We start from the raw sequence: 72,089 nt of genomic DNA on the forward strand, positions 1-72,089 counted from the left end.
CAAAGCCTGCTGATCCATGCTTGAATGGTCATTTTTAACAAGAATATCACTAAAAATAGGCTTGAAAAAAAGTATAAAAACCCTTAACCCTAAAATAGACAAGCATTGGTACAGAAACACGAAAGAAAAGGGGTCCAATCTCTTGCCTTTCATCAAAGCCTTTGGAGAAGATGTACGGTGTAACAACACACTCCAAGCCTCTAAAGTTCATTCCCTTCGGTGGTTGGAAGATGAGGTTCAAGCATTAGTCAACCAAAAAAATTTGAAATAGTCAACCCACAAAAAAATCTATATAGAAATTCAATTATTGCGTTGCAAGTTTTGAATGAGTTACAAAGGTCACTTCAGGAATCTCTTCAACTACATGATTGGGACTGTGGTTGTTGTATGTGAATGGAGACCCAGGTTCAGTTTGTCTGATGTTGGTGCCAACTTGAGAGGAGGGCTCATGCTCATCAAAAGTTAGCTTATGCTAGCCAGAAAAAAGAAGAAATAGGATAAGGACTCATTAAAACATTTCTGCATCTTTATAACCCACAACAAAACATTCACAAAGAAGGTTGTTAGAGTACCTTTAAGGCCGAGGATGTTGAACCCTCTGCAGAAGGCTTTTTTTGGCTCTGCCTTTGATGTGACGAAGTGAGTTTCACCTTTTCCTTCGACGATGTTACGTTCGGGTTGTACTTGCATGTTCCCAATTTCTTATCACCCTTTTTTTTCTTTTTTCCATACTTACATGTTGGATCTTACTCAACACGCTGAGCACATGGTCATCCACCATGATACATTTGCCCCCATCAGTCTCTTTCATAACCTCGCTGTGGCCGAATAAAACAAAAAAGTAAAACTGTTACTTTCATTTAAACCATTTCAAACGAAAGCAAGATAAGTGGTGTGTGAAAATAAACAGGTATTATACCTAGCTATAGAGGCATCGACGTTAGCAACTTCAGTGGCTTTTGTCTTTGACTTATCCATCACCTTTTCCACACCTTGTGGGTGGTGGTCCATTATCGTTGCAACACGAGTTCTTAGTATTGTTCCAAGGCGGGAATTTGAGATGCAGTGACTCTCATGCTTTGATGAAACGATACGAGGTGGGTTTCTCTATTTATAAGGGTCGTTTCAACAGTAGGTCTACCATTAAACCCAAATTGCATCCATGTATAGATTTAGTAGGTCTATAAATTGATTATCATATCCAATACTTGGCTAAGATAATTTTAATTTTGATACAGTTTTTTGTATGCATTATTAAAAAAATGAGATATTTTTATCCATAAAATTTGGTGATTTTTCGCTAAGTATATATTTTTTGGTCAAAAATGAAAAAAAAAACTTGAGATAAAATTTTATCCTTTTTGGTGTGTATTTTCTAAATAGTTATCTAAATATTCCTATAAAATATTGGATCAATTTCATAAGTGGTATGTCAAATATAAAAGTCGTTTTTCAAGCGCTAAAATAATTTGAATACATTTTTAGTGGTTTATCCTAGAAGTATTTTACCTGCAACCAAGCTATAATAATAAAAAAATTGATCAGAATAAAAAAAAATCTCCCAAATAGTGCTAATCATAATGCGAAGAAACTAGAATCCCAAAATGAAAAAGTAGTTTACTTTTTCCGCAATCAAATTATTACCTAATTTGAATATGGGTGACGAGCGGTGGAAGTTAGACCAATTATGAGATTATAATATAATAGAATAGCGTTGCGAGTATAGCTCTTAACCAGCAAAAATCCGCCTCGTCAATTTAGAAAGGTTGTAACAAAAAGTTTAGAATAAAAATACTGGGAGTATGAGTCCCAGGTCGTCTCCCAACGAGTTGCTAGAAAGGGTGCTAAGTTATTAATCAGGAGTTTTCCGAGAATTTTGAGAGTTGATTAATAGAAAATAAACAATTGTAATTTAGTGCAGTGAAAATTAAAAGAGATTTATAATATTCTAAATAAAAAGCATTGACTGGGGGAATAATTAATCGGAAGTTCTATCCTTGTTGGGATCTCTTAAGTGTAGTATCAAAAAGGTTGTTATTTTCACTAAGTTAACCCTTACTAAATAAAGGAAAGTCAAGTGATTGAGCTAACTCTTATTCGCAAATCCTAGTCCTCTCCCTTGGGAAGGTCTAGCATTAGTAAATACAGAACTAGCCAACAACTTCCAATTTAACCATCACTTAAGCCTTCCAACTCAAGTGTCTCCTTTTAATCAACCCCCATGTCAAGTAGGGAATCTACTCCATTGACATGAATATAATGCTTGTAGAAATATAAAAAGAAGACATGATAATTTAAATAAAATATAGATTCAAAATTAATTAAAAGTAAAAGTAATCCTTTGTATTAACAATCCATGAAAATAATCCAATAACCGCTCTAAGCAAGAATTAAGAATATGGAATAAATAAAAGAGTAAGTAAGGAAACAAACTAGAATAGTATCTTCAACGGAGGTAATGACTCTTCAGTATCCAAAAGCAAAAGCAATAAACTAGGAATGTAAAGAGAAACTAGAGGAAGAGTAATTCTCTCTCTAGATTCAAATCTAAAAAACCTAAAAACTATCCTAATGAGAATATGTGAATGTGTATCTCTATATGTGTCGAGTCTCTGCTTGTTCCCTGGCTTTATTCTGTGTTTCTGGGCCAAAAACTGGGTCAAAATGCGGCTCAAAATCGCCACCAGCATTTTCTGTTAATTTTGCAGATCGCGCAGGTCACGCGTACGCGTCAGTCACGCGTGCGCGTCATTTGGTGAATTTCCTTGTCACGCGTAGGCGTCGTCCATGTGTGCGCGTCATCTTGCAGAACTCCATTCCACGCGTACGCGTCAGGCACGCACACGCGTCGCTGCAATTTCCTCCATTCCGCGCGCTCGCGTGAGCCATGCGCGCGCGTCGGTGCTCGCTGGTCATCTCCTTAGTTTCTTGTGTTCCTTCCATTTTTGCAAGCTTCCTCTCCATTTTCTAAGTCATTCCTGCCCTATAAAGCCTGAAACACTTAACACACGGATCACGACTTCGAATGGTATAAAGGAGAATTAAAATATACTAATTAAAGATCTCTAGGAAGCAAGTTTTCAATCATAAAACAACACTAGGAAGGGATTATAAAATCATGCAAATCATATGAATAAGTGGGTGAAGACTTGATAAAAACTACTCAATTAAACAAAAGATAAACCATAAAATAGTGGTTTATCAACCTCCCCACACTTAAACATTAGCATGTCCTCATGCTTAGCTTAAGGAGATAAAATAAACGAGTAGGGAAAAGTAAGACTCATGCAATGCAATGCAACCTATGTATATGAATGCAATTATATGCTAAGATGATTTTGCCTACTTGGTTAAAAGTAAATAAGTTCTTCAAGACAAATATAAATCAAATATCACTAATTAAAATCATACAGTAAAAACAATTAAACTTGTAAGAAGACCGCTCATGAAAGCAGGGAACATGGAATTAAGCATTGAACCCTCACTGATGGTGTATATGCACTCTAGTGTATAGGGTAATCACTCTGCTCTTCTCTAATTATGATTTCTAAACCTTGTTCTTCACCTAACCAATCAACAAGTATTTAATGTACCAATGCAAACATCATGAGGTCTTTTCAAGGTTGTAATGGGGCCAAGATAAAGGTGAGGGTATATATATGGCTAAGTGAGCTATAAATTGAATCCTTGATTAACCTAAGCTCTTACCTATACATATACTCTTTATATTTTTAGAATCATGCCTAGCTACCCAAAGTTTTCCCACTTTTGTATTATATACTCATGCATCAACTTTTCTCTTAACTTTGAATCACACATGTATTGATTTTTCATTAAACTTAACATTGGGGTAATTTTGTCCTCTTATTCATTTATTTAATCACTTAATTACTTGAATATTTATTATTATTATTATTATTATTATTATTATTATTATTATTATTATTATTATTATTATTATTATTATTATTATTATTATTATTATTATTATTATTATTATTATTATTGTTGTTGTTGTTATTGTTATTGTTATTGTTATTGTTATTGTTATTGTTATTGTTATTGTTATTGTTATTATTTTGAAGCATAAAAATAAACATAACATTGCCAATGCATATGGATTTTCAATTTTTCTAGTTTCACATGAGTAGGTACCCAAATTCCCAATATTTTATCATGACACATTCCCTTATTAACCAATGTTCCCACAATTTTCCCACACTTAATTGATACACAATTTCTATCTTAAGCTAACCAAAGATTGAATTTGGGGTATTACTTGTTTTTCCGCTTAAGGCTAGTAATATGGTAAAATATAGAACAAAGGGGACAAAGGGGATTTGAAAAGGCTCAAAGTGGCTAACAAAGGTAAATGAAAGGGTAGGCTATTTGGGATAAGTGAGTTAATAATCAATTAATGGCCTCAATCATATGCATGCATATAACACATTAAATATTGGACATATAGGATGAAACAAAATATAGATTACAATCATAGAGAAGCAAACCCACAAGAATAAAATTTTTATGGTTAAATAGTGTAACCATGTAATTAAGCTCAAATCTCACTGGGTTGTGTGTTCTTAGCTTTAAACTATGTTCTAAATACAACTTCCGAACAAGTTTTAAAGAAAAGTTTTGATTTAAATTAGTGAAATTTTCACAAATAGGGTCTTAAAAAAAAACTTATTATTTTTCAACCAAATAGAACATGCATGCAATTACCTATTACATTGCTATCTATCCTAACCTAATAAAAGAAAAATAACTTATTTATTGGTGTTAAGAAAGAGAAATTACCTCCGGAAGTCAGGTACTGACCGACCTCTCCACACTTAAAGCTTGGCACCATCCTCGGAGCCATCAGTCAGGAACAAAGGGGGACTGGTAGCAGTGTCTCCACAATCGGGACTGTCATGGCTCCCTGTGCTGGTAAATGAAGTGGAGTCCGGGGTGTTTGGGTTTTCTTCAGGTGGGTGGTTACCAACAAGTAGCTCCTTGAGGTATATAAATCAGCGCTTGTTACGGCGCTCTCTTTGCTTTCCTTGCCGGTCCAATTTCTCAATTATTTGATGGAGCAGTTGGTTTGTTGAAGGTGCTTGTGATGTGGTAGGAGAAGGGATATCTTCCGCTGGTTCTGTGCTCTAGTTGATAGTGGCTGTTGGAGGTCTGATATACTTCCCGTTAGGGACGTACTGATCATCCCGTGAAAGCACAGCCTTGGTGTCCCCATCTCTGTAGGAGACTCCGGCTGCTGAGACTAGATCTGAAACCAAGGTGAGAAAAGGTAGGTTACCCGCAATCTGTACGTGTCCCATAGCATGCCGAATGTGTCTTGGTAAATTGAGGTGCTGGTCTGTAAGGATACACCAGAGTAAAACAGCCATGTCTGCAGTGAAGGAGGACTCGTGAGTGCTTGGAAAGACGTAACGGGACATGATCCGTGCCCATACTCGAGCCTCCAAGGTGAGTGCTGAAGCCAATATGCTCTTAGGCCGAGATTGATGGTATCCATAGATCCATCTGCTGCCAGGTTGTGTTATTACTCTGAGAACTGTGTCCCAGTCAAATTGGTATGTCTGGCATTTGAATGAGGCTTCTTGGAATGTGTCCAATCCTTCTGGAGTAGGGGAAAGATCTAAAGCTCGTTGAATGGCCTCTTCAGTTATAGGGACTTGCTTCTGACGGACATAGACAGACTTCATGGTTGGCATGTGAAAATTGGAGTAGAATTCAACTACCCATGAAAGGTTAACCTGCCGTGGATGTCTCCGTAGGAATCCCCATTGTCTTCGTTCAATTCGGGGCTCAACAAATTCAACAATGTTGGTCGGGAGGACGAGAAGGTATTCATTATTATAATTCCTTTCAGCCAGGATGGGGAACATCTGCTCACAGTAGCTGTTAGTGAACCGCGCAGTGTCCTTTACTGGAAAGGCTTTCTCTTTTTTATCGACCTTGATGATCCTCTTGATTCTTTTTGTTGAGGGCTTTACTGCTGTTGAAGATGGCTCTGCAGCTAGTGCTCTTTTTGTTCCTTTCCTTGCTGGTTGTTTGGGAGTAACTTTCTCTTTACCCTTCTTGGTGGCCATCCTGAAAAGGGAAAAAGTAAGTAACTTTAAAACTAAGGGTTAGAACAAGGAAGAGGATAGTACAAGTGATAATCAATGCACGGTAAAGAAGGATGTCGTTAACACATGGTCGCGAATCCACGTGAAAAGTTCATCAATGGAAATATAGCAAGTGCATGTTATGGCAAGTAGATGCAAGATGTTTATTGGCATGCTGACAAAGGCATGAGTAGCATAGATCAAGCATCAAATGCTAAATTGTATTATCACTCGTAACAAACTAACCATCACGTTTGTATTGACAATTATATTCAATTAATAAAATAATGAAAGGATTTTGTAAAAAATAGGCATCAGAGTAGAAGAATAAAGTAATTACAGATGCATAATGCCATATGGGCTTTTTCACAACACTTAGTATGCATGGTAAATGTGTGATTGAAAGTATTGAATTTGAACATGCAAGTGACCCTAAAATAATTAATAATTGTCAAATAATTCCTAATTAATTCACAAGCAATTATATAGGAGAAAACATTTATCCAAATAAATTTCTAACACCAATTAAAAAATGCAAAAAGAAAGAAAGAAAAAGAAAACATAGATAATGAAAGTAAAAAGAAAAGAAGAAGAAAACATAAATAAAAATAATAATGAAAAGGTAAAAAGGGGAAGAAGAAAAGAAAAGAACCTCGATAATGGATGTGAAAAAGAAGGGGGGAAGAAAGTAAAAAGTGAGAAGGAATAAAGAAGAAGAAAGAAAAAAAAAAGAAGAAAGAAATAAGAAGGGAGAGGGAAAGATTAAGATTGGGGAAGAAAAGATAAGATTTCTTGCGCTGATTTGGATAAACTGTGCGTCGCATGTGACGCGGACACGTGGTTCACGCGTTCGCGTGATTGGCGTTATTTTTAGATGATGCGGACGCGTGGGTCATGCATTCGCGTGAAGTGAACTGTGCCATTGGCGAGAGTGCAGCCTCCGTAAGCACAACTCTCTGTTTCATACTCTCATTGCCAAAATTCAGGGTGACGCGTGCGCGTGGGTGACGCGCACGTGTGAATGGCTTCTTTTTGAAGAATGACGTGGACGCGTGGGGCATGCGTTCGCGTGATAAGGCTTGTGCTTCCAGCATCATTCCAGCCCTACTCCATCATAACTCTCTGCCATATACCTCTTTACGTCGATTTTGTAGGGTCACGCGTGCGCATGGGTGACGCGCACGCGTGGGAGACTGATTTTTCAAATGACGCGGACGCGTCAGGGACGCGTTCGCGTGGGCGTGTTTGTGCCTAAGGCACACCTCGAGCCACGCTCCCGCGTGACTCTCTGCCTCTTTTCTTCTTGGTTTGAAAGCACGTATGACGCGGACGCGTCAGCGACGCTTGCGCATTGCGTGCATTTTTTTTAATATATGTAGAATGTAAATGCAGATGCATGCTATATGCAGAGATTATGAGAAGAGTCATTAACAAAAGCAAAATAGAATAAAGTAAAATAAAACTAAGACTGAAACGGAACGATCATACCATGGTGGGTTGTCTCCCACCTAGCACTTTGCTTTTACGTTGTTAAGTTGGACGTTCTTCAGGATCATTCTACTTCTGTTGGTGGGTCTTCCAAGAGGAAAACCTCTAGCTCTTTGTGATCCTTCATCTTCGCACCATGATAAAGCTTTAGGCGATGTCCATTGACCTTCATGAATTTGGAGCTTGAAGGATGACGCAGGTGAAAAACTCCGTATGGCTCTGCCTTTTCTTCTCTGTAGGGACCTTCCCATCTTGATCTTAATTTGCCTGGCAAGAGTCTCAGTCTGGAGTTATAAAGAAGAACTAACTCTCCTGGTCTGAATTCTCTCCTTTTTATGTGCTTGTCATGGACAGCCTTCATCTTCTCTTTGTATCGCCTGGAGTTGTCATATGCTTCAAGGCGAAGGTTCTCTAGTTCTGCTAGTTGCAGCTTCCTTTCAGCACCAGCTTCTTCAAAATTCATGTTGCACTCCCTCACAGCCTAAAAAGCCTTGTGTTCCACCTCTACTGGAAGGTGGCAAGCTGATGAATGAAAATTGTTGTGATGGTCTAGAATTTCTCTTCTAGAAATAAGAACTTCATTGTAAGTATAATTCTAAACCAACAAACAATTCACACATAAAAAATTTGAGTTGTCACAAGTACAAACCCAGTAAGAATTAACCGAAGTATTTGAACTCTGGGTCGTCTCACAAGGAATTGCAATGAAGTGCTCAATTATTGGCTATAAAGGGGTAAGGGGTTTTGATTTTGTGTTTTGGCAAGAAAATAAATGGCAAAAAAAAAGTAAATGAACAATGAACTAACAAAAGAGATGGAAAAGAACTCTTGGCTAGACATAGGTAATTGAGATCACCATCCTTGTCTACATACCAAATATTGATAATTATGAGAGGCCAACCTATTAAGTCTACTTCCAAAAGCCTTAAGTACGTAATATCTACTCCTAGGCTTGAAGTACATCAAATAGGCTTGATCACATCAACCCATAAGAACCCGGAGGTTGTTGTTGCCAAGAAGGTTGATCAATCCCTTGAGGCTCCTTCCACCTTTGATTGTTCCATCCTTGATGTATATTGTCATTATAGTTCCCATTTCCTACAACATAATTTGAGCCAAACTCATAGCCAAAGGGGTGAGAATTCATAATAGCAAATGAAAAGAAAAACAAAACTAGTAAGAACTAATAAAGACTAACTCCTAAAACAAAAAAAAACTAGCAAAGAAGCATATTAACATATATACAATAGCCAATAACATAACACCATTGCAACTCCCCAGCAACGGCACCATTTTGATTTAAGAGAATTGTTGTGTCGGTATAGAATTTCCTCAAATAATTGAATTCTCGTTGCAAGTATAGTTCTATACCAACAAACAACTCTCATATCAAATTAAATTGAGTTGTCACAAGTACAAACCCCAACGAAAATTAACCAAAGTATTTAGACTCCGGGTCGTCTCACAAGGAATTGCAATGAAGTGGTCAATTATTGGCTATGAGGATGTGGGGGGGGGGGTTTGATTTGGTAATTGGCAAGAAAATAGATGGCAAGAGAAGTAAATGAACAATTAACTAAATAAAAGAAAGGAAAAATACTATTGGCTAGACATAGGTAATTGAGATCACCATCCTTGTCTACAAACCATATATTGACAATTATGAGGAACCAAGCTCATTAAGTCTACTTCCAACTGTCTTAAGTACGTAATATCTACTCCTAGACTTGAACAACGTCAAATGGCTTTGATCACATCAACCCATAAGTCCCAACCTATCTACTAATTAGATTAGTAGTGGGTTGGTGTCAATGAGTATCAAATTGATCACCAAGGGTTCTCAAATCACTAATTCATTGAGACCCAATGACTTAAGGTCACTCAATTCCCTTAGCCTAGGCCAAGAGCAAAGAAAACTACTCAAAAACTAGAGGAAACATTCTATCAAACACCTAGAATACAAGAAAAGTAAACATCATAAAATGCAAGAATTAAAAGAACACATCACCAACAATAGCAAGAAATCAATAATAGCAACTAAGATCAACATAAAAGAACATGGAAACTTAAAATTGTATTAAAAGAAATCAAAATCCAACAATTATTCATCAACATAAAAAAAGAGTAAAACAAGAAATTAACAAAAGAAACTAAGAAGATTAATACAATAGAACACTAAAATATAATGAGAATTAAAACCAAAACAAGAATTGAAAGAAAAATTTGAGAGTGATTAACCTAACTTTACCCTAATTTCAATCCTAAATCTAGAGAGAGGAGATAGCCTCTCTCTAGAATTCTACCCTAAAACATCATGAAAAACTAAACTATGACTACTTGGTTCATTTCTCCTTCAATCCTTGGGTTCAATAGCATTAGAAATGAGTTGGATTGGGCCCAAAATGAGCTAGAAATCGCTGGCCACGATTTCACTTTTAGTGAATCACGTGCTCCATCGGTGTGCACGTGTACATGGCGGGTGCTCGCCTCTATACGTGAAGAAACCATGGCAAATTTTATATCATTTCGAAGCCCCGGATGTTAGCTTTTCAACACAACTAGAACCGCCTCATTTGGACCTCTGTAGCTCAAGTTATGGTCGTTTGAGTGCAAAGAGGTCAGGCTTGACAACTTTACGGTTCCTTCATTTCTTTATGAGTTCTCCTACTTTGCATGCTTTTCTCCTCACTTCTTCCATCCAATACTTGCCTTATGAACCTGAAATCACTCAACAAACATATCAAGGCGTCAAATGGAATTAAAGTGAGTTAAATTTAGCTATTTTAAGGCCTAAAAAGCATGTTTTCAAATTTAAGCACAAATTAAGGGAGAATTACAAAACCATGCTATTTCATTGAATACATGTGAGAAAATTTGATAAAACCACCCAAATTAAGCACAAGATAAACTACAAAATCGGGGTTTATCACAAGCCTTTCCGTACACTAAGCGGAAGGGGCTCATCCCAATGGGTGTTTTGTATGCTGTTCTATATGCCCAGAGTGCATCTTGTAGCCTGACACTCCAGTCTTTCCTATGAGGCTTTACTATCTTCTCCAGAATGCGTTTAATCTCCCTGTTAGACACTTCTGCTTGTCCATTGGTTTGGGGATGATAAGCTGTTGCTACTTTATGAACAATCCCATGCTTCTTCAGTAATCCTGTTAGTCTTCTGTTACAAAAGTGAGTGCCTTGATCACTCACGATTGCTCGTGGTGATCCAAAGCGGCAAATAATATGGTTTCTAACAAAGAAAACAACAGTGTTAGCATCATCAGTACGGGTAGGAATGGCTTCCACCCATTTAGAAACATAATCTACAGCTAACAGTATATAAAGGTAACCATTAGAGTTTGGAAATGGACCCATGAAGTCAATGCCCCAAACATAAAAAATTTCACAGAAAAGCATAATCTGTTGAGGCTTCTCATCCCTAAAACTGACGAGGGGCGAAAGTTAGACCAATTAAGAGATTATAATATAATAGAATAGCGTTGCGAGTATAGCTCTTAACCAGCACAAATCCGCCTCGTCAATTTAGAAAGGTTGTCACAAAAAATTTAGAATAAAAATACTGGGAGTATGAGTCCTAGGTCGTCTCCCAACGAGTTGCTAGAAAGGGTGCTAAGTTATTAATCAGGAGTTTTCCGAGAATTTTGAGAGTTGAATAACAGAAAATAAACAATTGTAACTTAGTGCAGTGAAAATTAAAAGAGATTTATAATATTCTAAATAAAAAGCCTTGACTGGGAGAATGATTAATCGGAAGTTCTATCCTTGTTGGAATCTCTTAAGTGTAGTATAAAAAAGGTTGCTGTTTTCACTTAGTTAACCCTTACTAAATAAAGGAAAATCAAGTGATTGAGCTAACTCTTATTCGCAAATCCTAGTCCTCTCCCTTGGGAAGGTCTAGCGTTAGTAAATACAGAACTAGCCAACAACTTCCAATTTAACCATCACTTAAGCCTTCCAACTCAAGTGTCTCCTTTTAATCAACCCCCATGTCAAGTAGGGAATCTACTCCATTGACATGAATATAACGCTTGTAGAAATATAAAAAGAAGACATGATAATTTAAATAAAATATAAATTTAAAATTAATTAAAAGTAAAAGTAATCCTTTGCATTAACAATCCATGAAAATAATCCAATTACCGCTCTAAATAAGAATTAAGAATATGGAATAAATAAAAGAGTAAGTAAGGAAACAAACTAGAATAGTATTTTCAACGGAGGTAATGACTCTTCAATATCCAAAAGCAAAAGCAATAAACTAGGAATGTAAAGAGAAACTAGAGAAAGAGTAATTCTCTCTCTAGATTCAGATCTAAAAAACCTAAAAACTATCCTAATGAGAATATGTGAATGTGTATCTGGTGCACGAAATCACAATCACACTTTTGCAATTTCGCACAACTAACCAGCAAGTGCACTAGGTCGTCCAAGTAATACCTTACGTGAGTAAGGGTCGATCCCACGGAGATTGTTGGCTTAAAGCAAACTATGGTTATTTTGTAATTACTAGTCAGGAGATCAATAAGAGTGATTATATTTATGAAGATTAAAAAGCATAAATTAAATAGTACTTGTATGCAGTAATGGAGAACAGATTGAGGTTTTAGAGATGCTCTGCCTTCTGAATCTCTGCTTTCCTACTGTCTTCTTTCTCACGCACGCAGGTCTCCTTCCATGGCAAGCTGTATGTTGGTGGATCACCGTTGTCAATGGCTACCATCCATCCTCTCAGTAAAAATGGTCCAAATGCGCTGTCACCGCACGGCTAATCATCTGTCGGTTCTCACTCATGTTGGAATAGAATCCGTTGATTCTTTTGCGTTTGTCACTACGCCCAACACTCGTGAGTTTGAAGCTCGTCATAGTCATCCCTTCTCATATCCTACTCAGAATACCACAGACAAGGTTTAGACTTTTCGGATCTCAGGAATGGCCGCCAATAATTCTAACCTATACCACGAAGACTCTGATCATGAACCAGGAGGCCAAGAGATACACACGCAATCTAAGGTAGAATGGAAGTGGTTGTCAGGAACGCGTTCATAGGTTGAGAATGATGATGAGTGTCACGGATCATCACATTCATCATGGTTAAGTACGAGTGAATATCTTAGAACAGAGACAAGCGTGTTTGAATAGAAAACAAAAGTAATTGCATTAATTCATCGAGACACAGCAGAGCTCCTCACCCCCAATCATGGAGTTTAGAGACTCATGCCGTAGAGATACAATGTAAAACGTGAAAATGTCATGAGGTACAAAATAAATCTCTAAAAATTGTTTAAATACTAAACTAGTAACCTAGGTTTACAGAAAATGAGTAAACTATGATAGATAGTGCAGAAATCTACTTTTGGGGCCCACTTAGTGTGTGCTGGGGCTGAGACTTGAGCTTTACACGTGCCTAGGCTGTTTCTGGAGTTAAACGCCAGGTTGTAACCTGTTTTGGGCGTTTAACTCCAACTTGTAACCTATTTCTGGCGTTTAACGCCAGAATAGGACAGAGAACTGGCGTTGAATGCCAGTTTGCGTCATCTAAACTCGGGCAAAGTATGGACTATTATATATTGCTAGAAAGCCCTGGATGTCTACTTTTCAACGCAATTGAGAGCGCTCCATTTGGACTTCTGTAGCTCCAAAAAATCCATTTCGAGTGAAGGGAGGTCAGAATCCAACAGCATCTGCAGTCCTTTTTTAGCCTCTGAATCAGATTTTGCTCAGGTCCCTCAATTTCAGCCAGAAATTACCTAAAATCAAAGAAAAATACAAAAACTCGTAGTAAAATCCAGAAATGTAATTTTTATTTAAAAACTAATAAAAATATACTAAAAAATAATCAAATCATACTAAAAGCTATGTAAAAACACTGCCAAAAAGCGTATAAATTATCCGCTCATCACAACACCAAACTTAAATTGTTGCTTGTCCCCAAGCAACTGAAAATCAAATAGGATAAAAAGAAGAGAATATACTATAAATTCCAAAATATCAATGAAACTTAGCTCCAATCAGATGAGCGGGAATAGTAGCTTTTTGCCTCTTGAATAGTTTTGGCATCTCACTTTATCCAATGAGGTTCAGAATGATTGGCATCTATAGGAATTCAGAATTCAGATAGTGTTATTGATTCTCCTAGTTTGGTATGTTGATTCTTGAACACAACTACTTTATGAGTCTTGGCCGTGGCCCTAAGCACTTTGTTTTCCAGTATTACCACCGGATACATACATGCCACAGACACATAACTAAGTGAACCTTTTCAGATTGTGACTCAACTTTGCTAAAGTCCCCAATTAGAGGTGTCCAGGGGTCTTAAGCACACTCTTTTCTTTTTTGCTTTGGACCTTGACTTTAACCACTCAGTCTCAAGTTTTCACTTGACACCTTCACGCCACAAGCACATGGTTAGGGACAGCTTGGTTTAGCCGCTTAGGCCAGATTTTATTCCTTTAGGCCCTTCTATCCACTGATGCTCAAAGCCTTGGATTCTTTTTATTACCCTTGCCTTTTGGTTTTAAGGGCTATTGGCTTTTTCTGCTTGCTTTTTCTTTTTCTCTCTTTTTTTTCGCCATTTTCTTTTCTTTTTTTTCGCAAGCTTTTGTATTCACTACTTTTTCTTACTTCAAGAATCATTTTTATGATTTTTCAGATTATCAAATAACATGTCTCCTTTTCATCATTCTTTCAAAAGCCAACATATTTAACATTCATAAACAACAATATCAAAAGACATATGCACTGTTCAAGCATTCATTCAAAAAACAAAAAGTATTGTCACCACATCAAAATAATTAAACTAATTTCAAGGATGAATTCGAAACCATGTACTTCTTGTCCTTTTGTAATTAAAATATTTTTCAGTTAAGAAAGGTAATGGATTCATAGGATGTTCATAACTTTAAGGCATAGACTCTAATCTTTATTTATTATTTAATGAAAATAATATAAATTAGGCATAAAAGCAGACACTTAGCAGTAAAAGAAAAGAAACTAAAGACATAAAGACAAATGACTCTAATTCTAATACTCATATACTCTTAAAATAGATAAAAGGTTATCATAGAGTTAGAACTCAACAACCTTTGCTTTGGAAGGTAGATGTCTCTTTAGTCTGTGGGGTGCTTGGCCCTTCAAGAGATAGCTTCTGGCGCTTCAGTTCTTTCAGTTTACGCCCTTACTCTTCTTGTTTCCTAAGCAGTTTGCAGAGCATGCTGTTTTGATTTTGCTGTTCTTCCTTCAGTTAATCCATAGCTTCTTGCAACTTGGTGATAGATGCTTCTAGGCGCCCCCAGTATTCAAATTGAGGAATTTTCGGGAGGAACTCCTGTGCTCTCCTCTTGATGGGGTCGTCCTGCACTTGTCCTTCCATTGACTTTTTGGTGATTGGTTGCTCAACTGAAATATACTCATCTACTCCCATTTTTACTCCAGCATCTTTACATAACAGGGAGATCAAGCTTGGATAAGCCAATTTGGCATCTTTGGAGTTCTTGTTTGCAATTTTGTAAAGCTCACAAGAAATCAGCTGATGAACTTCCACTTCTTTTTCCAGCATAATGCAATGGATCATCGCTACTCTTTTGATGGTGACTTCAGAGCGGTTGCTAGTGGGCAGTATAGAGCGCCCAATAAAGTCCAGCCAGCCTCTGGCGACTGGTTTGAGATCTCCTCTTTTGAGTTGGTTTGGGACACCCTTTGTGTTGGTTGTCCATTTGGCTCCAGGGAGGCATATGTCCTCTAGGATTTTGTCCAAGCTCTGATTTGGTCTCATCATTCTCCTATTAAAGGAGTCTGGGTCATCTTGCAGTTGAGGCAGCTTGAATATCTCCCTTATTTTGTCAGGGTGGGTGTGAACAATCTTCCCTCTGACCATAGTTCGATAGTCATAGAATGCGGTTTCAGCTATTCTCTGCCTGTCTGTTTACCACAGATTATAGTAGAATTCCTGAACCATGTTTCTTCCCACCTTTGTTTCAGGATTAGCTAGGACTTTCCAGCTCCTATTTTGAATTTGCTATTGGATCTCCAGATATTCATCTTCTTTCAGATCGAATTTAACTTCTGGGATCATTGACCTTAGACTCATTATTTTGTAGTAATGGTCTGAATGTTCTTTGGTTAAGAACTTCCCTTGATTCCAAAGTGATTTTGGAATATTTTCTTTCTTGCCTCTTGAGTTGGTTTATTTTCCCTTAGGAGCCATGATCTTGGTAGGTATTGGCTTAGTGATCACAGATAAACACACCAAACTTAGAGGTTTGCTTGTCCTCAAGCAAAAGAAAAGAAAGGAGAGGGATAGAGGGAGAGCCAAGTTCGAATTACGGAAGAGAGGGGGAGGCCGAACGAGGATTTAAAGGGAAGGGGGGGTGGGTTTTCGAAAATCTTTTAAAAAGATATGATAGAAAATGTGATTTGGAAAAGATAAGTAAGATAGGAAAAGATGTAATTTAAAATTGAAAAGATATGAAAGATATTTGAAAAAGATAGATTTGTTCTAAAAATATTATGAAGATTTGAAAAAGATATTGATGAGTTTGAAAAAAAAGAATTTTGAAAAAGATAGATTTGTTTTGAAAAAGATTTGAGAAGAGGTTGAAGAAGAATTGAGAAAGATTTAATTTTAGGATTAAGATATTTTAAAAATTTTTGGAAAGAAAAAGTTTGAAAAAAAAAAGAAAGTACGGAACATGTTTATGCAAGAAAGATGGTTGGAGATATGAAATTTTGAAAAAAAATCAAGTTGGGAACAAAAACTTCCTCCCCTCTACAATCCTGGCGTTAAACGCCCAACTGCTGCTTGTTTTGGGCGTTTAACGCCCATTTGTAGCCTGTTTTGGACGTTTAACGCCCAGCTGTTGCTTCTGGCTGGCATTAAACGCCAGAAATATTTCGTCACTAGGCGTTTTTCTGAACGCCCAGGATGCTGTAGGTATGGTGTTAAACGCCCAGAATGGTACCCATTCTGGTGTTTAACGCCCAAAAAGGTATCATTACTGGCGTTTTCTTGCCAGTGAGCTCTTTCTCCCTGTTTTGTATTTTGAATCCTTCTGTAGTCCTGTGAACCTATGCAATTGATTCTTTACCTTGAAGATTATTTATATTAAACTTTTATAATTAAAAATAAACAAATAAATAAATAAAAAGCTTTGCTAATGGCTGGGCTGCCTCCCAGCAAGCGCTTCTTTATTGTCGTTAGCTGGATCTTGCTGAGCTTTTAATCTAGCCTCAGCCTTGAGCACTCTTGCTCAACATTGCCTTCAAGATAATGCTTGATTCTCTGTCCATTAACAATGAACTTCTTATTAGAATCAATGTCTTGAAGCTCCACATAGCCATATGATGACACACTTGTAATCACATATAGTCCCCTCCACCGGGATTTCAGTTTCCCGGGGAATAGCCTGAGCCTAGAGTTAAACAGCAGAACCTTCTGTCCTGGTTCAAAGACTCTAGATGATAGCTTTCTGTCATGCCACCTTTTTGCTTTCTCTTTGTAAAGCTTGGCATTTTCGAAAGCAGTGAGTCTGAATTCCTCTAGCTCATTCAGCTAGAGTAACCTTTTTTCTCCGGCTAAATTGGCATCAAAGTTTAGGAATCTGGTTGCCCAGTAGGCCTTATGCTCCAGTTCCACGGGCAGATGACAGGCCTTACCATACACAAGCTGGTATGGAGAGGTCCCTATAGGAGTCTTGAATGCTGTTCTGTAAGCCCACAGAGCATCATCCAAGCTTCTCGCCCAATCCTTTCTACGAGTACTTACAGTCTGTTCCAGGATTCTTTTTAGTTCTCTATTAGAGACTTCAGGTTGCCCATTTGTCTGTGGATGATATGGAGTTGCCACCTTGTGGCTAATTCCATACCGAACCATAGCAGAGTAAAGCTGTTTGTTGTAGAAGTGGGTGCCCCCATCACTGATTAGTGCTCTAGGGTCACCAAACCTGCTGAAGATATGTTTCTGGAGGAACTTCAGCACTGTCTTAGTATCATTAGTGGGTGTGGCAATGGCCTCTACCCATTTGGATACATAATCGACTGCCACCAAAATATAAGTGTTTGAGTATGATGGTTGGAAAGGCCCCATGAAGTCAATACCCCATACATCAAACAACTCAATCTCCAAGATTCTCTGTTGAGGCATGGTGTAACCATGAGGCAGATTACCAGCTCTCTAGCAACTGTCACAGTTACATACAAACTCTCGGGAATCTATATAGAGGGTAGGCCAGTAGAAGCCACATTGGAGGACCTTGGTAGCTGTTTGCTCACCTCCGAAATGTCCTCCATATTGTGACCCATGGCAATGCCATAAGATCTTCTGTGCTTCTTCTCTAGGCACACACCTACAGATTATTCTGTCTGCACATCTCTTAAAGAGATAGGGTTCATCCCACAAGTAGTACTTTGCATCAGTAATTAATTTTTTCTTTTGTTGCCTACTGTACTCCTTGGGTATGAATCTTGTAGCTTTATAGTTTGCAATGTCTGCAAACCATGGTGTTTCCTGAATGGCAAACAAATGCTCATCCGGAAAGGTTTCAGAGATCTCAATAGAGGGAAAGGACGCCCCTTCTACTGGTTCTATCCAGGGCAGATGATCAGCCACTTGGTTTTCTGTCCCTTTTCTGTCTCTTATTTCTATATCAAACTCTTGCAGAAGCAACACCCATTTTATGAGCCTGGGTTTTGAATCCTGCTTTGTAAGTAGATATTTAAGAGCAGCATGGTCAGTGTACACAATCACTTTTGATCCTACTAAGTATGATCTAAACTTGTCAATGGCATAAACCACTGCAAGCAATTCTTTTTCTGTGGTTGTGTAATTTTTCTGGGCATCATTTAAAACACGGCTAGCATAATAAATGACATGCAGAAGCTTGTCATGCCTCTGTCTCAATACTGCACCAATGGCATGGTCACTGGCATCACACATTAGTTCGAATGGTAGTGTCCAGTCTGGTGCAGAAATAACTGGTGCTGTGACCAGCTTAGCTTTCAGAGTTTCAAATGCCTGCAGACACGCTATGTCAAACACAAATGGCGTGTCAGCAGCTAGCAGGTTGCTCAGGGGTTTTGCAATTTTTGAAAAATCCTTTATAAACCTCCTATAGAATCCTGCATGCCCCAGAAAGCTTCTGATTGCCTTAACATTGGCAGATGGTGATAATTTTTCAATTACCTCTACCTTAGCTTGATCCACCTCTATTCCCTTGTTCGAAATCTTGTGCCCAAGGACAATCCCTTCAGTCACCGTAAAGTGACATTTTTCCTAGTTTAAAACCAGGTTAGTCTCTAGGCATCTTTTCAGAACCAGTGTCAGGTGATCAAGACAGGAGCTGAATGAGTCTCCATATACTGAGAAGTCATCCATGAAGACTTCCATAAATTTTTCCACCATATCAGAGAAAATAGAGAGCATTCATCTCTGAAAGGTTGCAGGTGCATTACACAGCCCAAATGGCATCCTTCTGTAGGCAAATACTCCAGATGGACATGTGAATGCTGTTTTCTCTTGATCCTGGGGATCTACTGCAATTTGGTTGTATCCTGAATAGCCATCCAAAAAGTAGTAATAATCATGACCTGCTAGTCTTTCTAGCATCTGGTCTATGAATAGTAAAGGAAAATGATCCTTTCTGGTGGCTGTATTGAGCCTTCTGTAGTCAATACACATGCGCCACCCTGTAACTGTTCTTGTAGAAACCAGTTCATTTTTTTCATTATGAACCACTGTCATGCCTCCCTTTTTGGGGACAACTTGGACAGAGCTCACCCAGGGGCTATCAGAAATAGGATAAATAATCCCAGCCTCCAGTAACTTGGTGACCTCTTTCTACACCACTTCCTTCATAGCTGGATTTAGCCGCCTCTGTGGTTGAACCACTGGCTTAGCATCGTCCTCCAATAGGATCTTGTGCATGCATCTTACTGGGCTGATACCCTTAAGGTCACTTATGGACCACCCAAGAGCTGTCTTGTGTGTCCTTAGCACTTGAAGTAGTGCTTCTTCTTCCAGGGGATTTAAAGCAGAGCTTATGATCACCGGAAAAGTGTCACCTTCTCCCAAAAATGCATATTTCAGGGATGGTGGTAATGGTTTGAGCTCGGGTTTAGGAGGTTTTTCCTCTTCTTGAGGAAGTTTCAGAGGCTCCTTCAATTCCTCTGAATCCTCCAGATCTGGTTGAACATCTTTAAAGATGTCTTCCAGCTCTGATTCGAGACTCTCAGCCATGTTGATCTCCTCTACCAAAGAGTCAATAAGATCAACTTTCATGCAGTCTTTTGGTGTGTTTGGATGCTGCATGGCTTTGACAGCATTCAACTTAAACTCATCCTCATTGACTCTCAGGGTTACTTCCCCCTTTTGGACATCAATGAGAGTTCGTCCAGTTGCTAGGAAAGGTCTTCCTAGAATGAGAGTAGCACTCTTGTGCTCCTCTATTTCCAGCACTACAAAGTCAGTGGGAAGGCGAATGGCCCAACCCTGACAATCATGTCTTCAATCACGCCTGATGGGTATTTAATGCAGCCATCAGCAAGTTGGAGACATATCCGGGTTGGTTTGACTTCTTCAGTTAAACCAAGCTTTCTGATAGTGGATGCAGGTATTAGGTTGATGCTTGCCCCAAGATCACATAAAGCTATCTTGGTGCAATTATCCTCTAATATGCATGGTATCATAAAGCTCCCGGGATCTTTAAGCTTTTCTGGGAAGCTTTTCAGAATGACTGCACTGCATTCTTCAGTGAGGAGAACTCTTTCAGTTTCTCTCCAATCCCTCTTATGACTCAAGATCTCTTTCATGAACTTGGCATAAGAGGGTATTTGCTCAAGTGCCTCTGCAAACGGAATCTTTATTTCAAGAGTCCTGAGATAGTCTGCAAAGCGGGCAAATTGCTTATCCTGCTCCTCTTGGAGGAGTTTTTGAGGATAAGGCATCTTGGCTTTGTATTCCTCAACCTTAGTTGCTGCAGGTTTATTTTCTACAGAGGTGGTTGGAGAAGCCTTTTTAGAGGGGTTGTTATCAGCACTTGTGTGTGTCTGATCCCTCACTGGCGTTTGAATGCCAGGGTTAGAAGCTTGATTGGCGTTGGACACCAACTTCTTACCTATTTCTGGCATTTGAACGCCAGAACTGAGCTTCCATTGGGCGTTTGACGCCAGCTCCTTGCCTGTTTCTGGCTTTTGAATGCCAGAGTTGTTCCTCTCTGGGCTCTTACGGTCCTCAGAGGGATTTTGGATGATATTTTGCTCATCCTCTGTCAGTTGTCCTTTTCTTGGCTTTCTGCTGCTCTGAAATGAGGTATTTAATGTTTTCCCACTTCTTAATTGAACTTCCTAGCACTCTTCTGTTATCTACTTTGATAACTGCTGTTTTGTCTAATTCAATTGTGCTTCCATATTTTTATTAGCATTTTTGGTGTCTTGTAGCATCTCCTTGAATTCTGCTAGCTGTTTTGTTAGAAAACACAATTGTTGATTGAGTTCAGCAACTTGTTCTGGAGGACCAAGTTCAGTAGACACTGCTTTGGCTTCTTCTTTTATGGAGGACCCACTACTTAGGTACAGATGCTGATTTCTAGCAACTATATCAATAAGCTCTTGAGCCTCTTCAATAGTTTTTTTCATGTGTATAGATCCACCAGCTGAGTGCTCTAGAGATATCTGAGCTCTTTCTGTAAGCCCATAGTAGAAGATGTCTAGTTGCACCCACTCTGAAAATATTTCAGAGGGGCATTTCCTTAGCATCCTTCTGTACCTCTCCCAGGCGTCATAAAGGGATTCATTATCCTTTTGTTTAAAGCCTTGGATGTCCAGCCTTAGCTGTGTCATCCTTTTTGGAGGGAAATATTGATTCAGGAATTTGTCTGATAATTGTTTCCATGTTCTTATGCTTGTTGTGGGTTGGTTATTTAACCACCTCTTAGCTTGATCTTTTACATCAAATGGAAACAGTAACAGTCTGTATACATCCTGATCTACCTCCTTGTCACGTACTGTGTCAGCAATTTACAAGAATTTTGCCAGAAACTTAGTAGGTTCTTCCTGTGGAAGACCGGAATGCTGGTAGTTTTGCTGCACCATGACAATAAGCTGAGAATTTAGCTCAAAACTGCCTGCTTTGATGGGAGGTATACAGATACTACTCCATATGCAGCAGTAGTGGGATTAGCATATGATCCCAGAGTCCTTCTGGACTGTTCATTTCCACTTAGATCCATGATGGATAAAATGGAAAAGATATGAATTGCAACGAAAATATATTTTTGTTTTTATTTTATTGAAGTAGAGCAAACCAAATTATTAAGATAAATAAAAATAATAAGATAAAATAAAATAAAATAATTTAGAAATTAAAATGTAAATTTCGAAAACCTAGAGAAAAATAAATTTGAAAATGAAAATAATTGCTTAATTGAGAAGATTTGAAAAACTTTGGATATGATTTTTGAAAAAGATTTTGAATTTTGAAAAGATTTGTTTTTAAAATAAAATCTGAATTTTTAAAAGTAATTTTCGAAAATTCAATTTAAAATAAAGAGAAAATATATTTTTGAAATTAATGAGGAAAGAGAAAAACAATAAAATGACACAAGACTTAAAATTTTTAGATCTAATGCTCCTTGTTTTTCGAAAACTTTGGAGGGAAAACACCAAGGAACACCAAACTTAAAGATTTTAAGATCGAAACACAAAGAAGCCTCAAGAACACTTTGAAGACTCACAAGAACATAAAAAGAATACCAAACTTAAAACTTTTAGAAAACTAAAAATAAATTTTCGAAGATTAAAGAAAAATAACAAGAGAACACCAAACTTAAAAGTTTGACACAAGATTTAATCAAAGAAAAATTATTTTTGAAAAAGTTTTAAAAGGAAGATACCCAATTACCAAGAACATAAGCACAGCGCTCTAGCCAACTGAGCTATAAATTTAACGTGTTTTAACAAAGTATTTAATGTATATAAATTTTTTTGAATACTGATCATTTGAAAACGCACAAGAAAAGCAAGAAAAGACACAGAACAGGAAAAACTAAAGATCAAACAAGAAAAATAGCAAGAACAACTTGAAGATCAAGAAAGAACTATAAACACAAATTCGAAAATTTAAAGGAAAATAAAAACATGCAATTGACACCAAACTTAAAATATGAATCTAAACTCAAACAGAAGACTTAAAGAAAAAATTAAAAATTAATAAAGAAAAATAAAATTTTTTTTTGAAAGATTTTTGAAGAGAAAATAAAAGACTCTAATTTCATGACTCTAAATCAAAAAGATAAATTTTTCCTAATCTAAGCAACAAAATTAACCGTCAATTGTCCAAACTCAAACAATCCCCGGCAACGACGCCAAAAACTTAGTGCACGAATCACAATCACACTTTTGCAATTCCGCACAACTAACCAGCAAGTGCACTAGGTCGTCCAAGTAATACCTTACGTGAGTAAGGGTCGATCCCACGGAGATTGTCGGCTTGAAGCAAACTATGGTTATTTTGTAATTCTTAGTCAGGAGATCAATAAGAGTGATTATATTTATGAAGAGTAAAAAGCATAAATTAAATAGTACTTGTATGCAGTAATGAAGAACAGATTGAGGTTTTAGAGATGCTCTGCCTTCTGAATCTCTGCTTTCCTACTGTCTTCTTCCTCACGCACGCAGGTCTCCTTCCATGGCAAGCTGTATGTTAGTGGATCACCGCTGTCAATGGCTACCATCCATCCTCTCAGTAAAAATGGTCCAAATGCGCTGTCACCGCACGACTAATCATCTGTCGGTTCTCACTCATGTTAGAATAGAATTCGTTGATTCTTTTGCGTCTGTCACTACACCCAACACTCGTGAGTTTGAAGCTCGTCACAGTCATCCCTTTCCAGATCCTACTCGGAATACCACAGACAAGGTTTAGACTTTCCGGATCTCAGGAATGGCCGCCAATAATTCTAGCCTATACCACGAAGACTCTGATCATGAACCAGGAGGCCAAGAGATACACACGCAATCTAAGGTAGAACAGAAGTGGTTTTCAGGCACGCGTTCATAGGTTGAGAATGATGATGAGTTTCACGGATCATCATATTCATCATGGTTAAGTACGAGTGAATATCTTAGAACAGAGACAAGCATGTTTGAATAGAAAACAGAAGTAATTGCATTAATTCATCGATACACAGCAGAGCTCCTCACCTCCAATCATGGAGTTTAGAGACTCATGCCGTAGAGATACAATGTAAAATGTGAAAATGTCATGTGGTACAAAATAAATCTCTAAAAGTTGTTTAAATACTAAACTAGTAACCTAGGTTTACAGAAAATGAGTAAACTATGATAGATAGTGCAAAAATCTACTTCTGGGGCCTACTTGGTATGTGCTGGGGCTGAAACTTGAGCTTTACACGTGCCTAGGCTATTTCTGGAGTTAAATGCCAGGTTGTAACCTATTTTGGGAGTTTAACTCCAACTTGTAACCTGTTTCTGGCGTTGAAAGCTAGAATAGGGCAGAGAACTGTCGTTGAACGCCAGTTTGCATCATCTAAACTCAAGCAAAGTATGGACTATTATATATTTCTGGAAAGCCGTGGATGTCTACTTTCTAACGCAATTGAGAGCGTGCCATTTGGACTTCTGTAGCTCCAGAAAATCTATTTCAAGTGCAGGGAGGTCAGAATCCAACAACATCTGCAGTCCTTTTTCAGCCTCTGAATCAGATTTTGCTCAGGTCCCTCAATTTCAGCCAGAAATTACTTGAAATCACAGAAAAACACACAAACTCATAGTAAAGTCCAGAAATATGATTTTTATTTAAAACTGATAAAAATATACTAAAAACTATGTAAAAACACTGCCAAAAAGCGTATAAATTATCCGCTCATCAGTATCTCTGTATGTGTCGAGTCTCTGCTTGTTTCCTGGCTTTATTCTGTGTTTCTGGGCCGAAAGCTAGGTCAAAATGCGGCCCGAAATTGCCCCTAGCATTTTCTGTTAGTTTTGCAGATCGCGCAGGTCACGCCTACGCGTCAGTCACGCGTGCGCGTCATCTTGCAGAACTCTATTCCACGCGTACGCATCAGGCACGCGCACGCGTCCCTGCAATTTCCTCCATTCCGCGTGCTCGCGTGAGCCATGAACGCGTGTCAGTGCTCGCTGGTCATCTCCTTAGTTTTTTGTGTTCCTTCCATTTTTGCAAGCTTCCTCTCCATTTTCTAAGCCATTCCTGCCCTATAAAGCCTGAAACACTTAACACACGGATCACGGTATCGAACGGTATAAAGGAGAATTAAAATATACTAATTAAAGATCTCTAGGAAGTAAGTTTTCAATCATAAAACAATACTAGGAAGGGATTATAAAATCATGCAAATCATATGAATAAGTGGGTGATGACATGATAAAAACCACTCAATTAAACACAAGATAAACCATAAAATAGTGGTTTATTAATGGGTTAAGTATGATTTTGGTCTCTAAGGTAGGGGTTGAAAATTTATTTCGTCATTGGCCTTTTTTTCACTACAAAATGGTCCCGAAAGTTTAACTAAGTTTTAAAATCGTCCTTCGGACGAAAATACCCTTCCCATTCTTCCCAAAAATCAACCAAAATCAACCAGAAGCAAAAAAGAAGCCCAAGCTGAACCAGAACCCACCACCACCACCACCATTATCATCATGGTCATCATCATCATCATCAGAACTTCTCCGAAATCAACCAAAATCAACCAGAAGCATAATAGAAGCCCAAGCTGAACCAGAACCCACCACCACCACCACCATTATCATCATGGTCATTATCATCATCATCAGAAGAACAATGGATAATGGAATCATAAGAAGAAATATAAAAGGAAGAACAACAACAACAATGAAAATGGAATCATAAGAAGAACAACAAAACTCAGAACCCACCACCACCCCTCCCACCCATAACTCAGAAAATAAAAATAATCAAAACTCGGAACCATCAACAAAACTCAAAACTAAAATTCTTCCTCTTTCATTAACTCATATGCAATTACAATAATAAAAAATTCTCAAATTCATCTTCAATTACAAGAACCAAAAATCCATAAATATAATTACCAAAACAAATGACAAGATGAGGTGAGACAGCGAGGAAGAGGTGTGACGGTGAGGAGGAGGTGCGGCGAGACGAGGGTGAGGAGGAGGAGCAGAAACGGCTCGCGGCGCGTAACGTCCACCCTTACGGTGAGATCCAGCGGCGAGGACTGAATGACGAGGAGCAGGAGCGGTGGTGGCCCTTCCCCTTCCCCTTCCCTTCCCTTCCCCCTCTTCTCCCTGAACCAAAACCCAACCCCCGCTCCAGCTTATACCGTCCTCCCTTTCCCTTAAGCTGTGTTTCTTTTCTTTTCTTTTTCTTTTTTCTTTTTTTTAGTTAAGGGTATTTTCGGAATAAAAATTAAACATTTAGTAAAAAGAACGATTTTAAAATTAAGTTAAACCTTTGGGACCATTTTGTAGCGAAAAAAAGGCCGGGGATGAAATAAACTTTCAGCCCCTACCTTAGGGACCAAAATCGTACTTAACCCTTTGAATATCCAACTCCACATTGCATTTTACTCATAATAATTTGATCTTTGTATCCTCTCGTTACATAAATAAATCATCATCACATTCCCAACTATGTGTCATTTGTGCTGAACCCTAAACAGCATACCCTAATGTCCATACATATCACCATAAATGGCTACCATTTTCCTCAGTTCTACATTGTCAAGGACCATCAACTGTTCAGACAAGAACATGTTAGCTTCGCATCGCAACTGATGCACTCATTCTTGGTATCTAAGAACAACTCAATATTTAAAGTCGAACATCTTGAGATGCATTTCCAACAGAAACTACTCAAGGGCCACAAAAGAAGCATCTTCTCTAGCTTGGATTTCTTCAGTTGACAATCATCCATTAGCGAGGATGCTTGCACCCGTGTATGGTTGATGCACTATAACACCAAAAGAAAAGAGCCACCTTCCCTGCCTCATCACGTTATCGTGCTTCAGAAAGATGGGAGGCCCAACTTGATGTTGGCCACATGTTCGAATGAGCATCTCCTTGATGTAAACAAATTTTGTTTGGTCTAGCTCTGGAACCACCCCAAGCTCTGCACGCAATACATTGAATAACACATAACAAAGCCATCATGACCAAAACATGTAAACATGAAGGAACACGAACACGCCAACTTACAATTCTCTGAAATGAACAGCCCAAAGTCGCCATCCCCCTCACCACCTAGTGACAACTCCTCGCTAATTTTTAGACTTTGAAGTGGAACAACCAAACCATCTGGTCTCAAATCTAGACTGTGCCCCCTCTATTCTTCATCGTTCGGATATTCCTGGATTCGACCCACCAAGTCTCTGATTACTCTTGTAATGGAAACCTTTATATTCGTTGTCATTGAACCCATGCACTTGACACCTCGCGTCATCCCAGTTAGTGTAGTGATAAACCACTATTTTATGATTTATCTTGTGCTCAATTGAGTGGTTTTTATCAAGTCTTTGCACACTTATTATACAAATTGCATGGTTTTACAATTCCTTCCTAGTTTTGTTCTATGGTTAAAAACTTGCTTCCTAAGCCTTAAATTTGTGTATTTTAAATCCCCATTTCTACCATTCGATGCCGTGATCTGTGTGTTCAGTGTTTTCAGGCTTTATAGGGCAGGAATGGCTTAGAGGATGGAGAGGAAGCTTGCAAAAAATGGAAGGAACACAAGAAATAAAGGAGACAACTACCGAGCATCGACGCGCACGCATGGCTCACACGTGCGCGTGATCTGGAGATTTTCACAGCGACGCGTACGCGTACCTGACGCGTACGCGTGGATTGGAGTTCGCACAACGATGCGAGCGCGTGCCTGACGCGCACGCGTGGCAAGGAAAATCGTCAAACGATGTGCACGCATAACTGACGCGTACGCGTGACATGCGCGATCTGTAGAAATTTCAGAAAGCGCTGGGGGCGATTTTGGGCCGAGTTTGGACCCAGTTTCTGGCCCAGAAATACAGACTAGAGCTAGGGGACGAGCAAAGATTCAAAACACATTCTCATTAGCATAGTTTTATATTTTTTTTAGATTAGAATCTTAGAGAAAAAATTACGCTTCCTCTAGGTTTTTTACACATTCATAGTTTTATAGTTTAAGATTTTGCTTTGGATATTGAGAAGAGTCATTACCTCCGTTGAAGTTGTTATTCTAGTTTGTTTTCTTATTCCCTTACTCTTCCATATCCTTAATCTTTGTTCAGAGTTACAATTAGATTGTTTTTAGAATTTATTAATGCAAAAGATTACTTTTACTTTTAATTAATTGTCAGTTATTGTTTATCATGTCTTCCTTTTACTCCCTTTTTAATTCTGTGCAAGTAGTTTTCATGTCAATGGAGTAGACTCCCAACTTGACTTGGGGGTTGATTAAATGGAGACCCTAGAGTTGGAATGCTCAAGTGATTAGTTAAATTGGAAGTTGTTGGCTAATTCTCTATTTACTAACGCTAGTCCTTCCCAAAGGAGAGGATTAGGATTTGCGAATAAGAGTTAGCTCAATCACTTGACTTTCCTTTATTTAGTAAGGGTTAACTAAGTGAAAACAACAACTTCTTGATACTACACTTGAGAGAATTCCAACAAGGATAGAACTTCCAATTAATCATTCCCCCATTCAAGGCTTTTTATTTTGAATATAAAAATCTCTTTTGATTTTCATTGCGCTAATTTACAATTATTTATTTTTTTGTCATTCAACTCTCAAAATTTCTCGGAAAACTCCTGATTAATAAGATAGAACCCTTTTGTCAACTCGTTGAGAGATGACCTGGGATTCATACTCCCAGTATTTTTATTCTAATTTTGTGACAACCTTTCTAAATTGATAAGCGGATTTTAGTTGGTTAAGAACTGTACTTACAATGCCGTTCTTACTATAATTTCTTAATTGGCTAAATTCCGCCTGCATCATGTAGATACTTGGCTGGCGGCCCCTCCTCATGGCATTGAAACATTTCCTCCCATTTTCTGTGGGTGCAACTCTTTATCACTATGACTCTTCAAAATGAGATCCATGTAGAGGCTTTATATAAGGACAAAATACATGTTTTCATTTAGAACAAGTGGCATCATCCTAGCTATTGGTGTCAATTGAGCCCAAAATTTTAGGGTTGGCCCTAACTCTCCAAAATAATTCTAGCCCATAGCACCAAAATTACAAAATCATATTTTGTAAGCCCTAGCCCTCATTAAGCCCTCCCAACAAAAATTAAAATAGGGCTGGCCCTACAAGCCCTAAAAGTCCCAAATCTGATCTCCTCCTCCCTGACCCGAAATGGTGATGCTGAAGAGTGAAGACGTGAAACAGCGTAGTGCTCTTCCTCCTCCTCCTCCTCTACCTTCTACTTCTAAGTTCTGCTCCACCTACAATGTGGCTGACTTCTGCGCTCTGTGATAAATCCCGATTTTGTGGTTTATCTTGTGCTTATTTTGGGAGATTTTATCAACTTTTCTCACATTTATTTAATGAAATAGCATGGTTTTGTAATTCTCCCTTGATTTGTGCTTAAATGTGAAAACATGCTTTTTAGGCCTCAAAATAGCTAAATTTAACTCACTTTGATTCCATTCGATGCCTTGATATGTTTGTTGAGTGATTTCAGGTTTAGAAGGCAAGTATTGGATGGAAGAAGTGAGGAGAAAAGCATGCAAAGTGGGAGAACTCATGAAGAAATGAAGGAACCGTAAAGCTGTCAAGCCTGACCTCTTCGCACTCAAACGACCATAACTTGAGCTACAGAGGTCCAAATGAGACGGTTCTAGTTGTGTTAGAAAGCTAACATCCGAGGCTTCAAAATGATATAAAATTTGCTATATGTTACTACGCGCTCAGGGGCGCGCACGCGCCATGTACGTGTGTATGCCGATTCTGCCCGTGGGTCCACTTTAATGAAATCGCCCCCAGCGATTTTGCAGCTCATTTTGGGCCCAATCCAACCCATTTCTGATGCTATTGAACCCAAGGATTGAGGGGAAAATTAACCAAGTAGTCATAGTTTAGTTTTCATCATGTTTTAGGAGAATTCTAGAGAGAGAGGCTCTCTCCTCTCTCTAGATTTAGGATAGAAATTAGGATAGAGTTAGGTTAATCACTCTCAAATTTCTCTTTCAATTCTTGTTTTGATTTCAATTCTCTTTATATTTTTGTGTTCTATTGTCTTAATCTTCTTATTTTCTCTAGTCATTTTCTTATTTTGCTCTCTTTAATGTTGATGAACACTTGTTGGATCTTGTTTACATTTAATGAAATTTAATGTTGATGTTCTTTTTATTGATGATTTGGATTGTTGATTTACTTTTCTTGTAATTGGTAGTTGTTAGATTTTACTATTTCTTGTCATTTATTATGCTTTCCTTTTATGCCTTCCAAGTGTTTGATAAAATGCTTAGTTGGATGTTAGAGTAGATTTTGAGCATTCTTGGCTTGGAAAGAGTAATTGGACAATCTTGAGTCATGAAAACCCAACTTATGTTGGTGATCTAGAGTTGTTAGCTAATATTGTTTCCATTGACGCTAATCTTTTGCTAATTTAATTAGTAAGTTGATTAGGACTTTTGGATTGAGATTAGCTAGTCTTATTAGACTTTCTCTCATGGAAGATAATATGATACCTTCTTCCAATGTTGGAGATGACGTAATAAGATAAATTCTTGTTATTATTGTGGTATGATTGATTAGTCTTGTTTGACTTTCTCCCTATTTGTTGGAGGTGACTAAATAAGATGAATTAATCATTGCATGACTAGGATAGAAAGCCTATGATCTCAACACTTGCCATGAATGTCTCTCTTTATTACTTGCTTTCTTTAGTTACTTGTTTGAATTACTTTTCTTGCTATTTATTTTCTTGCCCAATTATCAACCAAACCCCCATTTACCCCTTCATAGCCAATAATCATTCACTTCATTGCAATTCCTTGTGAGACGACCCGGAGTCTAAATACTTCGGTTAATTCTTATTTGGGGTTTGTACATGTGACAAAATCATATTTTAATTTGATATGAGAGTTGTTTGTTGGTTTGGAGCTATGCTTACAACAAAGTGATTCTTTTCTTTAAGAAGAAAATCTAGACCGACAACAATTTTTGCCATCACTCTGCTCCTCCTACAACGGTGGCTGTACCCAGTGGATGATGCGATGGCTGCTCCTCCTCCCTAACGCGGTGCTCCTCCTTCTTGATGCAGTGGACAAAATCAGTGGTTGCTCCTCCTCCCTCACGCAGAATCAGAGGTGAGTTTCTTTATTTTCTGTCCCTCTCTGAGTTTCTTCTTTGTTTGTTTGCATCACTCATTTTAATTCTCTTATTAATAAACTAAGGTGGGTCTATGGCTACCCTTTCTCTGTCCCTCTCTGTGATTTCAAAATGGTTGAACTGTGAACTGTGAACTTGAACTGTGAACTATGAACTTGTTTCTTCAATTGTGTATTTTCTGGTTAATTGATTGTAAAAATTTTGATTCCTCTATTTCCTGAGAATTTGAGCATTGTTTTGAGAATTTAATATATATTTTTATAATTTAATATATATTGTTTTGAGCATTGTTTTTAGAATTTTATTCATTAATTTCCCAGAAAAACAAAATCTCACAAAAGTAGCTTTTTTAGTCATTTTTAATGTGTATATAGTTGTTATATTAGTTTAAATTGTTCAATTTTGCAATTGCATATGCATATTTAGATCAGATGAATAATTAATATTATTGTTGTTGTTGATCATGTGACATTACCTTTTGATTTACAAGTATTGTTGCTAAATCATGTTAGTTAAAAGAAGTACAGTCTCTTGTAAAAGAAAAAAATCACTCTACCTCCTAGTTTATCTATTTATGACTTTATGTGAATAATTAATTTTATTACATTCCAAGAGCAAAAGATTATCTACTCAAGTGCTTAAGTGATGCTGGATTGTTCCTTAACGCGTAAACATCATCCAATGAACTTCAAATTCTAGTCTATTATTCAGTGGATCTGCTCATAGATCTTAGTTCCGATCAGCGCATACACTCTTAGTAACAAAATGATTTTCTGGAATTACATTATTGCAGTGTTGATGTATCCAGCCATCGCAGTTTGAGGAATTTGTTTGGAGGTGTGGTTGCCTTACAGGTATTTTTCTCATGAGAAATTTTTTTCTATTGCTTCCTTCTGCTTCTATTTCAAAAATTGATGACATAGTATAACATGAATAAGCTGAAATGATTTATAGTTGTTTCTTCACATCACATGGAGCACAAAGAAACCTTTCGAGGACTTGTACTGGTCGCCTCAATCTAATTTTGGTAACTATTATTCCCTTTTTGTGAATTTTTTTGTCATATTGCTATTAACTTAACATGTAGAGCTATCTCATTTTTGTCCTTTCTTTATTTGTAAGTAACCTCAGCTTTGTGGTGTTTTCAATTTTCTTTGTTAAATCTGATCTAATTGCCATTGGCACAAACATGCTCCTTTATTTGCTGTTGTATGTGGTTGGGCCCGTCACTTTGAATTTGGTTGGGATGCTAATGCTATATAATTGGAGGTTTTATTTTCATAGCAGACATTATTATATATTAATTTGCTTCTCAAGTGTGCATTTTATTGTGGAAGAGAGTATTTACTGAGATTGAGATGATTGTTATTTATATAGTTTTCACAATATTGGTTTCTTCTGCTTTTGAATAGAGACAAATAGAGTTAATTCAGAGAAGAAAGACCCAATATGACCCTGGTAAAAAAAAAGAGACACTTTGACTTTTAATTTTTTAATTTTAAGACAATATAACTATTAAATAGTAACTTTTAATTTCTAATGTTATCAATGAATATTGTTGTTGTTGCTATAGAATTTTAATACACACTATTTGGATATGATTAGAAAATTTATAAACATGGATTATGAGATTGTTTCTGAGACTACTGTTCAAGCTATTCGTGGTGTTGATTCTGGTAAAAAATCTAATGTTTGGAGGTTTTTTAAGAAGATTGAAAGAGACAGAGATGGTATTGAAAAGGCAGAATGCAATTTTTGTTTTGTCATCATGAATACAAAATTGGAAAAAATCCAAAAACTAAGAATGGTTACAGGACTTCTCAACTGAGACGTCATATAGTTTCTTGTAAATCCATACCCCTCAGTATTAGATTTGATGATGATATAAAGGGTCTTCCAACAAAAATTGATCAGAATGTTCATCGAAAAAAACTCGCTTAGAGTATAGCAAAATATGATCTTGCGTTTAGCTTTGTTGAGTATGAGGGTAATAGAGATTGGATTAATTACATTAGTCCAACGATTATAATGCCTTTTAGAAACACTTTAGTTTTAGATCTTAAAATGATTTATTCAATAAAGAAAGAGAAATTGAAGCAGAAGATGTCTAGAATACCTAATAGAATTTGTTTGACATCTGATGTGTGGACAGCATCTACCATTGAAGGATATATTTGTTTGACAGCTCATTTTGTTGATGAGAATTGGTGACTAGTGAGTAAGATTTTGAATTTTTGTCGAATGATTCCTCCCCATACTGGAACTGATCTGGAAGCAGTCATATTTAACTCTTTAAAGCAATGGGTTATTGATAAGAAAGTATTCTCTATTACTTTAGATAATACTTCTGCAAATGACAACATGCAAAACATCTTAAAAATTCATCTACGCAAGCAGAATAATTTGCTTTGCGATGGATAATATTTTCATGTACGTTGCTTGATAAACCACTATTTTATGGTTTATATTGTGTTTAATTGTGTGGTTTTATCATGATCCTTACCCATTTATTCATTAAATTAGCATGAAATTATAATTCCTTCCTGAATTTATAACATGTTTGAAAACTGCTTCCTAGAGACTTTAATTATGTAATTTTAATTCTCCTTTATTCCATTCAATGCCGTGATCTGTGTGTTGAGTTTTTCAGACTTTATAGGGCATGAACGAGTTGGAGATTGGAAAGGAAGCTAGCAAAAATGGAAGGAACACAAGAATTTGAGGAGATAACCAGCGAGAAGTGACGCGGTCGCATGGCTCATGCGACCGCGCGAAGGAGAGAAAATCGCAGTGACGCGGCCGCATGGCTCACGCGGCCGCACGGATTGGAAAGGCTAAAGCGACGCGGTAGCGTGGACGACGCGAACGCGTGGCAAGGAAAAATGCGAATGACGCGTCCGCATGGATGACACGATCGCGTGACATGTGCGATCTGCATAATCTGTAGAATTTGCTGGGGGCGATTTTGGACCTTATTTCGACCCAGTTTTCGGCCCGAAACAGCAGACTAGAGCCAGAGAATATGCAGAAACAAAAGACAACATTCATTCTACACAGTTTTGAGTTTTAGATCTAGTTTTACTCCTTTAGGTTTCTTTCTCTAGGTTTAAGAATTTTAATTTTCAATTAGTCTTAGCATTGGAACATTGAGAAGAGTTATTTCCTCATCAAGACTTCGTCATTCTAGTTCGTTCTCTTAACTTGGTTATATTCTTCCATGTTCTTTGCTTTGTTCAATTTTGTCATTTGAATACTTTCATGATTATTTAGTACAAGGATTATTTCTTCCATTTTAATTTATTTTCCATTCCAATAATCATGTCTTCTTTTAATTCCCTTTCATGTGTTATGGATTTATTATTTACAATGAGTGAGTAGTTCCCTCACTTGATGGGGAGTTGATTGAAAGGAACTCTTGAGTTGGAAGGATTGAAAGAAAATTTGTAATTGGGTTAACTGTTGGATTGTTATCTAATCACTAACACCAATCCCTTTGAACTAAGTGGGTTGCAACTCGTGAACAGATCTAGCATTCCAACTTGTTTGACTTTCCTTTACCTAGTAAAGGATAACTAAACAGAACAACCATTAATTATAAATTAATCTTGAAATCATCCCATCAATAATAGAGATTCCAACTAATCGACTCCTGATGTGTGGAAAACGATCCAACACAAAACTCACCGGCAAGTGTACTGGGTCGCATCAAGTAATAATAACTCACATGAGTGAGATCGATCCCACAGGGATTGAAGGATTGAGCAATTTTAGTTTAGTGGTTGATTTAGTCAAGCGAATCAAGTGTTGAGTTGAGTGATTTGTGATTGCAGAAACTAAATTGCTTGAAATGTAAAGGGAGAGGGGTAGATTGCAGGAATTTAAAGAGCAAAGAAAGTAAATAAGCTGAATCTTAAAGAACAAGTAATGTAAATTGCAAAAACTCAGATTGCAAGAAATGTAAATGGCTGAATCTTAAAGTGCAAGAAAGGTAAATTGCTTGAATTATAAAAGGAGTTGGGAATTGGGATTGCAAAAATTAAACAAGGAAAAGTAAATTGCAACAAGCAGGGAAGTAAAAGATGAATTTAATTGCAGTAGATCTCAAACAGAAAATGTAAATTGCTTGAAGAAGCGTTCAACAGAGAAATAAAAGGAAATTTTAGATCTTAGAACCCAAGAGACTAGATAACCAAGTCTAGATCTCAATGCCTTCCTAGATCCAAATTCAGAATTCAATTGCAAGAAAAGTAAAGATCCAGCAGTAGAAGAAAAGAAGTGAAATCGCAAATTCTCAATGATGCAGTAAATCAAAACAGAGAGAGATCTCAAGATGAGATTGAGACAGAATTTCCTCAATTCTTCAACCCAAGATTCAAGACAAGTGTAGATGAAATTGAAAAACAAAAAAACTAAGAAGAAGAGAATTCAATTCTCCTTCCTCAGAATCTCCAAGCAGCTCAAAACCCAAAAGCTCTCTACTGTGAATACTATGAAAATTCTTCAAGAAAACTCTAAAAAGAAAAGCTCCCTTAAAACTTCAAATCCTAAGCTATTTATACACTTTCTTCAAATGATCATTAAGCCTTGAATTGAGCCTTTAGCTTTGATGGAATTGGGTTGATAATAGCCTCCGTTGATTGTTCTTGGTGTTGGGAAGAAATCTATTAGTGAACCGGGCCATGAACCATTCACGTTTGAGTCAACGTTTGAGGCAAACGTTGACTCAAACGTCCCTTGTGTGACATTATGCAGCTCGGCCAAGTTGCTGTCTTCCACGTTTGAGCCAACGTTTGAGGTCAAACGTGAGCTCAAACGTGGGTCTTCCCAAGCTTCTTTTTTGGCCAACGTTTGGCCCAACGTTTGAGGCAAACGTTGGCGCAAACGTGGCTCCTCTAAACCATCAATCAGGGGTGCTTTGCCATGCTCAGGAGTGCTCTTTCTCTTCTCTTTGGCACCAACGTTTGACCTCACGTTTGAGGAAAACGTTGGCGCAAACGTTGCCTTCCCCTGCTTCTTCTTCAGCCAACGTTTGCCTCAACGTTTGCGCCAACGTTTGAGGTCAAACGTTGGCGCAAACGTTGGTTCTTCTCCAGGATGTTCTTCATCTGCTTCTCACGTTTGAGTTAACGTTTGAGGCAAACGTTAGCTCAAACGTGAATCCCTCTTTTCAAGCCCATTCTTGCAACCTTCTTCCAAGCTTTATTCCACTATCATCAATCAACAATTGTATCAAAGCTATGCCATAATTATGAGAGTTGTTCTTCTTCTTGTCATATGAGCAATTATGGCACAAAAACTCATGAAAATGCATCAATTTATCCATGGTTGATTGAATCAAAGGAAACATGAAATTCAACCCAATTGGCTTACTTATGGCTTAAGAAAGTGCATAAAACTAAATGAAAACAAAGGAAAAAGACTAGTGAAACTAGGCTAAGATGACTTGTCATCACAATACCAAACTTAAAACTTGCTTGTCCCCAAGCAAGAACATAATTATTAAGAAGAGAGAATGAAAACAAAAGAGAGTGCTCATGTTAGCAGAGTATTATTGGTAGCTCATGGGGTTTTATGCAGATATGTAACTACTCACTTCTTATTGACATGTAGGCCTAGAAAGTTTCTTTTGAGCATCAAGCAACACACTGCTATGACCTCTCATTATTCCTTTGTCCTTATCTACTGAATTTTTTTCTTTATAAACTTTAGTTCAGTGTCATGTGTAACAAGCTCTTTTCTTTATTTATGCTTGACACATTATTCACTTTAGACACTTGGCTCACATGCCTTCTTAGAACATTGATGCCCAGCACCTCTTTGGGTTACTAAATGTCTTGTAGCTAGGTTGCTCTTGATAGTGGACTTTCAGTTGATAATCCCGGGTTAGTTAACCCAAGTTACCAAGTGTTGATGCACTCCAAAGAACTTAATAATCCAAGCAGATCCTAGTACAAAGACACCACATGAATTTATTCTAAGTTTCAAGCTATTGGTGTCTAGCTTTGTTTCTTTTTTTTTTTTTGTTCTGTTGCCACTTTTGGCTTTTTCTTTTCTCTTTTTGTTTTTCTTTTCATCTAAGGACTTTTATTTTGTTGAGATTCATAGACAGTGAACTACTTTCTTCTCAAAAGGAGAACAATCTATTCCTTTTATTCACTAATAGTGAGTTGCCACACAATCACACATACATGCCACCACTTACTATTATTTGACTTCAAGCTAACAATGAACCATCTTACTTCATGTTTCAAACATTTCTTTTATTGAATTGAAAAGACTTAGGGGACAAAGCATGCATTAGTTAAGAGAAAGTAAACACACAAGTACACTTAGACTAGCATTCTTATTGACAATAATATTCAAGATGCATAGCTACTGAACTAACAGTTACTGCTAAGATGGGCATATTCAAACTTCAAATTTAGAAAGATTGCATGCTGATGGAGTTAAGTGACAATACAACCTTTTGGTGGCTTCTTATTCTTACTCTCAACTGATGGTGTGAAGCCCTCCCAAGAAAGTGTTTAAATCCCTGCAGAGTTAATGGAAGTTGCTTGTTTCTCAAGCCCTTAGATAACTAGTTAGTGTGCAGGGCCTTCTTGTAGGCTTTTGAACTTACTTTGGTGTGTGAACACCAAAATTAGTCCCTTGCCACTACCTTTGATGCATCGAGTTGATCATATGTGAATTCCTAGTGTCTTAGCTAAAAGTAATAAAACTACAAAGTAGAAGCAGACAATGATTAAATGATTCATCTGATTGCTTGGAACTAGCAACCCTTTATGCAGAAGGTGAGAATGTGTTTTTAAATTAGATTTTTGGTGGAACACCAAACTTAAAATCCTTCATTCTCCTTTATATTGTTTTGGTGTGTGACACCAAACTTAGCTCCTTGCACTGCAGGTGAATCCACTTAATCTTTTTATTGAACTAGCATTGAAAGAAAAGGACTACCTCAGGTTGGGTTGCCTCCCAACAAGCACTCTTTTAATGTCACTAGCTTGACATTCTTTATTTTTGCTTCAAGGACGTTGTAAGCTCTGAACCTCTTTTTCCTTGTCCCAATGTCCTCCTAAGTACAGCTTTGCTCTGTGACCATTTGCTGTGAATTTACTCTTTATTGCTTCATCTAGTAATTCAATACTCCCATAAGGGAAAACCTTGGTTACCAAATATGGACCAGTCCACTTAGATTTAAGCTTGCCAGGGAATATCTTGAGCCGTGAGTTGTACAAAAGTACTTGTTGCCCTGGTTTGAATTCTTTCTTCATGACCTTCTTGTCATGCCACTTTTTGGCTTTTTCCTTGTATATCTTGGCACTTTCATAGGCTTCTAGCCTAAATTCATCTAGCTCATTCAGCTACAACAACCTTTGTTCACCTGCTGCTTCAGAGTCAAGGTTTAGGAGTTTAGTAGCCCAAAAAGCTTTGTGTTCAAGCTCCACAGGGAGGTGACATGATTTGCCATATAATAGCTGAAAGGGTGATTTCCCAATGGGAGTTTTGAAAGCTGTCCTGTATGCCCAGATTGCATCCTCCAGCTTCCGGGCCCAATCTTTTCTTGAACTTCCTACTGTCTTTTCCAAAATCTTCTTCAATTCCCGATTTGCCAATTCAGCCTGTCCATTGGTCTGGGGGTGATATGGCGTGGCTACTTTATGAATCACTCCACATTTATGGAGGAGCTTCTCCATCTGTTTGTTGCAAAAATGGCTACCACCGTCACTCACAAGACCCTTGGGAACCCCATATCTAGTGAAAATATGCTTCTTAAGGAATTGAAGGACAATTTGTGCATCACAGGTGGTTGTGGCTATGGCTTCCACCCACTTTGAAACGTATTCTACTGCCACTAAAATATATTTGAAAGAATAGGAAGGGGGGAAAGGTCCCATGAAGTCAATACCCCATAAATCAAATAATTCCACTTCCAGAATGAAGTTTTGAGGCATCTCATTCCTTCTTGTCAAGCCTCCTGTTCTCTGGCATTCGTTGCATTGGTGAACAAATTCTCTAGCATCTTTGAAGATAGTTGGCCAATAGAACCCACTCTGTAGTATCTTTGCAGCTGTTCTTTCTGGGCCAAAATGTCCTCCATAGGCTGAGCCATGACAATGCCACAGTATATTTCTTATTTCACTCTCAGGGATACATCTCCTAATTACTCCATCAGAGCATCTCTTGAATAGGAAAAGTTCATTCCACAAGAACTTCCTTGCTTCATTGATTAACTTCTTCACTTGTTGCTTAGATAATTCTTGAGGTATCTTCCTTCCTACTTTGTAGTTTGCTATGTCAGCAAACCAAGGTGCTTGTTGAATCTGCAGCAAATGTTCATCTGGGAAGCTTTCATTCACAGGCTGTGAGGCTTCTTGGATTGTTTCTTGTGGTAGTCTTGATAAATGATCAGTAACTTGGTTTTCAGTGCCCTTCCTGTCCTTTATTTCAATATCAAATTCTTGTAAGAGTAATATCCACCTGATAAATCTTGGCTTAGCATCCTGTTTTGACATTAAATACTTAATAGCAGCATGATCAGTATAAACCACAATTTTGGATCCTATCAAGTATGATCTAAACTTATCAAATGCATAAACTACAGCTAACAATTCCTTCTCTGTTGTGGTGTAATTTTTTTGAGCTTCATTCAATACTTTACTTGCATAATATATGACGTGATGCAAGTTTCCCTTCTTTTGTCCAAGCACAGCACCAATTGCAATGTCACTTGCATCACACATGAGTTCAAAAGGTAGTTCCCAATCTGGGGGTGTGATGATTGGTGCTGTTGTGAGTCTGTTTTTTAAAGTTTCAAAGGCATGCTGGCTATTTTCATCAAAAACAAAAGGAGTATCAATCATAAGCAGATTACTCAAAGGTTTAGCTATTTTAGAAAAATCCTTGATAAACCTTCTATAAAATCCTGCATGCCCCAAGAAACTTCTAACAGATTTCACATTAGTTGGTGGGGGGAGCTTCTCTATGATTTCTACTTTTGCATTGTCAACTTCTATCCCTTTTCTTGAAACTTTGTGACCAAGAACAATCCCTTCGGGCACCATGAAATGGCATTTCTCCCAGTTCAAAACCAAATTAGTTTCTTGGCACCGTTTCAAGACAAGAGTTAGATGTTTCAGGCAAGCATTGAAATCATCACCAAAAACAGAGAAGTCATCCATGAAGACCTCTAGAAACTTTTCGACCATATCAGAGAAGATGGAGAGCATACACCTTTGAAATGTGGCTGGGGCGTTACAAAGCCCAAAGGGCATCCTCCTGTATGCAAAGACTCCAAATGGACATGTAAAGGCAGTCTTCTCTTGATCCATGGGGTCCACCACGATTTGATTATACCCAGAATATCCGTCCAAAAAGCAATAATAGGCATGGCCGGCCAATCTTTCTAGCATCTGATCAATGAATGGGAGAGGAAAACGATCTTTCTTGGTGACATCATTCAATCTTCTATAGTCTATGCACATCCTCCACCCCGTCACTGTTCTAGTAGGGATTAACTCATTCTTCTCATTGGTGATGACCGTCATTCCTCCTTTCTTTGGTACAACTTGGACCGGGCTTACCCATGAGCTGTCAGATATTGGGAAGATTATCCCTACATTCCACAACTTCATTACTTCCTTCTGGACAACTTCCTTCATCGTGGGATTTAGCCTTCTTTGAGGTTGAACTACTGGTTTGGAGTTATCTTCCAAGAGGATCTTATGCATACATACTGCAGGGCTGATGCCTTTCAGGTCGTCAATAGTCCATCCTAAAGCATCTTTGTGAGTTTTGAGTACATCGAGAAGTTCTCCTTCTTCCTTTTTTGTTAATGACGAATTGATGATCACTGGGAATTTCTCTGATGTACCCAGGAATGCATATTTGAGATGGGTGGGTAATGGCTTCAGCTCTTGTTTTCGTACTTCTTCCTTCTTGTCTTGTTTTTCTTCTTGCTCAATAGACATCTCGGCTGCTTGTTCCTCTGTTGTCTCTTGATTTTCTTCTTGCTCTTGAGGATTATCTTCCAACATTTCTTCCACCAAACTCTCTATCATATCCACTCTCATGTAATCCTCTTGCTCAGGAATGTGTTGCATTGACTTGAAAACGTTTATGACCATTTGTTCATTGTGGACTCTGAAGATCATTTCCCCTTTTTCTACATCAATGATGGCTCTTGCTGTGGCTAGAAATGGCCTTCCTAAGATGATTGAATTGTTTCCTTCCTCTTCAGTATCCAGAATCACAAAATCTGCTGGAAAAATAAACTCCCCAACTTTCACCAACAGGTTTTCCACAATTCCATTGGGTGTCTTGATCGATCTATCAGCCATGACTAGTGACATCCTGGTGGGTTTGAGTTCTTCTATAGCAAGTTTCCTTATCATAGATAGGGGCATTAGGTTGATACTAGCTCCGAGATTACAAAGAGCCTTGTCTAATGTCATTTTGCCTATGGTGCAAGCAACTACAAAACTTCCTGGATCTTTAAGCTTTGGTGGGATTCCTTTTTGAAGCACCGCGCTACATTCTTCAGTGAGAAGTATAGTTTCCTTCTCCAACCAGCTTCTTTTCTTGTTAATGAGTTCCTTCAAGAACTTGGCATATAAGGGCATCTGTTCCAATGCTTCGGCCAGGGGAATGTTGATTTCCAGCTTCTTGAAAGTCTCCAGGAATTTGCGGAAGTGTTGATCCTTGGTTTCTTTGTTGAACCTCTATGGGTATGGCAGCGGAGGAATGAAGGCTTTCTCCTTTTTCTGTGCTTCTTCCTCTCTCTCATGTATATTGATTGGCTGGTCTTCTTTTCCTTTGGGGTTCTCTAAGTTCTTGTTTGGCACCATATTTTGATCATTGGCTTCCTCTGTATCTGTTGGTTTTTTGCTGCTCTCCACTTGTTTCCTTGTAGTGTCATTGTTGCTATCCAAAGGCTTCTTGGTTATCTCCTTGTTGTTGTCTACCAATATCTTTCCACTCCGTAGTTGTACAGCTTTGCACTCTTCTTTTGGATTAGGAATGGTGTCACTTGGTAGTGAGCTTGAAGGTCTCTCAACAGAAATCTGCTTGGAGATTTGCCCAATCTGCCTCTCTAGGCTCTTCATGGAGGCTTCATGGTTCTTGGTTGTCATTTTTTGGTGTTTCCACATTTTGTCTATCAAGGTTTCCAAGTTAGTGATTCTTTGAGATTCTGGGGATGGTTGTGGTGGGTTGTGAGATGTGGATGATGGATGGTAGGTATTTTGGTTGGTGGGTTGGTTATTGGATTGATAATGGTTGGGGTTGGGGTAGTTGTTTTGAGGTTTTCTGTAAGGGTTTTGGTTAGTTTGCTGCTGGTTGTGGTTTTGGTTGTTTCTTGAAGTGTTTTGGTTTGAGTTCCTCTGCCATGGTTGTTGGTTCTGGTTGTGATTGTCTCCCCATCTGAGGTTTGGGTGGTTTTTCCAGGATGGATTGTAGGTATCACCATAAACTTCATTCTGTCCAGAGTTTTGGTTATACATGTACTGCACTTGCTCCTGTTGTTGCTCTTCTTGGATTTCTTCATTCTGCACACATACAGTTGATGGGTGGCTTGTGTTCACAGCTGCTACTTGAAGGCTGTCAATCCTTTTGGCCATTTGTTCAAACTGTTGTTGAATTTGTTGTTGCATCATCTTGTTTTGAGCCAAAATGGAATCTACTCCTTCCAGTTCTAGTACCCCCTTTCTCTGTGATGGTTGGCGGGTTCTTTGATGAGTAAAGAAATATTGATTGTTGGCCACCATGTCCACAAGATTCTGGGCTTCCTCAGCAGTTTTCATCAGTTGTAATGAACCTCCAGCAGAGTGATCTAATGCCTCTTGAGATTTCAATGTTAGGCCTTCATAGAAATTCTGCAGCACATCCCATTCATTGAACATCTCCGGAGGACACTTTCTGATTAAGGCTTTGTACCTCTCCCATGCTTCATACAAAGATTCGGCATCTAATTGTGTGAATGTCTGCACCTCAGTTTTCAGCCTGATGATCCTTTGGGGTGGATAGAATTTGGCTAGAAATTTAGTCACCAAATCATCCCAACTAGTGATACTTCCTTGGGGAAAAGTTTCAAGCCATTGTGCAGCCTTGTCCCTTAGTGAGAACGGAAACAGCAGAAGCTTGTAAGTTTCAGGATTCACTCCATTGGATTTGACAGTGTCACAAATCCTTAAGAATGTAGATAAATGCTGGTTGGGATCTTCCAATGGGCTGCCTCCATAGGAACAATTGTTCTGGACAAGTGTAATGAGTTGTGGTTTTAGCTCAAAATTGTTTGCATTGACATTGGGGGTTAAGATGCTGCTTCCACAGTGTCTAGGATTTGCAAAAGTGTAGGAGGCCAACACTCTCCTCTGTGGTGGATTGGGATTAGATGGATCTCCTTCCATCTCGTGATATTCTTCCTCAGATTCTTCCTCTCCAACAATACCTTTCCCTCTTTCAGCTCTTCTTAATCTCCTGAGAGTCCTCTGGTCAGCTTCGGATAAGATAGGAGTACCTCTCCCTGTACCTGACATACAAACAAAACAAGAGAAACACACAACCAGTGATACTTCAATCTATTGCTAGAATGAAGTTTTAGTTAGCTTAAGCAAAAATTCAAACAGTTAGTAGGTTAGTCAAAATTAAAGAAAAAGTGCTTGATCTAAACTACCACCTCACTTAATCACTGTCAATCTATTCAATCCCCGGCAACGGTGCCAAAAACTTTATGTGTGAAAAATGATCCAACACAAAACTCACCGGCAAGTGTACCGGGTCGCATCAAGTAATAATAACTCACATGAGTGAGGTCGATCCCACAGGGATTGAAGGATTGAGCAATTTTAGTTTAGTGGTTGATTTAGTCAAGCGAATCAAGTGTTGAGTTGAGTGATTTGTGATTGCAGAAACTAAATTGCTTGAAATGTAAAGGGAGAGGGGTAGATTGCAGGAATTTAAAGAGCAAAGAAAGTAAATAAGCTGAATCTTAAAGAACAAGTAATGTAAATTGCAGAAACTTAGATTGCAAGAAATGTAAATGGCTGAATCTTAAAGTGCAAGAAAGGTAAATTGCTTGAATTATAAAAGGAGTTGGGAATTGGGATTGCAGAAATTAAACAAGGAAAAGTAAATTGCAACAAGCAGGGAAGTAAAAGATGAATTTAATTGCAGTAGATCTCAAACAGAAAATGTAAATTGCTTGAAGAAGCGTTCAACAGAGAAATAAAAGGAAATTTTAGATCTTAGGACCCAAGAGACTAGATAACCAAGTCTAGATCTCAATGCCTTCCTAGATCCAAATTCAGAATTCAATTGCAAGAAAAGTAAAGATCCAGCAGTAGAAGAAAATAAGTGAAATCGCAAATTCTCAATGATGCAGTAAATCAAAACAGAGAGAGATCTCAAGATGAGATTGAGACAGAATTTCCTCAATTCTTCAACCCAAGATTCAAGACAAGTGTAGATGAAATTGAAAAACAAAAAAACTAAGAGGAAGAGAATTCAATTCTCCTTCCTCAGAATCTCCAAACAGCTCAAAACCCAAAAGCTCTCTACTGTGAATACTATGAAAATTCTTCAAGAAAACTCTAAAAAGAAAAGCTCCCTTAAAACTTCAAATCCTAAGCTATTTATACACTTTCTTCAAATGATCATTAAGCCTTGAATTGAGCCTTTAGATTTGATAGAATTGGGTTGATAATAGCCTCCGTTGATTGTTCTTAGTGTTGGGAAGAAATCTATTAGTGAACTGACAAACCCCAATTTGACGGTTTGTTTTGCCTTGAATTTAGAACATTTTGATAACCTTTGTCACATTTAGCCTAAGAATTAGCATGGTTTTGTTATCTCTTCCATGATTGTGCTTAAGTGTAAAAACATGCTTTTTAAGCCTTGTCTTGGTGAATTCTAGTTTCTGTTTGATTCCATACGATGCCTTGATGTGTCTGCTAGTAACCTCAGGTTGAAACTAGGCATGGATCAATGGAAGCAAGGAAGGAAGCATACAAGTGGAGAGAAGCATAAAAAGTCAAAGAAGCAAAGTCAGCCATGCACGCGCACGCGCACAAGGCGCCCGCGCGCACATTGCAGAATCGACCAGGGACGCGCACGCGTACCATGCGCGCACGCGCCGATGCTGGCACATGACCTCATTAATGCAACACGTGCCTGGCGATTTGAGAGGGTTTCTGAACCCATTTTTGGCACCAAATTGCCAAGGGAAAGGAATAAAAGGATGAAGGATTAAGGAGGAGGCATGATTCATTCATCATTGGGGGATCATTGATCATTTTAGAAGTTAGTTACCAATTAGTTTTTTAGTTAGTTTCTAGAGAGAGAAGCTCTCCCTTCTCTCTAGGATTAGGATTAGGTTTAGGTTAATCTCTCTTCTTAGATCTAGGTTTAACTCATGCTTTGATTCACTTTTCATTTACCAATTCTTAATCTTCTCCTCTTCCTCTTTCTAGATGTGTGCTTTAATAATTGTAATCCTTCATTTTGTTTTGGATATATTGTTGTTCCTTGGTTTTCTTTCAATAATGCAATTTGAGGTAATTCATGATAATTGTGATTTCCTTGATTGTTGTTGTTAGTTCTTTACATTCAATTGTAGTTAGAATTCATTCTTGTTGTTGATTTACTATACTTTTCTTTTGTGCCTTCCAAGTGTTTGATGAAATGCTTGGTTGGATTTTAGTGTAGATTTTGTTCCTCTTGGCCTAGGTAGAGTAATTAGTGACACTTGAGTTATCTAATTCCTTTGTTGATTGATAATTGGAGAGATTGCTAATTGGTTTGGAGTGCACTAAAGCTAGTCTTTCATACCTTGCCAAGAGCCTTTTATAGTTGTTAGTTTATTTTCATTGCCATTTACTTTTCATGCTTCTTATCCAAAAACCCCAAAATAACCCATAACCGATAACAAGACACTTCATTGTACATCCTAGGGAGAACGACCCGAGGTTTAAATAATTCGGTTTATAGAATTTAGGGGTTTGTTACTTGTGACAAACAAATTTTTGTATGAAAGGATTATTGTTTGGTTTAGGAACTATACTTGCAACGAGAATTCATTTGTGAAATTCTAAACCATCAAAAATCCAATCGTCAAAATGGCGCCGTTGCCGGGGATGAGCAATGGTGTTATGTTATTGATTATTGTACATATGTGAATAGTGTAAATAGCTTGTCTTTTGCTTGTTTACTAGATTTTGTTAGCTTTATTTTTGTTTTTCCATAATGAATTCTCACTTTGGCTTTGAGTTTGGTTCTAAGTGTGTTGTAGGAAATGTGGACTTTAATGGCAACATGTACCAAGGATGGAACACTCCAAGATGGGAGGAGCCTCAAGGAATTGATCACTCCTATTGGCATCAACCTCCGGACACTTATAGGTATAACCCTCATCCTAATGCATGTCAATTCAATGGTTATGGTGACTCCTTTTATGACAATCAACCACCACCATATGCCTATGAATCTTATCCTCAACATGATGCTCAACCATACTCACAAGCCCCTTTCTACCAAGCACCACCCTATGATCCATATCCATCATATAACCAATCACCCATACCACATCCTTGTGATCATTATGAGCAAGAACCTCTAGAATCACCACAACCATATCAAGACTACTACCAAGAACCACCTCAAATCTCACCATCTCCATACCTTTACCGAGAAGAACCACCTTCCTACTATGAACCCTCTCTCCAAAAGAATGAACCTTCCTATTTACCCCAAGCCCCAATAGACGATCCTCTCACTTTGTTACTCCAAGGACAAGAAGCCATGAAGCGGGATACACTTGAGTTTGTGACCAATTTGACCAAGGTGGTGCACACTTTAGCCCACCAATGCTTGAATACTCAAGGTACCTCCGTGACCACATGTGAAAAGTCAAAAGAAGAGCAAAGTGTGAAGGAGAAATTGGAAATTTCGGTGGAGAAGGAGGAGTCGAATTTTGTGTTGGAACAATTGGAGGAGCCTATGATCATTGAAGAAAAGGAAGAGGTGGTTGAAGATTTAGGAGATGTTGAAAGTCCAAGGGAATGTAGCATCATGGAGAACTCTTCCAAGAAGCTTGATATTGATGTTGAGGAGGGTGCGCAATCTCCAAGGCATATCATCGTTGGAGACTTGGAAGAAGTTTATCAAGAAATGGATTCAATCATAGATGAATCGCTCTCTACAATGGAATCCTTCCCCGTTGGACATGGAGTTGAAATTATAGAAGAGTGTGCACAACCTCCCAAGGAAGATGAGAAGGACATGGTGTATATTGAAATTGAAGAGTATGAAGAGGTTGATCAAGAGATGACCTTGTTCATCAATGAATTTCTATCCAAAATTGAATCGCCTCTCACTAAACAAGATAAAGTTCTTGAAGATAACACCAAGCTAAGCAAAAAGGGAAAGGCTGAAATCAAGGAAGCCCGTAAAGAGGTGGAAATACACAAAGAAGAGCACAAGGAAGTAGACCTTGCATTGTCTAAGTGTGGGGAAGCCTCTCTCCCCAAATTACCACCTAACACAACTTTCAAGTGGGTAACATTCTTATCCATAAGCTTCACTTTCTCGCTTGAATATGGTTTGATTGAAACGGATGGACAACTTAGAGCTCTTTGTGGAATTAAAAGCAAGAATGAGTTGTGTAGTGGTTGCAAGTTAGGAATTAGGCTCATCAAGGCCAAGGCCTCAAGGTATAGGGATGATGTTGGGACAAGGATCACTTTATATGGATCTAGGAGGAAGCATTGGTGGAGCAAAGAGAATTCTATGAGTCAATCACCTCTATGCCAACCGCTCATCCGACAAAACCATGAAACTCAACTAACGGATGGGTGTGAAGACAAGATATGGGATCCAGGTTCGCTAAATGAAGACCAACTATGGGGACTCATATCTTGGGTAGAACTTTGCCCAAGTTTGATGAATATGGTTGGAAATTCTGTCAACCAATTGAGAAGCAAGGATCCTTGGAGATTCAAGGATGAGTACAAACATAAGCCACCATGACAATAAGCATCTCAAATGTCCAACTTAAGGACTTAAACTAAAAGTGCTAGGTGGGAGACACCCCACCATGGTAAACTCTTTCCATTCCCTTTTAAATTTGCCTAATAAGTGATTTGAGTTACCATTGTAGGTAGATGTTTCATACAAATTTGTTTGCACAATTTAATTGTTAGCTTAGTCACATGCATGTTGTGTTTAGTAGTAGATGAATAATACCAAAAATTGCATTTTTTTTTGTGAATTCTATGATGGTTGAGTAAATAAGAGTTGTGAACACTAAGGGGAACACTCAAAAAAAAAAAAAAAAGGGGGGGGCGCAGACGCGCACTACATGCGGGCGCGCCAACTATTAGATCCTGGCAATTCGCGCGGACGCGCATCTGCCGCGTCCGTGCCGATCTGCTGCTGCAAATGCTTGGGCCAGATTCCAGAGAGTTAAGCCATTTCTGGGCTGACTCTAGGCCCCAGGCCCAACCCCATCTGCGCGAGCGCGCGCATCGTGCCTGCGCGCCATTTCACGAATTCGTCAATGCACGCGGACGCGCACTTGCCGCGTGCGCGTCCTTGCGCGGTGCCACCAAACTAGGCCATGGACCAGAGAGTTGGGCGTGCCTCAAGCCCATTCTAAGCCTAAGGCCCAATCTCATGTACGCGTGCGCGCACTGTACGCTCACGCGTAGATCTCCATTCCCCTCAATGCACGCGGACGCGTACTTGCCGCGTGCGCGCGGGTCTAGTAGCGCGACTCCCAGGCCAGTCTCCAGAGAGTTGGGCCTGGGTTGGGCCAACTCTAAGCCCCTAGCCCAACTCCATCCACGCGTGCGCGCACGGTATGCGCACGCGCCCTTCCCTATTTCGCTCCCCCTCGCCTAAGCGCGTTGTACGCGCATGCGTAAGACCCCATTTTTCCTCCATGGGCGCGGACGCGCAAGGTGCGCGCACGCGCCAATTCAAAACTCGGGATAACCCTAGCTCGCGAGGCACACTGCGCAGTCGCGCAGCCATCCCTCTCAACCTCCATCTTCGTCCCCTCGCCCCATCTACCATCGCAGCAGCAGCACCGCCTCCGCCGCCGCGCCACCTTCCCGCCGGCGACTCGCCCTCACTCCCCCTCAACCCCTCTTCCCTTCTCACCCCTACCCGTTCTCTCTCTCTCCCTCTCACCCCTCTCAGCCACGCTGTGACCAACCCCTCCGCCAACCCCTCCGCCGCCGCCCCGTCTTCACTGCTGGCGGCGCGCTTCCCCCTCTCTGCCCCCCTTCACAGCCTCCCTTCCTTTCCTTCTCACCATCCCCCTCCCCCTCCCCTCAGTTTCTCACCCCTCCAGCCGCACCGCCGCGCAACCCCTTCTGCCTACTTCGCTCCCCTTTGTCATCACCGCCACCGTTGACGGTGGCGCAATTTCTGCTTCTGTGGCCCCCTGCTCCCATATTCCTTCTCCATTCTTAGTCCCCTTCTGCTCCCAGGTTCCTGCTCCATTTCTGCTATCTTTGTTGCTATCTTCTCTTTTATTTGTTCATTTATTTTAATTCCTAGAATTGCATGTTAGTTAGTTAGAATTGGAATGTTGTATGTTAGGATTAGTTAGAAATACTTGCGGTTAGGTAGCTAGGACTGGATAGAGGATTCTAGGCCTGATAAGTGCTCCGTATTTGCTTACCTGCTGTTTGTCTGTTTGTATGTTGTATGCTGGTTTTGGACTGTTTTTTTATGCACTTCTTGCTGCCTGAATGCTGTACCACTGCTGGTGTGCTTAATTGATGCTGCTTTCTTGCTGTTTGTGCTATTCCGCTATCCGGGAACGTCCAATTTTAAGCTGGAATGCTGCCCGATTTTCAAGGAAATTAGTTCATTTTGATTTTTTTTTGGGCAAATTTCCGTTTCCCTTTTGACTTCCCGGATTTGCACAATCACCGTGAACATGAACCGAAATTTCTAGTTCAATTGAGCCCATATATCATCATATCACTAATCCACTTTTCCTAACTCACTAATTTCTTTCACCATTTTACTTACCCTCACTTTTAACCCTCTTTAACAATTCTTTCATGACTATGATGATATTAGTGCCTTTTGCATATGAGGTGTTACCTTATGGTTTTGGTTCGGTCACTTATGCTTACTTGTTCAATTTTACCTATTCAGTGCAACATCATGATTGCTCTTTGATAATGATATCCTGAACATGTCTTCTTTGTTACATGCTAAATGTTTCATATATTCTATCATATTCTTTTCAGGATGTTGGATAAAGGCAAAGCCGTAGCCACCACCTCCAAAAAGAGAAAACACTCTACCCCCTCCATTCCGTCCATCTACAAGAATTATGCTCGGAATCCATTGCAGGACGAGGATAAAGAGAATCAGCAGTTGCCTTCCACCAATCCTGGCAAATTCCCCAATCTCTACTGTGAGCTTCGGTTCTCTAGATATCGGACCACGAAGCTGAATGTTGAGAAGAAGTTGCTCCTACCTAATGGTGTAAGACGGCGCATTAATGGTCGGATCCTTGAGTTAGGTCTCGATTTTGTTGACCGGGACTTGGGTGACATCAATATATCTTGGGTGAAGGAATTTTACTACAACTTCTTCCGTCCGACCTTGGATTCAGTTCAAGTGAGGGGTAGAGAGATTCTGCTCACCGAGGCCGCCATTGGGGAGGCACTTCATTGCCGCCACATTCCACATGACCAGTGTGCCCATCATCAGGCTGAGATAGCCATCCACACCATGACTTTTGATTATGAGGCGCTTCGGCGCGTGATTGGGATACCCGAGGCTTCTTGGGTTATGGATGCGGGCAACACCAAGCCAAAGGGGATGTTGTTCACTCATTTGACTAGGGAGGCCAAGACTTGGCAGATGATCTTCGCCCACTACGTCCTGCCTACCACCCATTTTTCTGAGGTCCCCATGGAGATGCTTCTGCTGATTGGGTGTGTTATGGAAGGGAAGGAGGTCTCCTTCCCTAGACTTATCCGACAGTGCATGTGGCGGGCGCATATTCGTGGCCTACTTCCGTTTCCTACATTGGTCACGAGTATGGCAGCCCTGGCTGATGTCCCATGGTCGGATGATGATGTGCGACCACCACCCGCTGATGTTGATGACAGGGAGGTTACTATCCCCTGGGGTGTTTGGGTGCACGAGCGGCCACCTGCTAGCCGCCGCTCTCAGGCTCGGGCTGCCATAGGGACACCTTCACCACCAGCCCCTGCAGCTGGCCCATCATCTTCTACAGCCGCAGCTCCTCCACCATCTACAGACCCTCCGGCAGCACCTGAGCCTACATATCTCCTGGTTCAGCGTCTCTTCCGGTTCCTAGAGCGAGAGCGACGCCATGTCAGACGCCGTTTGGATCGGATGGACCAGGCACTTATCTCTCTAGGCGCTGAGCTACCTCCGCTTCCTGATTCTCCGGCCTCCGATGAGCAGGATCATCAGGAGGAGGACGCGGAGGCACCAGCTCCGCAGGATGCCCCTGACACTACGGAGCCAGCACACATGGAGCCGGTCCCACAGCCACAGACAGAGCCAGAGCCTATCGTTGCACCTCCCACTGATCCTCTGGTTTCGCATCGAGGATGATGCTTGGTTTTAAGTGTGGGGAGGGCACCGGTAGCATTATTTGGGAACCGGTGAACTCTTTTTCGGCCTAGTTATCTCATTTTGCACATTTTTTGTATATATTTTGATGCATTTCTAGTTTGCTTTGGATACTTTTATTGCTTATTTTGGATTTTAGATATTTTGATGCTTCTGGATATTTTTAGATATTTTGGATGATAGATTCCATATTTTAGTTTGATTTTCCCTTATACATTTTTGCATATCTCCTTTTGTATATTCTCCTTTTAGTTTGTGGTTGTGATTAGAAATCATGTTTTAAGTAAAACTTAGTCACCCTTTTTGCATAAGAAATTGGTTTTGAGTGAAAAAAAGAAAAGGGTAAACTAAGGAAAATTTTTGAATTTTTCAATCACAACAATGCTTAGTCAAACATTGAGGTTTTTCAAGAAAGTTTAAATATAGGGCATTAACCCAATTGATTGAAAGAAAATTTTTGAAACTTGCTTGAAATTCATACCTTGTGAAGCATGTATTGAATTGAGAACACAAGCTTGTGAGACTTGAGCCTATTGATGTGGTTACATTTTATAACCACTTATTTTCCATTCTTGTGTGAAATTGTTCTCTTTCCATGATTGTGATCCTTAATTTGCTTGATTCTATATATCCGTTTATTTCTTGTGTTTGTACATCTATATGATTGAGGCCATTATTTCATTTGCCACTTACCCAAATAGCCAACCTTTTACTCTCCATTGTTAGCCAATTTTGAGCCTATGCTTAACCAACTCATCCTTATTTTAGCTCATTACAAGCCCAAGGCGGAAAACCAATGAAAGGTCCTTGTTTGGATCTTTGATTAGCCTAGGCTAGTGAGAGTATGTATTATTCAAGTTGGTGAGGCTTGGGAACATTGGACGGGATAGAAAGGGGCAATACACTTTTATGTTTAGGAATTGGGCACATATTCATGTATTAATCAAATGTAGAGACCTTATGCATTGATGTTCGTGTATTTAGCTTGAAAGAAAAAAAATGTATATATATATATAGAAAAAAAATAATAATGATGAAAAGAAAAATAAAATGAAAGAAAAAAAAAGAAGAAAAAAAATAAAAGGGGACAAAATGCCCCAAAGTGAAGTCAATAAAAAGGAATCAATGCATAAGTGTTGTGAAATGAAAAAAAAAAATGCATGAAGTATGTAAGAAAAAGTGAAGAATGGGTAGTTAGAATAGCTCGCATTTGTATAGGTCACTAATTAGGTTAGGTGGGAAAGTCTATGCTAATCAAAGACTCAAATCCTAGCCCACTTGACCATAAATGATCCTACCTTGACCCTAACCCCATTACAACCTAAATGAAAGACCTCATGATGAATGGATGCAAGCATTGAATAAATGTTGATTGTTAGAAGAAAATCAAATCTTGGAAAACATGATTAGAAGAGAATTGAGTGGATTAACCCTTAAACACTTGAGTGAATAGAGCAGATACACATCCGGTGAGGGTTCAAAAGTTCAATTACATGCATTTCACCTATATTATCTATATTCTTGCAAGTTTGAACTCCTTTTAACAATTCAATACAATTGTGGTTTGGACTTGGTCCTTATTACTTAGCTCTTGTACTTACACATGCTCTCTTGGGAATTGATTTGTTTGAACTAAGCATTTCCAATTGCCTTAGATAGTTGCATTTAGATAGGACTCATATAGTTTAGTTGCATTCAATAAATGCCATACCCCTTAGTTCCTTCTTATTTTAGCATGAGGACATGCTAAGGCTTAAGTGTGGGGAGGTTGACAAACCCCAATTTGACGGTTTGTTTTGCCTTGAATTTAGAACATTTTGATAACCTTTGTCACATTTAGCCTAAGAATTAGCATGGTTTTGTTATCTCTTCCATGATTGTGCTTAAGTGTAAAAACATGCTTTTTAAGCCTTGTCTTGGTGAATTCTAGTTTCTGTTTGATTCCATACGATGCCTTGATGTGTCTGCTAGTAACCTCAGGTTGAAACTAGGCATGGATCAAAGGAAGCAAGGAAGGAAGCATACAAGTGGAGAGAAGCATAAAAAGTCAAAGAAGCAAAGTCAGCCATGCACGCGCACGTGGACAAGGCGCCCGCGCGCACATTGCAGAATCGACCAGGGACGCGCACGCGTACCATGCGCGCACGCGCCGATGCTGGCACATGACCTCATTAATGCAACACGTGCCTGGCGATTTGAGAGGGTTTCTGAACCCATTTTTGGCGCCAAATTGCCAAGGGAAAGGAATAAAAGGATGAAGGATTAAGGAGGAGGCATGATTCATTCATCATTGGGGGATCATTGATCATTTTAGAAGTTAGTTACCAATTAGTTTTTTAGTTAGTTTCTAGAGAGAGAAGCTCTCCCTTCTCTCTAGGATTAGGATTAGGTTTAGGTTAATCTCTCTTCTTAGATCTAGGTTTAACTCATGCTTTGATTCACTTTTCATTTACCAATTCTTAATCTTCTCCTCTTCCTCTTTCTAGATGTGTGCTTTAATAATTGTAATCCTTCATTTTGTTTTGGATATATTGTTGTTCCTTGGTTTTCTTTCAATAATGCAATTTGAGGTAATTCATGATAATTGTGATTTCCTTGATTGTTGTTGTTAGTTCTTTACATTCAATTGTAGTTAGAATTCATTCTTGTTGTTGATTTACTATACTTTTCTTTTGTGCCTTCCAAGTGTTTGATGAAATGCTTGGTTGGATTTTAGTGTAGATTTTGTTCCTCTTGGCCTAGGTAGAGTAATTAGTGACACTTGAGTTATCTAATTCCTTTGTTGATTGATAATTGGAGAGATTGCTAATTGCTAATTGGTTTGGAGAGATTGCAAACGTTGACTCAAACGTCCCTTGTGTGACATTATGCAGCTCGGCCAAGTTGCTGTCTTCCACGTTTGAGCCAACGTTTGAGGTCAAACGTGAGCTCAAACGTGGGTCTTCCCAAGCTCCCTTTTTGGCCAACGTTTGGCCCAACGTTTGAGGCAAACGTTGGCGCAAACGTGGCTCCTCTAAACCATCAATCAGGGGTGCTTTGCCATACTCAGGAGTGCTCTTTATCTTCTCTTTGGCGCCAACGTTTGACCTCACGTTTGAGGAAAACGTTGGCGCAAACGTTGCCTTCCCCTGCTTCTTCTTCAGCCAACGTTTGCCTCAACGTTTGAGGTCAAACGTTGGCGCAAACGTTGGTTCTTCTCCAGGATGTTGTTCATCTGCTTCTCACGTTTGAGTTAACGTTTGAGGCAAACGTTATCTCAAACGTGAATCCCTCTTTTCAAGCCCATTCTTGCAACCTTCTTCCAAGCTTTATTCCACCTATCATCAATCAACAATTGTATCAAAGCTATGCCATAATCATGAGAGTTGTTCTTCTTCTTGTCATATGAGCAATTATGGCACAAAAACTCATGAAAATGCATCAATTTATCCATGGTTGATTGAATCAAAGGAAACATGAAATTCAACCCAATTGGCTTACTTATGGCTTAAGAAAGTGCATAAAACTAAATGAAAACAAAGGAAAAAGACTAGTGAAACTAGGCTAAGATGACTTGTCATCAACTCCCAGTCAAGGGTTTTATTCATATTATTTGTATTTTCTCAATTTAATTTTCCACCTACTTAACTCAACTTCTTGGAACATCTGATTAATAAAATAGCACACTTTTCTGCAACTCGTTGGGAGACGACCTGGGACTTAAACTCCCGATAATTTTTAATTTAAACTCTTTGTGACATATTTCTAAATTGATAGGCAGATTTTCGGTGAGTTAAGAACTATACTTGCAACGTAACTATTTTAATAATTTTTAATTCACCAACTTCTGTGCATCACCAATTTTTGGCGCCGTTGCCGGGGAGTTGCAATAGAGTGCTAAAGTTATTAATTAGAATTTATTTATTTACATTTTATTTTATTTTGCTACTATGAGCTGCATGTTTCTTTTGTCAAATAACGCGTTCACTTCCTGATCCGCGCTTGCTAATATTCGATCCTGAAATTGAAAGGACTATTTCACGAATAAGGTGAGAACAGCGTCAGTTAGTCCGCTCTGAGGGCGGATCTGAAAGTGAACTTGAGGAAGAAACCAGTCCCCGTTCTACTGATTCGGTTGTTTTACGTGCAGAAGACATGGCGGCTAGGAGAGTTACCATCCAGGAGGAAGAAGCCCCTGATTTTACAATGCAACCGTTTCAAGCGCATCATCCAGCGGTAGCTACAGATTTTGAAATAAAGACCGCACTGCTAAATTTGATGCCCAAGTTTCATGGCCTATCTGCTCAAGAGCCTATCAAGCACTTGAGAGATTTCCAGGCAGCCTGTTCTACTGTCAGGCGTGATGGTACTGATGAAACTTCAATTTTGCTGAAAGCTTTCCCGTTTTCTCTTGAGGGAAAAGCAAGAGAGTGGTACTACACTCAACCTCTAGCAAATGTATCCAACTGGGATACACTCAGAAAGGAGTTTTTGGAGAAATTCTTTCCATCTGAAGTTACTGAGAAACTGAGGAAGGATATTTCCACAATTGTTCAGGATGACAATGAGACTCTCTTTGAATACTGGGAGCGCTTCAATAATCTTCTGGAAGCATGCCCCCACCACATGATTGACAAGATAGTGTTACTTAGCTATATCACACAGGGCATGAGGCCCCAAGATAAGACCACATTAGAAAGTGCTAGCAATGGGTCTATGAAGAAGTACAAGACCACTGATGAGGCTTGGCAATTTATCAGTGATTTTGCTGAATCTACTAGGAACCACAGACAAAAGCAAGGCCATTCAAAAGCCGTTGCAGAAGTATCCTCTAGCAGAGAGACTGCGGCTCTAGCTCAGAGTATATGTGAGATGACCAACTTGCTGAAGCAGATGCAATTGAATCAACAACAAGCTCAGCAAGCTCAACCTCCTCCACCACAGCAAAACCAACAACTGATCCCGCAAAGAATTTGCGGAATCTGTGCTGATTATAGCCATTACACTGATGAATGCCCGCAGCTCCAACAAGAAGACAACATGGTGGCATCCACTCATAACTTCTATGACCGCCCCAACCAAGGGTACAATCAAAGTGGAAATAATAACCATGGATGGCAGGACAATTCTAACCAGAATTGGAAAGACAACAATAACAGAAGAGGCAGAGATAATCAGGAAAATCAGAGATAGAATAATAACAACAACAGGCAGCAGAATCAACCTTACAGAGCACCTCACTTGAGGCAAAACCAAGGACCACAGAACAATCAACAGCAGACCTCTCAATTTATTCATTCTTCTTTATCTCCTAATGAAGAGCTACTACAATCTTTTGAGCGAAGACAACAGACCATGGAAAATAACATCATGAATAGTATTAATGCCAGTCTGAATAGTCTCACCTCTACTTTGCAAGCTCTTATGTCACAGATTGGATCAACGCAAAGTTCCAGTAACCAACCTTCAAGCTCCACTGGAATCCCCTCTCAACCATTACCCAATCCAAAGGGAGGCATTAATGCCATCACCCTAAGGTCTGGAACCACACTGCAGGAGAGGAATCAGGAGGAACCAAGCCCACCAGAACACACCTCAGCTGAAGAGGTAGTAGAAATAGAAGATGTTGAAGAGGAAGAGGACATACAGGACGTAGCTGAAGAAGAAATAGCTCAACCACAAGAGGAAGCACCAAAAGGCGCAAACACCACAGAAAACGCTACTTCTATTCCATTTTCACAACTTGCAAAGAAGCCCAGGAAGCAGCTGGAACCCGACCCCAAAATGGTAGAAATATTCAAAAAGGTTGATGTAACTGTTCCTCTTTTTTATGTTATTCAGCAGGTACCTAAATATGCAAAGTTTCTAAAAGACTTATGTATCCATAAAGACAAAATTAATGAATTAGAAACTATTCCTTTAGGTAGTTCTATATCTGCTTTAATGGGAGGATTACCTGAAAAATGTAGTGATCCAGGTCCTTGTATAGTTAGCTGTACTATTAGTGGTGTAGTAATTTATGATTGCATGTGTGATTTAGGAGCATGTGTCAGTATAATGCCTTTGTCTATATATGATATTTTGAGGCTCCCTCCTTTAAAAAGGTCGGCAGCTCGTTTTGTGTTAGCAGATAAAAGCATTATTACAGTGGCTGGAGTTACTGAAGATGTTTTGGTGAACATTAAAGGGCTTATATTCTCCACTGATTTTTATATCTTGGAGATGCCCCATAATGATTCAAATAAGCCATCATCAATCCTACTTGGAAGACCATTCCTGAAGACATCAAAATTTAAATTGGATGCCTTTTCAGGAACATACTCCTTTGAAATAGATGGCCGCATAGTAATCTTCAATCTGAATGGAGTCATTGACAACCCTCCAGAAGATCGTTCTATCTTTCAGTGTGATGTCATAGATGAAAGTCTAGCTGAAGTTCACAAGGAAGAGTTAGAAGAGAGGCACACTGGACAAGGTCCAAGTATGGGGACCCTCTTAACTGACAATGAGGGCACTTCGTCATTTTCACAAGCTCCAGATAATCCAGAGCCTGCCCATGATCAAAAGTTAGAATTGAAACCCCTCCCTCCACATCTCAAATATGCTTATCTTGAAGATGAGCAGAGGTTTCCAGTTATCATTGCAAGGGAACTTACTTCTCAACAAGAAGAGCAGTTACTTGATGTGCTGAGGAAGCATAAGAAGGCAATTGGGTGGAACTTGGCAGACATAGTAGGCATCGACCCTCAAGTATGTGAGCACAGAATATTTTTAGAAGAGGGAGCAAGACCTGTCCGTCAACCCCAAAGAAGATTGAATCCCACCATCTTGGAAGTTGTCAAAAAGGAAGTGACCAGACTATTGGAAGCCGGTATCATATATCCCATTTCAGACAGTGAATGGGTAAGCCCAGTACAAGTGGTACCCAAGAAGTCTGGAGTCACTACAGTGAAGAATAAGCATGGAGAGCTCATAGCAACTAGAGTTCAGAATGCTTGGAGAGTCTGCATTGATTACAGGTGTCTCAACCAAGCTACCCGTAAGGATCACTACCCACTTCCATTCATTGATCAAATGCTGGATCGCCTGTCTGGTAAATCACATTATTGCTTTTTAGATGGTTACACAGGTTATTTCTAGATTCATATAGCTCTTGAGGATCAGGAAAAGACTACTTTTACATGTCCTTTTGGGACTTATGCTTACAAGAGAATGCCCTTTGGCTTGTGCAATGCACCAGCTACTTTCCAAAGGTGCATGATGAGTCTTTTCTCTGATCTTATTGAGGACTGTATGGAAGTTTTTATGGACGATTTTAGCGTTTATGGTGATTCTTTTAGCCTTTGCTTAGATGGATTATCTAGAGTATTAGATAGATGTGTTAATACAAACCTTGTATTAAATTTCGAAAAATGTCACTTTATGGTAAAACAAGGAATTGTATTAGGACATGTGGTATCTAATAATGGCATTTCTGTAGACCTAGTAAAGGTGAATGTTATTTCTAGTTTACCTTACCCCTCTTCTGTGAGGGAAGTCTGTTCGTTCCTTGGCCATGCAGGTTTTTACAGGAGATTTATTAAGGACTTTAGTAAGGTCGCACTTCCCTTATCCAGATTACTGCAGAAGGATATTGAGTTCGAGTTCAGTGAGGATTGCAAACAAGCATTTGATAAGCTGAAGACTGCTCTGACTCAAGCTCCAATTGTGAGAGGACCAGACTGGAGCCAGCCGTTTGAAATCATGTGCGATGCTTCCAACCATGCAGTAGGAGCAGCGCTGGCTCAGCGTGAAGGTAAGGATCCTTTCGTTATTGCTTATGCGTCTAAGACTTTAGACACTGCCTAGTCCAACTATACTACTATTGAGAAAGAGATTCTTGCTATTGTTTTTGCTCTGGATAAATTCTGAGCTTATTTACTTGGTACTAGAGTAGTAGTGTATTCGGACCATGCAGCTTTAAAGTATCTATTAGCTAAAAAGGAATCCAAACCAAGACTCATACGTTGGATACTGCTGTTACAAGAATTTGATTTAGAAATAAAGGATAGGAGTGGTAATCAAAATTTAGTGGCAGACCACTTGAGTCACCTTGAGCATATTAAGGATGATTCTACTCCTATAGATGATAATTTTCCTTTTGATAACCTGCAAGTAGTATCTGAGGTAGTCCCTTGGTATGCACCTGTTGCTAATTATTTAGTTAGCCGCACATTTCCTCCAAATTTTTCTAAGCATCAAAGAGACAAGCTGAAAAGCGAGTCTAAATATTATATATGGGATGACCCATATTTATGGAGATGTGGCGCTAATCAAGTAATTAGACGTTGTGTGCCTCAATCAGAATTCCAGTCCATTTTAGAGGCCTATCACTCATCTGAGAGTGGACGACATTTTGGTCCTCAAAGAACAGCCAGAAAGATCTTAGACTGTGGATTCTGGTGGCCTACTCTTTTTAGAGACGCTGCTGAGTTCTGTAAATCTTGTCTCCCATGCCAGAAATTTGGTAATATATCCAGGAGGGATGAGATGCCTCAACAAATTATGCTTTTCTGTGAAATCTTTGATGTTTGGGGCATTGACTTCATGGGTCCATTTCCAAATTCTAATGGATATTTTTATATATTGTTAGCTGTGGATTATGTTTTCAAATGGGTGGAAGCAATTCCTACCTGCACTGATGATGCTAACACCGTTGTTTCCTTTGTGAGAAACCATATTATATGTCGCTTCGGATCACCACGAGCAATCGTGAGCGATCAAGGCACCCATTTTTGTAACAGGAGACTAACAGGATTAATGAAGAAGCATGGGATAATTCATAAAGTTGCAACAACTTACCATCCCTAAACTAATGGGCAAGCCGAGGTGTCAAACAGATAAATTAAGCGTATCTTGCAAAAGATAGTAAAGCCTCATAGAAAAGACTGGAGCACCAGGCTACAAGATGCACTCTGGGCATATAGAACAGCATACAAGACACCCATTGGGATGAGCCCTTTCCGCTTGGTTTATGGAAAAGCTTGTCATCTCCCAGTTGAAGTAGAACACAGAGCTTTTTGGGCAGTTAAGGAGTGCAACATGGGAATTGAGAAAGCCGGAGCTGAAAGGAAGTTGCAACTGCAGGAACTGGAGAGCCTTCGCCTAGAAGCTTATGAAAACTCCAGAATATACAAGGAAAAGATGAAGGCTGTACATGATTAAAACATCAAGAAGAAAGAGTTTCAACCTGGGGATTTAGTCCTCCTTTACAAATCTCGACTAAGGCTCATGCCAGGTAAGTTGAGATCAAGATGGGAAGGTCCATACAGAATAGAGAAGGCCGAACCATACGAAGTTTATCACCTAAGCCATCCTTCAAGCTCTGAACTTATTAAGGTTAATGGACAACGCCTGAAGCTATACCATGGCAAGAAGATGCAGAGAAACAAGGAGCTTGAGATCTTCCTCTTGGAAGATCCCCACATAGCAGAAGATTAAGCTAGTGGAGCACCCAACTAACGGACGTTAAAGCAAAGTGCTAGGTGGGAGACAACCCACCATGGTATGATCGTTCTTTTCTTTATTTTTAGTTTTTCCTATTCAATAACTCTTCTCTTTCTTAGTACTTTCGTGCATTTGCATTTACATGTTTTTATTTTCAAAAAAAAAATTTTTTTTTGCTATGCGACGCGATCGCATCAGCGACGCGTCCGCGTCACAGGGAGAATAAAGGAAAATAAAAATGAACAGAAAGTCACGCTGGAGTGTGGCTGGAGGCGTGCCAATGGCACAAATCAACCCACGCGACCGCGTCGCTGACGCGTTCGCGTCGCATGAGAATCATGGCCTCCCACACGACCGCGTGCCCCACGCGGCCGCGTGCCCTGAGTTTTCGATGTAAAAGGGTGCACAATGACATATTGTGTGAGAGTGATGCTGGATTGGTGCTGGAAGCACAATCCTTATCACGCGACTGCATCGCCGACGTGGCCGCATCATCTATTTTCTGGCGCACACTCACGCGATCGCGTGACCCACGCGATCGCGCCATCCCAATTTTGGCAACAAATTACTTTGAACAGAGAGTTGTGCTGGTGCGAGGCTGCACTCGCGCCAGACGCATAACATGGGTCACGCGACCACGTGACCGACGTGATCGCGTCACCATACTTGAAGCGCATCCACGCGAACGCGAGCCCCACGCGGCCGCGTCGCATGCGCCGCACATCTCAACCTAAAATTGCCACATATCTTATCTTTCTCTCCTCCAAATCCTAATTTTCCTTTTCCCTCCTTATTTCTTCCTTCTCCCTTCCCCCTTCTATCTCACCTTTCACTCTCTATCTCTCTCACATCCATTAACAAGGTTTTACTTTCTTCCTCCCTCTTTTTTTTTCTATCATTCTTATTATTTTATATGTATTTTCTTTTCTTTTCTTTTTCTTTTCATTATTCATTATTCATATTTTCTTTTTTTTTTCTTTTTCTTTTTACATGGTGTTAGAAATTTAATTGTTTTTCTTTTTTGAGTCATTATCCCTCATTATATGCTTGTGGATTGTTGCAAATTGTTTGATAATTATTTTTATTCTATTTAAGGGATTGCTTGCATGTTCACCTTCATATTTTCTACACCTTATTCAACATGCATGCTATGTGTTTGTGAAAAAGCTCAAATGGCATTATGCACTTCTCTATGTTGTTATACTATTCAATGCTTGCTTTTCACAACTTTGAATTTAATTGTCAATACAAACGTGATGGTTTGTTACAAAGTATTGCTTGGTCTATGCTACTCATGCCCTTTGCCGGCATGCCAATAAACACCTTGCAGTCACTTGCCTTTATATGCACTAGCTATTTTCCATTGTTGGCTTTTCACATGTACTCGCGAGCATGTGATAATGTCAGTATATCTTAATGTGCATCCATCACCCTCTTTTCTGTTTCCTTCCTTGCTGTATATCTCTTTGAATTTAATTTACTTTCTCTTTCCTTCTTTCAGGATGGCCACCAAGAAAGGAAAAGAGAAAGCTACTTCCAAACCACCAACAAGAAGAGGAACTAAAAGAGCATTAGTGGCAGAGCCTTCTTCAACCGCAGTCAAGCCCTCAACAAAAAGACTTAAGAGGATAATAAAGGTTGATGAGAAGGAGAAAGCCTTTCCAGCAAAGGACACTGCGCGATTTCCCAATCGCTACTGTGAACAAATGTTCCCTATCCTGGCAGAAAGAAACTATAACAATGAATACCTTCTTATCCTCCCGTCCAATATTGCTTCCTTTGTTGAGCCGCAAATTGAACGAAGACAATGGGGTTTCCTACGGAGACAGCCAAGGCAGGTCAATCTTTCTTGGGTAGTTGAGTTCTACTCTAACTTCTACATGCCAACCCTGCAGTCTGTTTATGTCTGGCAGAAGCAAGTCCCCATCACAGAAGAGGCCATTCAGCAAGCTCTGAGTCTTCCCCCTATTCCAGAAGGAATGGACGCCTTCCAAGAAGCCGCACTTAAGCGCCAGAGGTACCAATTTGACTGGGACTCCATTCTCGGAGTTATCGCATTACCTGGTAGCCGTTGGATCTACGGATACCACCGTACCCGCCCTAAGGGAATCTTGGTTTCAGCACTTACCTTGGAGGCTCGCGTCTAGACACAGATCATGTCCCATTACGTCTTTCCGAGCACTCATGAGTCCTCCTTCACTGCGGACATGGCTGTTCTACTATAGTGCATCCTTACAGACCAACCTCTGCATCTCTCAAGACATATCCAGAATGCTATGGGACACGTACGAATTGCGGGCAACTTACCTTTCCCCGCCTTGGTCTCAGATCTTATCTCAGCAGCCGGAGTCTCCTACAGAGCTGGGGACACCAAAACCGTGCTTCCACGGGATGATCAGTATGTCCCTAACGGGAAATACCTCAAACTCTCAGCAGCCACTACAAGCCTTCCTACTACTCCAGTTGAAGATAATCCTTCTTCAACACCACAAGCACCTACAACTGATGAATTGCTCTAGCAGATAATCGAAAGGTTGGATCGGCAAGAACAGAAAGCAAAGATGAGAGAACACCGTAACGAGCGCCGATTCAAACACCTCAAGGAGCTACTCAAGGGACACTTCAAGGACTCGGATACCCCGGACTCCACTTCTTTTACCAGCACAGGGAGCCATAGTGGTCCCAACTGTGGAGATACTGCCACCAGCCCACCCCTGTTCGTGACAGACGGCACCGGAGACGGTGCAAAGCCTTAAGTGTGGGGAGGTCGGTTAGTACCTGACTTTCGGAGGTAATTTCCCTTCTCTAGCACCAATAATTAGGATATTTTAGTTAGATTTTCTTTCTTTTATAGAATAGAATAAATTGCATAGGTTAGGATAGTTGCATGCATGTTCTACTTGATTGAAAAGACAATAAGTTTCTTTTAAGACTCTATCTTTGGAACAAAATTTCACTAATTTTTCAAAATTTTTATGATAAATCTGCTTGAGTTGTATTTGGAACATAACATTTGAGCTAAAGAACACACAACCTGTGAAAGATTTGAGCCTTTATGTATGGTTACATTATTTAACCATAATTATTTCATTCTTGTGTGTTTACTTCTCTATGATTGTAATCTATATTTTGTTTTATCTTATATGTCCAATATTTATTATATTTGTATGCTTGCACATGATTGAGGCTATTATTTGTTTAAACTCACTTATCCAAATTAAGCCTACCCTTTTCAATTACCTTTGTTAACCACTTTGAGCCTTTAAATCCCATTTGTTCTATATTTTACCACATTACTAACCTTAAGATGAAAAACAATTGTATATCCCAAATTGAATCTTTGGTTAGCTTAAGATAGAATTGTGTGTGCTAGTTAGGTATGGGAAATTGTGGGAACAAAAGTTGTTAAGGGAAGGTGTCATGAGAATTTAATGGGAATTTGGATACCTACTCATGTGAAACTATAAGAATTAAAAATCTATGTGCATTGATAAGCTATATTTATTTTAATGTCAAAAAAATAATAATAAAAAAATTTATATAAATAAATAAGGGGACAAAAATTACCCCAATGTTAAATTCAGAATTCAAAGATCAATGCACATATGATAGAACCAAATATAAAGTTGATACATGAGTATGGATAGAAAAAGGGAATTCTGGGTAGCTAGGTATGAACTTTAAGATTACATTAAAAATATATAGGTTGGGTTGAAGCTTGGGTTAATTAAAGATTCAATTTATTAGCTCACTTGACCAAATGTATACCCCTACATGTACCTTAGCCCCATTACAACCTTGAAAAGACCTCATGTTGTTTGCATTGGTATATTAACTGTTGTTGATTGGTTAGGAGAAGAACAAAAGTTAGAAAGCATGATTAGAGAAGGATAGAGTGATTACCCTATACACTAGAGATTAGAGCGTACATACATTATCAGTGAGGGTTCAATGCTTGAATTTTCATGTTCCCTGCTTTCATGAGCTATCTTCTTGCACTTTTATCTGTTTTATTGTATAATGATAGAATTAGTGGAATTTGATTTGTAATTGTTTTGAAGAGCTTATTTACTTTTGATCAAGTGGGCAAGAATCATATAGCTGCATTTATTTATATATATATAGGCTTGCATTGCATTTCATGAATTTCTACATGTTCATACTTATTTCCTTATCTCCTTCAATTAAGCATGAGGACATGCTAATGTTTAAGTGTGGGGAGGTTGATAAACCACTATTTTATGGTTTATATTGTGTTTAATTGTGTGGTTTTATCATGATCCTTACCCACTTATTCATTAAATTAGCATGAAATTATAATTCCTTCTTGAATTTATAACATGTTTGAAAACTGCTTCCTAGAGACTTTAATTATGTAATTTTAATTCTCCTTTATTCCATTCAATGCCGTGATCTGTGTGTTGAGTTTTTCAAACTTTATAGGGCATGAACGAGTTGGAGATTGGAAAGGAAGCTAGCAAAAATGGAAGGAACACAAGAATTTGAGGAGATAACCAGTGAGAAGTGACGCGGTCGCATGGCTCACGCGACCGCGCGAAGGAGAGCAAATCGCAGTGATGCGACTGCATGGCTCACGCGGCCGCACGGATTGGAAAAGCTAAAGCGATGCGGTAGCGTGGACAACGCGAACGCGTGGCAAGGAAAAATGCGAATGACGCGTCCGCATGGATGACGCGATCGCGTGACATGTGCGATCTGCATAATCTGTAGAATTCGCTGGGGGCGATTTTGGACCTTATTTCGACCCAGTTTTTGGCCCGAAATAGCAGACTAGAGCCAGAGAATATGCAGAAACAAAAGACAACATTCATTCTACACAGTTTTGAGTTTTAGATCTAGTTTTACTCCTTTAGGTTTCTTTCTCTAGGTTTAAGAATTTTAATTTTCAATTGGTCTTAGCATTGGAACATTGAGAAGAGTTATTTCCTCATCAAGACTTCGTCATTCTAGTTCGTTCTCTTAACTTGGTTATATTCTTCCATGTTCTTTGCTTTGTTCAATTTTGTCATTTGAATACTTTCATGATTATTTAGTACAAGGATTATTTCTTCCATTTTAATTTATTTTCCATTCCAATAATCATGTCTTCTTTTAATTCCCTTTCATGTGTTATAGATTTATTATTTACAATGAGTGAATAGTTCCCTCACTTGATGGGGAGTTGATTGAAAGGAACTCTTGAGTTAGAAGGATTGAAAGAAAATTTGTAATTGGGTTAACTGTTGGATTGTTATCTAATCACTAACACCAATCCCTTTGAACTAAGTGGATTGCAACTCGTGAACAGATCTAGCATTCCAACTTGTTTGACTTTCCTTTACCTAGTAAAGGATAACTGGTGCACGAAATTGTGATCTCAGGCAACGGCGCCAGAAACTCTGTACGCACGTCTTAATAAATAGTTTTTCATTCACAACTTCGATACAACTAACCAGCAAGTGCACTGGGTCGTCCAAGTAATAAACCTTACGTGAGTAAGGGTCGATCCCACGGAGATTGTCAGCTTGAAGCAAGCTATGGTCACCTTGTAAATCTCAGTCAGGCGGATATCAAATAGTTATGGAGTTTTTGAATATTAAGAATAAATAGACAGAAAATAAGGATAGAAATACTTATGTATATCATTGGTGAGAATTTCAGATAAGTGTATGGTGATGCGTTCGTTCCTCTGAACTTCTGCTTTCCTGCTGTCTTCATCCAATCAATCTTACTCCTTTCCATGGCTGGCTTTATGTAAGGGCATCACCGTTGTCCATGGCTACATCCCATCCTCTTGTGAAAATGGTCCAAATGCTCTATCACAGCACGGCTAATCATCTGAGGTTCTCGATCATACTGGAATAGGATTCACCCTCCTTTTGTGTCTGTCACTACGCCCAGCACTCACGAGTTTGAAGCTCGTCACAGTCATTCAATCCCTGAATCCTACTCGGAATACCACAGACAAGGTTTAGACTTTCCGGATTCTCATGAATGCCGCCATCAATCTAGCTTACACCACGAAGATTCTGATTAAGAGATCTAAGAGATACTCATTCAATCTAAGGTGGAACGGAAGTGGTTGTCAGGCACGCGTTCATAGGGAATGATGATGATTGTCACGTTCATCACATTCATGTTGAAGTGCAAATGAATATCTTAGAAGCGGAATAAGTTGAATTGAATAGAAAACAGTAGTACTTTGCATTAATTCATGAGGAACAGCAGAGCTCCACACCTTAATCTATGGAGTGCAGAAACTCTACCGTTGAAAAATACATAAGTGAAAGGTTCAGGCATGGCCGAATGGCCAGCCCCCATGATCTAAGAACAAAACGTCCTAGGATAGCATAAAACTGATCAAAGATGTCTAATACAATAGTAAAAAGTCCTATTTATAATAAACTAGTTACTAGAGTTTACAGAAGTAAGTAATTGATGCATAAATCTACTTCCGGGGCCCACTTGGTGTGTGCTTGGGCTGAGCTTGAATGTTACACGTGTAGAGGTCAATCTTGGAGTTGAACACCAGGTTGTAACGTATTTCTGGCGTTCAACTCTGGTTTGTGACTTGTTTCTGGCGTTTACCTCTAGATAGTAGCGCAGAACTGGCGTTCAACGCCCTTTTACGTAGTCTAAACTCGGTCAAAGTATGGACTATTATACATTTCTGGAAAGCCCTGGATGTTTACTTTCCAACGCAATTGGAAGCGGGTCATTTTGAGTTCTGTAGCTCTAGAAAATCCACTTTGAGTGCAGGGAGGTCAGAATCCAACAGCATCAGCAGTCCTTCTTCAACCTCTGAATATGATTTTTGCTCAAGTCCCTCAATTTCAGCCAGAAAATACCTGAAATCACAGAAAAACACACAAACTCATAGTGAAGTCCAGAAATGTGAATTTAACATGAAAACTAATGAAAACATCCCTAAAAGTAACTAGATTCTACTAAAAACATACTAAAAACAATGCCAAAAAGCGTATAAATTATCCGCTCATCACAACACCAAACTTAAATTATTGCTTGTCCCCAAGCAACTGAAAATCAAATAGGATAAAAAGAAGAGAATATACTATAAATTCCAAACTATCAATGAAACATAGCTCCAATTAAATGAGCGGGACTTGTAGCTTTTTGCCTCTTGAATAGTTTTGGCGTCTCACTTTATCCATTGAAGTTCAGAATGATTGGCATCTATAGGAACTCAGAGTTCAGATAGTGTTATTGATTCTCCTAGTTCAGTATGATGATTCTTGAACACAGCTATTTTATGAGTCTTGGCCGTGGCCCTAAGCACTTTGTTTTCCATTATTACCACCGGATACATAAATGCCACAGACACATAATTGGGTGAACCTTTTCAGATTGTGACTCAGCTTTGCTAAAGTCCCCAATTAGAGGTGTCCAGGGTTCTTAATCACACTCTTCTTTTGCTTTGGACCTTGACTTTAACCACTCAGTCTCAAGTTTTCACTTGACACCTTCACGCCACAAGCACATGGTTAAGGACAGCTTGGTTTAGCCGCTTAGGCCAGGATTTTATTCCTTTAGGCCTTCCTATCCACTGATGCTCAAAGCCTTGGGATCCTTTTTATTTACCCTTGCCTTTTGGTTTTAAAGGTTATTGGCTTTTTGCTCTTGCCTTTTGGTTTTAAGAGCTTTTGGCTTTTTCTGCTTGCTTTTTCTTTTTCTATCTATTTTTTTTCGCCTATTTTTTTTCTGCAAGCTTTGTTCTTTGCTACTTTTTCTTGCTTCAAGAATCATTTTTTATGATTTTTCAGATTATCAAATAACATGTCTCCTGGTCATCATTCTTTCAAGAGCCAACATATTTAACATTCTTAAACAACAACTTCAAAAGACATATGCACTATTCAAGCATTCATTCAGAAAACAAGAAGCATTGTCACCACATCAATATAATTAAACTAAGTTCAAGGATAAATTCAAAACTCATGTACTTCTTGTTCTTTTGAATTAAAATAGTTTTCATTTAAGAGAGGTGATGGATTCATAGGACATTCATAACTTTAAGACATAGTTACTAAATACTAATGATCATGTAATGAAGACACAAACATGGATAAGCACTTAACACAGAGAAAACGAAAAACAGAGAATAAGAACAAGGAATGAGTCCACCTTAGTAATGGTGGCGTTTCCTTCTTGAGGAACCAATGATGTCCTTGAGCTCTTCAATGTCTCTTCCTTTTCTTTGTTGCTCCTCCCTCATTGCTTTTTGATTTTCTCTTATTTCATGAAGGATGATGGAGTGCTCTTGATGTTCCACCCTTAATTGTCCCATGTTGGAACTTAATTCTCCTACGGAGGTGTTGATTTGCTCCCAATAGTTTTGTGGAGGAAAATGCATTTGAGGCATCTCCGGGATCTCATGGTGATGAGCTTCATGTGTCTCTTGAGATCCATGAATGGGCTCTCTTGCTTGCTCCATCATTTTCCATCTCCCATGACTCAGAGGTGGAAGCTTTTGTCTTCCCATTCCCTTTTCTAGAGGATTCTCCGGTCTTAGGTGCCATCAATGGTAATGGAAAAACAAAAAGCTTATGCTTTTACCACACCAAACTTAGAATTTTGCTCGCCCTCGAGCAAGAAAAGAAAGAATAGATGAAGAAGAAGAAGAAATGGAGGAGAGGGAGAGGGAGATGTGTTTCGGTCAAGAAGGGGAAGAGAGGGTTGTGTTGTGTGAATTTGAAGAAGAATGGAGGGCTATATATAGGGAAGGGAGGGGGAGTAAGGTTTCGGCCATATAGGGTGGGTTTGGGTGGGAAATTGATTTTGAATTTTGAAGGTAGGTGGTGTTTATGAGGTAGGTTTATGGGGAAGAGTGGATGGATGTGAGTGGTGAAGTGGTGATAGGGAAGAGAGATTGAGGTGATTGGTGAAGAGTTTTAGGGAAGAGTGTTTATGGGATTGTGTGAAAGAGGGGTGAGAAGAAGTGAGTGGAGGTAGGTGGGGATCCTGTGGGGTCCACAGATCTTGAGGTGATCCTGTGGGGTCCACAGATCCTGAGGTGTTCAAGGATTTACAACCTTGCACCAAATTAGGCATGCAAAATGCCCTTGCACACAACTCTGGGCGTTCAGCGCCAGATTGGTGCTTGTTCTGGGCGTTGAACGCCCATTTGTTGCCCATTTCTGGCGTTGAACGCCAGAACCATGCTTGTTCTGGGCGTTCAGCGCCAGCTCTTCTCCAGGGTGCAATTCTGGCGTTCAAACGCCCAGATGCTGCCCATTTTGGGCGTTCAGCGCCAGAACCATGCTCTGTTCTGGCGTTGAACGCCAGCCAGATGCTTCTTACTGGTGTTTAAACGCCAGTAAGGTCTTCCTCCAGGGTGTGATTTTTCTTCTGCTGTTTTCGATTCCGTTTTCAATTTTTATATTTATTTTGTGACTCCACATGATCATGAACCTAATAAAACATGAAAAACAATAAAAATAGAAATTAGATAAAAATTAGGTTGCCTCCCAACAAGCGCTTCTTTAATGTCAATAGCTTGACAGTGGGCTCTCATGGAGCCTCACAGATGTTCAGAGCATTGTTGAGACTCCCCAACACCAAACTTAGAGTTTGGATATGGGAGTTCAACACCAAACTTAGAGTTTGGTTGTGGCCTCCCAACACCAAACTTAAAGTTTGACTGTGGGGGCTCTGGTTGACTCTGCAATGAGAGAAGCTTACTGTGCTTCCTCTCCATGGGTACAGAGAGAGATCCTTGAGTTTTAAACACAAGGTTGTCCTCATTTACTTGAAGGATCAATTCTCCTCTGTCCACATCAATCACAGCTCTTGCTGTGGCTAGGAAGGGTCTTCCAAGGATGATGAATTCATCCTTATCCTTCCCAGTATCTAGGACTATGAAATCAGCAGGGATGTAAAGGCCTTCAACCTTTACTAACACGTCCTCTACTTGTTCATAAGCCTGTTTTTTTGAATTGTCTGCCATCTCTAATGAGATTTTAGCGGCTTGCACCCCATAGATTCCCAGTTTCTCTATTACAGAGAGGGGCATGAGGTTTATCCCTGACCCAAGGTCACACAGAGCCTTCTTAAAGGTCATAGTGCCTATGGTACAAGGTATTAAGAACTTTCCAGGATCCTGTTTCTTCTGAGGCAATCTCAGTTGATCCAGATCTTAGTGATTTTCGAAAATAGTTTTTGAAAAAAGGTTAGTTTTCGAAAATTAAAATCAAAAATTAAAATAATTAGTTAATTAAAAAAGAAATTTTGAAAAAGGGGGAAGATATTTTCGAAAAATAGAGAGAGAGAGTTAGTTAGGTGGTTTTGAAAAAGATAAGAAACAAACAAAAAGTTAGTTAGTTAGTTGAAACAGATTTGAAAATCAATTTTGAAAAGATAAGAAGATAAGAAGTTAGAAAAGATATTTTAAAATCAAATTTTGAAAAAGATAAGATAAAAAGATATTTTTGAAAAGATATGATTGAAATTAGTTTTGAAAAAGATTTGATTTTTAAAATCACAGTTAATGACTTGATTCACAAGAAATCACAAGATATGATTCTAGAACTTAAAGTTTGAATCTTTCTTAACAAGCAAGTAACAAACTTGAAATTTTTGAATCAAAACATTAATTGATGATATTATTTTCGAAAATTAGGAGATAAAGATAAGAAAAAGATTTTTGAAAAAGATTTTGAAAAAGATAAGATTTTTAAATTGAAAATTTGATTTGACTCATGAAAACAACTAGATTTTAAAAATTTTTGAAAAAGTCAATCCAAATTTTCGAAATTTATGAGAGAAAAAGGGAAAGATATTTTTTATTTTTGAATTTTTAATGATGAGAGAGAAAAACATGAAAATGATGCAATGCATGAAAATTTTGGATCAAAACAATGAATGCATGCAAGAATGCTATGAATGTCAAGATGAACACCAAGAACACTATGAAGATCATGATGAACATCAAGAACTTATTTTTGAAAATTTTATATGCAAAGAAAACATGCAAGACACCAAACTTAGAAATCTTTCATGTTTAGACACTATGAATGCAAAAATGCATATGAAAAACAAGAAAA

The sequence above is a fragment of the Arachis hypogaea genome, chromosome 19 (assembly GCF_003086295.3).
Source record: "Arachis hypogaea cultivar Tifrunner chromosome 19, arahy.Tifrunner.gnm2.J5K5, whole genome shotgun sequence".
Lineage (NCBI taxonomy): Eukaryota > Viridiplantae > Streptophyta > Magnoliopsida > Fabales > Fabaceae > Arachis > Arachis hypogaea.